The 72,089-nt window shown below is 43.1% G+C and overlaps 2 long non-coding RNA genes across 3 annotated transcripts; both read right to left on the bottom strand.

Annotated features, from left to right (window-relative positions):
* Window positions 1-26,232: 26,232 nt before the first annotated feature.
* Window positions 26,233-47,682, bottom strand: LOC308579241. Of its 2 annotated transcripts, XR_014004378.1 has the most exons (5): window positions 47,565-47,682; window positions 35,520-35,774; window positions 34,342-34,501; window positions 27,315-27,436; window positions 26,233-26,671 (listed from the first exon to the last, which is right to left on the bottom strand). It is a non-coding gene; the product is annotated as an uncharacterized lncRNA (long non-coding RNA). The 2 variants fall into 2 exon arrangements; XR_014004379.1 differs by lacking the exon at window positions 47,565-47,682 and having other exon boundaries at window positions 35,520-36,073.
* Window positions 37,685-42,968, bottom strand: LOC308579242. The gene is made up of 3 exons (XR_014004380.1): window positions 42,796-42,968; window positions 38,386-38,544; window positions 37,685-37,766 (listed from the first exon to the last, which is right to left on the bottom strand). It is a non-coding gene; the product is annotated as an uncharacterized lncRNA (long non-coding RNA).
* Window positions 47,683-72,089: the final 24,407 nt, after the last annotated feature.

Below are 72,089 nucleotides of genomic sequence, written 5' to 3' on the forward strand. Positions count from 1 at the left end.
TATGGTAATGCTGTGATATTTCAAGATGTTCTTGTTTAAAATTGAAAGTACAATTGTCAATTCGGGTAGCTACATACTTTTTACATCGCTACCTCCCTTAGGACTAGGTGTTCCACAAAACAATTATTTCACTGAGTCTTCTGGTTACAATATGTACTGCAGTGGCAGTCGTTTAATTGGTCCCCATCTGTGTTGATACAACCCAGTAAGTGACTCAGATACATCTGTGGGTGAAAACCGGACAGTTTTATTAACATACAGGCATGGGTGGGGCTGGCAATGGCACTGAGTTTGGGGTGGGGATCTGCTGATTAAGGGACTTCTGATCTGAAGTACAACAAACTTCCTCATGGAAGTTATCCAACGTGAGGTTCCAGAGAGGTGTAAGACCAAGTGACTGAGACCACTGAAAACTTTGAGATGGTTCCTGAGCACCAAGCTAGGTCAGGGAGCTGTTTGCCTCTCAAGGACCCTTTAAACCACCACCACCACCCTTACATTAAGCTCCATACCTAAGTTGTGGCAGAGAAGAAGAAATGCCTAACAAAACTTTGCTACCCACTGGGAGAAAAGCAAAAACCTTCCAGCCTACAGCCAATTGCAGTTGAAAGTTCCTTTCTGACCCCGTTACGCAGCAGTCACTGAAAGCCTTAGTTGATGCTGGGAAAGTTTTCCCTCACTGAGGAAGAGTCAAAGAGGGCAATCAAGAAGGCAGCACATTCTCACCATTATGCCCTCACCCTGCAAGATCCTGCTAGGCCATGTGAGGTGTAGAGTGTGCCCCCGCCCCATATCTGGCAAGGTTTGTTGATCCTCCCCACACTTGTAGCCATGATGACCACTGCACCACCCTGAAAATCATCCAGCCACTGTCAACAAGCTCAGCAGGTGCAGATATTATGCATACTTTCTTCCCACACTGAGATTGCATCATGAAATACAGAGAACTTACATTCAGATCTGCAAGTTTAGTTTGCTGTGCAAACAAATTTATTGTCCATTCCTAATCTTCACCTAGTGTCAAAATCACTGTTTATGCTTATGTTTGGAATGGGGTTGGGGAGGAATTCTGTGTAGGGATGCAGGGATCTGTGAATTTCAGTTCTCCCCAATTTTCATTTTTCCAATCTTTCCAATTCTGTTCTCCCTGTTTCTGCAGCAAGTAGCCTTTTAAAAAATCCTCATGAATGCTTCAGCATTTAATGCCAATTTCTCCTAAAAAACACATTTTTGTATGCAGTTTCAACTAATGCACACATTGTTGCTGGCAATTTCTCGTCATGTCATGCATTTTCAATGCTATTTTCACTATTATATTAATTATAATACACACTTTCCCCTAATATAGCTACAGTATTTTTTAATAAACATTGGATAGAAAATTCTCTTGCAAAATTCAGTAGGGGGGAATTTTCAAAGGTGTCTGCTCTTTCAGTTCTCATATTGCCTTGAAAAGTGCAAATTGTAATAGATTAAGCTTTAAATGCGAACTGAATCAAAATTCTTTCTCATCCTCAGTTCTGTGACCTCTGTGACAGAACTTGTTGAAGCCTTGTTCAGTTAGGATGTTGCAAGCAGTAGTTCTTGGTGACAGGTTCTCTGAGGGGAGAAAGACGCAATCACTTTAATGTTATATTAGGCAGGGCATGGATTAGATAAATTCAGTCTGATTGGCCTGCGTGACAGTGGAATCTGACTAGCTGGATATTCCAGTTGGGAGTTAACTGTTAGTTAGGGAAAGGTGGCTGACTTTTAGTCAGCTGAGGAGCCAGAAGAGATGGGAGTTGATAAGGGAGGTATGAGAAAAAGACCACAGAAAAAAGCTGAGGAGAATGGCTAAGGCCTGAATATTAATACCCAGTGTGTTGTTAATATTTGTCTGGTAAAGATCAGAAGAGAGACAGTGCCGGAGGGTGTGTTTGTATTAATGCTTACAGCAGCTCCAGCATGTTTCCACAAATGGTTTCTGTTTAAGCCAGGTTCACATGACATTAGTCAAAATCCATTTGTATCCTGCAGCTTTTACAAAAAAAATTAAATATCTTTTTTTGATTTGCTTTATCTCAAACCAGATCCCATGTGATTTGTAAACGGAAGCCGTAGTTGTGGTGTGAATGGTTTGGGCAGTTTTTGTGCAGGTGCTGGAGTTCACTGTGTGGAAGGAAATGAGCAGGTGAAGGCATCCCTGTTCCCATGATGGCATCAACAGCAGCAGAAGAAACTGACTTGAAAACAACCTTGCAGCTTTTCAAGCGGATAAGGTGAACATAACCTCAGTTGGTCTCAAAGTCTGCCCTGCATAAAGATCCCACCAGAGGGAGGTTATGCAAGTGGGCTGAATTGTCCAAGGTGCCAGAATGACAACCAGAAGAGCTTTGGGGTACAGAGACATCTTATCCCCATTATCTGGACTGGGTCGTTGGAGTAATTGGTGTCAACAATGTCTCTTTAGTATTCAGAAGCTTTCATAAAGCACCATTAAGGCCCTAATATAAGCATTGGTATTGCCTTATGTATTTAGTATCACTTTGATAAACCAACAATCTCTGTTTAAAGTTCATCCTGTCTCTAGTGTTAGTGTTCATCTCAAACCTAAAGCTGATATACCAGCTACCAGGAGGTTTTGTAAGCGTTCAGGGAGAACTGGTGGCTGTGGAAAATTAAAGGACAACAGACACCTAAACCTGTGCTTGTACAAAGTGAGACTGAGGGCACCAGATATACTTGACAAATGCCAATGCCATTGCTCTTCCGCACCAAATCAAAGCAATTTCTTTCACTCAAGAATTGGGCTGCAGTCAAGATAAAATGGGATGGGTGACAACCACATACACTACCATTTCTTGGAGGAAATGTGGGGAATAAACATAATAGTAACTAAAAACACAAGAAGAGCCTACTGAATCAGGCCAAAGGTCATCATCCTGTTTTCACAGTGGCCAACCAGATGGCTATGGGAAACCTGAAAGCAACAGCACTCTCCCACCTGTGATTCCAAGCAATTGCCATTCAGAGGCATATTGCCTTCAACAGTGGAGGTAAAACATAGATATTGTGGTTAAAGGTAAAGGTAAAGGGACCCCTGACCATTAGGTCCAGTCATGACTGACTCTGGGGTTGCGCCGCTCATCTTGCTTTACTGGCCGAGGGAGCCAGTGTACAGTTTCTGGGTCATGTGGCCAGCATGACTAAGCCACTTCTGGCGAACCAGAGCAGTGCACGGAAACGCCGTTTACCTTCCCGCCGGAGTGGTACCTATTTATCTACTTGCACTTTGACATGCTTTCGAACTGCTAGGTTGGCAGGAGCTGGGACCGAGCAATGGGAGCTCACCCCGTCGCAGGAATTCGAACCGCCAACCTTCTGGTTGGCAAGTCCTAGGCTCTGTGGTTTAACCCACAGCGCCACCCGCGTCCCATAGATATTGTGGTTAGTAGCCATTAAAATAAGATAGGAACAATCTCTTTCATTTTGGAGGCTCTGAGAAACAAAAGCAGGATATCCTGCTTGAGGGCTGGAACTCATGCTAAAACCCATCCAGCTTTAGACATTTTTAGTCTTGAAACCTGGACTGAGAAATAGCATGCCATGCCACTTTGAAACACTGATACTGCATAGATTGCTGCATGGTAAAATTTGGTAGAATTTTGCTCTGCCGTTCCACCAGAAGGACTGTGTTGCCTTATTTGCATAAAAATGAAGAATATTACACCCTATCTTCTCATTAATGCAGGAATGATGCCAGCGGAGGCTAGAGAGTCCCAGCTGCAATGCTCTAACTAGGTCTGAGCAGATGTTGTTCAGATCAAGATAGACTACCGTGGGGTACACCTCTGCCAACTGTACAGTCCTTTGTACCTTTATGCTGGAGATGAATATACTTGTGGCTTACATAGTACAAGCCTCAAGAGGACAGTTTGACAGAGCCTGCCAAATCTTAATATTGATGTTTAAATCGGGAGACTTGCCAAAACTGCAAGCTTCTAAGTACGCAGAAGGCACAGCTGCCCAGTCTTCCAGGCTCACTGGCTCAAGTCTCCCTGATCAAGCTTTGATCAGGAAGGAATGGATTTGACCTAGGGTGGGGAAACTTGTGGCTCCTTCATCAGCCCCAGCCACCAAGGGTGTCAAGGATGATGGAAGTTGTAGTCCAGAGACATACCTGGGTAGTTACAGTTGTGTTCCCTCCCCCAGGTTAAATCACTGGCCTGAAATTGGTGGGTCAAGACCCCAAAGTAGGTCAAGCCCTCAATCTAAGGTGGATTGCAGCTGTGAGATCATCACCAGTATGCTTTCTTCCCCCATATAATATATGGCCCACTTGTTTTGGCTAGTCATCACTACTCTAGGCTTACCTTAGAAATAGAGGGAGCCATCCAGTGGTTGTCAGTGGATGTAACAGGACTTCCCTTCCTTTCCTCCCCTACCCCACAGCCTCTGCACCCTTCTAATCTGCCCAGAGGCATGCAGACAACTCATTCTGTAGGGAGCATAGATAACAAAAAGTGGAGGCTGGCCCTATCAACCACAGCGTGCACTCAGTCTGCACCCCATTTGCCTGTCATTGGCTCTCAACTCACTGTTGGGCTCCCTGCCTTCTGCCCTTCCAGTTCCAACACTTGAGTGGATAGGAATCTGCCTTGTAGCAAGTCAGATTATTTATCCATTGTCTATTCCGGGTTCTCTAGAAGTCTTGGTCAGAAGTCTTTCCCATCATCTGCTACCTCATCCTTTAGGGCAGGGGTGGGGAACACTGGCCATACTGACTGGGACTTATGGAACTGTAGTCCAAACCACCTGGATAGACGCAGTTTCCATGCTACTGCTTTAGAATAATGCTGCTAGAGGTTTAAAGTGGGATCTCCCAGCTCTACTGCTGATCTATGGTTCAATCATCACAGGACATTTTAAAACTTGATTTAACCAAGCAGGAGCAGATTTTTAAGGATGGTTTGTGAATGTGTAGATCCTATGTTTTTGACTTGGAGACAAATTTCACACTTAGATTAGATTGGACTGGAAAGTGGCTACCTAAGGTCATCTTCTGTTCCATTGGCCTCAATCCAGTTATGCAAAATTAATTGCTTATAATTGATAGATTTCCTTTGCTAAAGTAACTAATGGCACTAATGGTCAATAGTTACTGGCCATGAAGCAGGGGAAGGAGAGCCATTGTTGATGTTCTCATGATCCAGTCCCGCTTTCTGCAGTAGACCCACCAATCCTCAAGCTCAGCTATAGACCATGTCAGTCACTTTAACTATATTGGTAAAGTGGATTCTGATAATTTCAGTCTTGCATCTTTTAAGGCTGCACCATCACAAAGGATCACAATTGAAGAAAGGAGTGGATTCGGGTGATGCACTTCCTCTGAGACTAATTCCCTTTCTCTTTCATACTGTTTTCCCCATGGTATGCTGTTTGCACTCACCCTTCTCTAGGATGCTTTGAATGCATTCTATAGATTCAAAGCTGACCATTCAGATATTGTATGCAAGTTTTGAATGTGTTAAATATACCATCCTTTTCCGTGTATAAGACTAGGTTTTGTTCTTTAAAAATCACGTTAAAAAATGGGGGTCGTCTTATACATGAGTAGTGCATAGGGTGGACGTTTGATTGGTTGCTGCGGCTGTTAGCAGCTATTGTGCATGTTACTGGGTGCTGCGTCAGTGGGTAGTGTTGATTGGCTGACACTGTGGCAATTCGATGGGCGATTGGCAGCTTCTTCTGGCGAGGGGACAGATGAGAGGCGGATTTTCCGACGATTGTGGCTAGAATGTACCTGGGACGTGGGTGGTGCTGTGGTCTAAACCACTGAGCCTCTTGGGCTTGCCGATCAAATGGTTGGCGGTTCGAATCCCCGCAACGGGGTGAGCTCCCGTTGCTCGGTCCCTGCTCCTGCCAACCTAGCAGTTCAAAAGCACGTCAAAGTGCAAGTAGATAAATAGGTACCGCTCCAGCGGGAAGGTAAACTGTGTTTCCGTGCGCTGCTCTGGTTAGCCAGAAGCGGCTTAGTCATGCTGACCAACTGAAACGTGTCCAGAGGAGGGCAACCAAAATGGTCAAAGGCCTGGAAACGATGCCTTATGAGGAACGGCTAAGGGAGCTGGGCATGTTTAGCCTGGAGAAGAGAAGGTTAAGGGGTGATATGATAGCCATGTTCAAATATATAAAAGGATGTCACATAGAGGAGGGAGAAAGGTTGTTTTCTGCTGCTCAAGAGAAGCGGACACGGAGCAATGGATTCAAACTACAAGAAAGAAGATTCCACCTAAACATTCGGAAGAACTTCCTGACAGTAAGAGCTGTTTGACAGTGGAATTTGCTGCCAAGGAGTGTGGTGGAGTCTCCTACTTTGGAGGTCTTTAAGCAGAGGCTTGACAACCATATGTCAGGAGTGCTCTGATGGTGTTTCCTGCTTGGCAGGGGGTTGGACTCGATGGCCCTTGTGGTCTCTTCCAACTCTATGATTCTATGATTCTATGATTCTATGCTGGCCACATGACCTGGAAAAACTGCCTGCGGAGCGGACAAACGCCAGCTCCCTCAGCCTGTATAGTGAGATGAGTGCCGCAACCCCAGAGTCATTTGTGACTGGACTTAACTGTCAGGGGTCCCTTTACCTTTACCTAGAATGTAGTTACACCATAAAGGTAAGAGTGACATGCATTGTTCCCCTGCACTTGCCTCTGGGTACACCCACTTTTGCCTTTGGCCCTGATTACCACTGGTACATGGTCCCCAGTCGCCCGCCCCCCCCCCCCAGTAATGTGTCCCTTGGGCTGAAAAAGATGCTCTACCACTAGTTTAAATGCTAAAACATTAAAACAGCAAATTTAAAGACTATGATCTTTTAGGTCCTGCATTTTCAGTGCTGGGCAATATTCCATATAAAGGTTTATTGGTGCTGTGCCTGTTTAAGAAGGACTGTACCAACTCAGTGGCATACATACAAACTTTCCTAAAGGAACAACCATAGTGAAGCTGCTTGGGGTTTGGTTTGGTTTTTAATCCAGTGGAAATATTTATCAGAGTTGTGATCTGTTTCATTGCAATTGGGGCATATGGATAAGAAGAAAAAGAAATATGGAAGAACTACAGATATTTGGGGCAAAAATTGGTCATGCAACCTCATTCTAATTTTCCACAGCTCTTTAATGCAGCAAACTACTGAATTTATCTCAACTCAGCCAATTTTATGCATCCACGCTAGAAACACAGAGCACCCAGGATTCCCAACGCTGCAAGTGGAAACATCAAAGGGTTGAAGAAGACCTTAGAAAATTCTAAGTAGACTTCATTATAGTTTGTCACAGCTTTGCACATTTTGTTAAGCTCAGTTTAAGAAAATAGAGACACTTTCTTCCTTTTAAGTGCAGGAATGAAGCCCTGTCTCAGAACAAATTCGCAGAGGTGCATGGCTCTGTTTAAGCGAAAAAATCAGAGTAGATAAAATATGCATTGAGGGAGAGGGAGAGGGAGAAGAACAAAAATCAATAAGGTCTTAAAAATTCCATTAGCCTTGGAGGCACCAGCGACTCCTAAAACATGCCAACAAATTAAGTGTTTTATTTGACAATTTGCTCAATTATTTCATAAATAAGTATGTACTTACTCGGCCTTATAATTGACAGTGCAGCAGGTGGCCGCTAGAAAGTTGGGTGTTGCAAGATCGAGGTTCTCATTAACTCGGCAAGTGGAGAGAGGAGAAGTAGTAATGTAATAGGTTGGATGCATTATGTATGGGGCAAAGAGCTGGCTTGACTTTTCTTAGCACCTTCCTTGAACATACACACATACCATATATATATATATATATATATATATATATATATATATATATATATATATGTATATGTATATATATAGTTATGATTTCGAGATGGTGGCATAACAGGTGGCCAAGTAGTCCTGAAACTTGTTCAAGACTTTCTTAAACTAGTGGCTTGCTATTTATAGCCATTTCTGCAGAGCTTTCAAATTATGTATTTCCTTTTCACAATTTTAGAGTCTATTTGAAGCAGGATAAGAAGAACTCTCCAACGTACAACTCTCTGCCACACAAAAAGGGGGTTGTTTATTTTGTCATGAGGTCAACAAAGAGGGTAGGACTATCAATGGTTATCAACTTTGATGGTTATGTTCTCCTCCACTGTCAGAGGCTGTCCTGCTTCTGAATACCAGTTGCTAGAAACTGCAGGAGGGGAAACAGTTATTGGGCTCAAGTCTGTTTGATGGGCTTCCCATTGGCATCTGACTGGCTACTATGAGAACAGAATTCTAGACTAGATGCACCACTGGCCTGATCCAACAGGCTCTTCTTATGTTCTTAACAAGAATTTTAAAAAGTGAATCTCTTTTTAAAATTGCATCTATATGAATAAGTATATGGTGATTTGGGGGAGAGACTACAGCTGTTCTTCAAGCTCAGCAAATAGTCTCAAAGAGAAGAAATTTGGGATTTCAGGTGCAAAATTCAATTTGAGATACAGCTGAACTGAAAAAAACACCATCCCCAATTAGGATGGAGGAGAAAATAGATTCAATTCACATTTAAAGGCAAATCTTCCTATGGTTGTTTCTAATTTTTAGACTATGCAGAGCAGGCCGACTGAAATCATTGTGCATTACTTAGAGCCATTAACTTGAGTTGGGTCTACTCTGAGTATAATTTAGATGAATGCAAGTTCGAATTCATACTTCTGCAAACAATATGCAAACTGAAACAAAGCCATGATTAAAATGAGCATTTCTCTGAATTCTGTAATGTAATTCTCTTGCTGAGTAATGGGTACAAAAATGCACATACTCAGATACAGTAATATATATATATATATATATATATATATATATATATATATATATATATATATAATACTTACATTGGTGAAAATAACATAGCAAAATGTGTTATATTAGGGGAAATTGCAGTCAGTGATGTACATATTTTGCAAACTTACATTCAAAATTGTGTGCATTAGGACAAATATGTGCTAATGCTGATAGATTTTCCATGAGAATCTTTGTCCCGTTTTTTACTATGGTTAAAAGATTGGATAAGACTGGAAAATAGAGATATGTTAGATTTGGAGGGCTTCGATAACAGGTACGGATGGCATTCGTACCTGTGGTACGAAAAGGTGAAGGTTCACAGGGGCTTTTTAAACCATATTTTTAGGGGACCAATCTATCAGGTATGGGAGAGAAACAAAAATCTCCTGGAAAGGAAAACTCCCTGGTGGATCTCACCAATAGAGGTGATAAGGATTAGGAAGACCAATATGGAAGAGAAGAATGCCACCTATGAAGAACTGACAAATAAAACAGAGCAAGGAATTAAACTTAGACCGTATGAGGAGACTAAAAATCTATTTAGTGGCTGGTTGCAATATCACCAGGTGAATGAGCTTCTAAAACAGGACAAAAGGAAAACGGGGTTTGAAGATCAAAAATCTAAATTTCATGTGGAGGTAGTGGAAGGTAAAAACAAAACACTGTCCAGGATATATGACATATTGCTAGAATGGCACACAAAGGACGAGGAGGTGAAGGAGGCAATGATCAAATGGGCTATAGACATTGGCCACAATATTGACTTTGAACGGTGGGAGGAATTGTGGAATAGTAGTATAAAGTTCACGGCGTGTATGACACTGAGGGAAAATATCTGGAAAATGATATATAGGTGGTACCAAACACCGGTGAAACTCGCAAAAATGTATAGGTTAAAGAATAAGAGATTCTGGAAATGTGGTGAAGCGGAAGGCAATTTCTATCACATGTGGTGGTCATGTAATAAAGTGAAGGGATTCTGGGAATTAATCTACAACGAGATTAAAAAAATATTTAAATACACTTTTCCCAAAAGACCCGAAGCCTTCCTGCTAGGAATGATAGGTAAAGAAATTAAAAAAGAAGACAAGACCATATTTCTTTATGCCACCACAGCCGCAAAAATTATGTTGGCACAAAACTGGAAAACGGAAATCATACCTAGTATAAATGATTGGTAGGTCAAAATGGCAAACTATGCCGAACTTGCTAAACTAACACTTAGAATACGAGACCAGGATGAACAGAAATTTCAGGAAAATTGGAATAAATATTGGAACTATATTGGAATTAATGTGTAGAGGAAACTGGCGGGGCTGAAACAAACCTAACAGTGAACGATAAATTTTTAAGGTTAAAGCAAAATGCGTGATTGCAGAACTGATTTGATTCTTACCAAAAGGGTGGAGGGGAGTCGAGGGCTCGGTAGAGCTCGAAACATTACGATTTTTCTTTTAGGATTTTTTGAATAATTTGAGGAAGTAAAATAATAAGATATGTAAACGTATATTTATTTGTATGCTGATAAGTTTATTGATATTCTTATTTGTATATTGTGTACCATTTTTGTTGTTTTTTGTGTAATCTGAATAATGAATAAAAATGCATTATGAAAAAAAAAGAGAATCTTTGTCCCATTCAAAAAATATAATAATAATAATTTATTATTTCTACCCCACACATCTGGCTGGGTTTCCCCAGCAAACTGATGTGGAAAAAACAGAAAATTGAGCTTAAGTTTAGGAAAAGGGAAACAGCAAGAAACTGATATGGACAGATCTGCCCATTCCCACCACCCCACAAAATTTGCTGCAACACTTTTAGTAGGTGAAAATGGAAGCACTATTTCAAAATTTTCCGAGTGAAAGAGGGTAAACAGGACTTAATGGGAATATTCTATGTCAATTATGTAAATATGTATCTAAATTTAATTTGCATTTTGGAACATTTGTTGCCCAAAACAATAATTTGTAAACATACTTGTCAGGGGTTCAGGAGCAGAGGCACAGGAAAGGGAGGAAACAGAGAGCGAGGGGGAGGAATCCGAAGGAAATATGAGCGATGACAGCGGCCCGAGATCTCTGAGTCTTTCCAGTGAATCGGAAGATTCACAGAAAGGGGCGCCAGTGGTCAGAGCAAGGGGGCGCCTAGGGGGACACCCCAGGAAGAAGGGACCAGAGGGGACTCAGAGAGCAGCAGTTGGAAATCGGGACCAGCTTCCCCGCCAGAGCGCAGTAGGGGGGAGGGGTCCCAGGTATCGGGATCTGGCGGCTCGCCGCAAGCGGGAGGGCATGAGTCAGGAGTGGCCACACCTCCATCGGGGAGCGAGGAAATGGTCAAGAGGAAGGTTGAAGGCTGGGCGCACGCGCCAAGTTCAAATGCACAGGAAGGCGGCACAGTAAGCAGCCCGGATAGGGAGCCAGGTCCTAAAGCCCGCCGCAAGGAGGGAGAAGAGTCCGGGGGGTCCGCGTCAGAAGAGTCCAGGAAGGAAGAGACCACGGGGGGTAGAGGGACCCAGAGGAGGAAGGAAAGACGGAAGAGGTGGAGTAAGACTAGAGTATTAAGTTGGTGTACAGGAGGCGGAGACTCAGACGGAGCTTCGCCGGTCTAGCTTCTAAGACGTAGAGCTGCGCGCTGCGGCTTGAGAATGGAAACTGTAACTCAATAAAGACTTTTGTACAGTACTGCCGGCTAGCGTGGTCCTCTGTGAGCTGGGACCTGGAAGCGGCTCTGACAATACTTTATCTAAATGTGCACACATTTTAAAACACATTATTGCTGTAGCGTTAGAGCTGAAAATTGTACTACAAAATTCAGAAAAAATATGAAATTTGAAGGATGCGTATGTTCTGATCTTCATATTAGTTTGACAGGCAACTATGCTCCAGAATTCAAAAGATCAAATTCCTGAAGCATCCATATTTGGGAATAATGTTACAGTCTGACAGAGAAAGGAAGGAGCATGATGGAGAGGTCAGCATGTTGCAAATGCTGTGGCAGGAGGGCAGGATTGGTTCTGCTGGTGCATTTACACTGCACTGACCCAACCTTTACTGCATCCCTTCCCCTTTCCATCCCAGTATGTTGCAGTGAGTAAAAGACCCCTGGATGGTTAAGTCCAGCCAAATTTGACTATGGGGTGCGACACTCATCTCCGCTTTGATGCCAAGGAAGCTGGTGTTTGTCTGCAGACAGCTTTTCCAGGTCATGTGACAAAGATGACTAAACTGCTTCTGGCATAACAGAACACCATCACAGAAGCCAGAGCGCACGGAAATGCTCATCATGCTGTCTACTGCTGGTGGTGATGGTGTGGAGTCAACATTCAATTGAAGGGGGGAAAAAGGGACCTGCAGAAGGAAAATCTATCATGCATCCCTTTCCTGTTTTGCTGCTGCTGTTTCTTTCTACTCTCATTCCTTCCATCCCAGATGCCTCGGCTTTTTTCCAGTCAAAAATCCTCCTTGCTGTGAATCCAATCCAAAGGAGCAGGCACACTTACAGGAGCATTGGAGTAGCACATACAGTACAGGTGGTCTTCCATGATGGTCTTGGCTTGGCTCTCTTCTGTTTTAAATGATAAGCTAATCCGCAGTGGCATGCTATCAGTGTCTTCTGTATCACTGCCAACATGAGAATCAGCAGCATGCTGCTGGAGATCTTTACATAAGATGGCCCAGATGTCTCATTCTTTGGCAAGACAGAGCAGAGTCCTCTAAAGGAAGCAGTCTATGTTTCACAATAATGAATGCTTCTTGCCACTCGAAAACAGAATTGGCATTTTTCTTTCTTTTTTTAGAGCCATGGAGCAGGAGAGCATAAATTCTACAGTATCCTTCCTGGACTCTTAGCCAGGATGGAGTTGGGGGCTTCTGGGATCAATAATTAATTGTGCTGGTGAAGGCTTCCTGGCTCAGAAAAGATCTTCAGAAGCTTCTAAAAGTCCACCTGAAAGGTGGAACATAAGAAGAACCTGCAGGATCAGGACAAAGGCCCATCTTGTCCAGCATCCAGTTCTCACAGTAGCCAACCGAATCCCACAAGCAAAACCTGAACATATCAGTGCTCTCCCCATCTGCAATTCCCAGCAACTGGTATTCAAAGTCATACCATGTTTGACAGCAAAGGTAGAATGTAACCATCCTGACTGGTAGCCACCAATAGCCTTATCCTCAGTGAATTTGCCCAATCCTTTTTAAGGCAACCCAGTTTTAGTGGCCATCACTACCTCTTGTTTTACAATCCCCAGAATTCTTCTGCAATTCAAATGCAGCATGAGAATAATTGTCAGGTTGTCTGGCTGACAAATAATTTGCACAGCCCAACAACTGCTCTCTCCTAGCCAATCAAAGGCTTTGACAGCCAGTGATTCAGGGGTTGGCTGTTAGCACATGAGATTTTTCACTTTTAAAAGCTCCTACAAGCCTCCTAATTCAGCCCTGTGCCACTCTATTACAAGGATGGGGTGAGAATCAAGTTGTGCAGGAGTAGAAACCATGGCTGAGGAAGAGGATGGTAGCTTTATGGAAGGATGCTTCATAAGGGATTGACTCCCTTCCCCCAACCTCACTTTTTGCCCCTGCAGTGATACCCCCATACACCATCAGATTGACAGCAGGTGTTGCAGGATGATGGATAGTAATCTTTCCCCCCCATCCTTAGATTCTTTTTGGGGGGTGGAGGAATGCCTGAATTTGCTTTTTTTCCTGATGGTGGTAGAGAATTTAGGGAGTTTCTGTGTTATTCCAAGGTGAATTCACCTATTTGTTGCAAGAAGAGATTCTTTGCCTGTGTAATTCTGGCTTCCCTCAGTAACCTTCTTTTGCTTCTAGAGTGCTGGTTTTCAAACATGTGCAGAGGAGTCCTGGAGTTCCTCAGTGCAAAGAACAGTAGTGGAAAATAAACTTCCTAGCACATATTGTGTTAGAAATAAAACACTGCGGTGCCCAGGAGTAGACACTTCTTTGGCTCTGAACTTCCCTGGCCCAGCTGAGCCTATAGCCTGGTTTTGCCAGAAGAAATTAAAAGTGTCATTTGTCAGTAACATTGCACATAAAACCTTTTGACGGTGGTTATGTTCATAACAGAGGAGTTACGAAGTCAAATGCCATCTTTCTAAGCCTTTTACTTTGATAAATAATACAGATTTGCCTAGAGGGTGGGGCTCTGTTATTGTTGTACCCTTCTATTTTAGAGAAAGTTTCATCTCTTCACTGAAATTATTGTACCATTATCCTTATTGATAGAGCAGTAAGATGTTATGTTTTGCAGGTCCTAGTTTTCTCTTTCTCTAGTTAAAGGTACAGGGACCCCTGACTATTAGGTCCAGTCGTGACCAACTCTGGGGTTGCGGCGCTCATCTCGCTTTATTGGCTGAGGGAGCCGGCATACAGTTTCCAGGTCATGTGGCCAGCATGCCTAAGCAGCTTCTGGTGAACCAGAGCAGCGCATGGAAACACCGTTTACCTTCCCACCGGAGCGGTACCTATTTATCTACTTGCACTTTGTGCTTTCGAACTGCTAGGTTGGCAGGGACCGAGCAACGGGAGCTCACCCCGTCGTGGGGATTCAAACCACCGACCTTCTGATTGACAAGTCCTAGGCTCTGTGGTTTAACCCACAGCCCCACCCGTGTCCCTTTTCTCTATCCCTACTTTATCCAAAATTTGATCTGTTCTCCTGTGAGGCCTATCCTGCACCAAGAGCACCTCCACATGGAAACGAAAAAGTTTAATTTCTCACAGAACCTCAGTAAGACAGGAAGTGGTAGATGAGGAGAAACCGGAAGCAGAAGCTGTATCTTTTCCATCAATTGATAAAAAGCTGCTTTCAGAGAGAGAACCATAGTGTCTCATAATGACCGCTCCCCGCTTAAAACGGGGGGCGCCCTTTGCTTAGACGCGCGCAGCACTGGATCTGGAGCGGTCCCATCAGCATAAGCTTGGCTTTGCCTTCCCTCAGGTGGGATACCTGGAGGTCCCCGCCTACCTCAGTCAGTTGTCCAATACCACCTGGGGGAAGCGTTGCCAAGGAGACCAGGCCAGGTAGGGGAGGGATTACCTGCCCACACAATAGAGGGAGGATCTTACCTTGGATTCCTCACTTGGCTCCAGAGCTTCTCCCACCCTATCCACCCTACCCACCCTCAGTTAATGTCTTCCTTTGCAGGTTAACTTTTCTTCATAGGTTTGGCAGGTTAACTTTTCTTCACAGGTATGCGGGCGCTGCTACGATAAGGTCACTGTTAAAGGGCCGGAAAGGAATTTCCCTGCATTGGCAGGTTTCGCCTTTCCCGTAGCAAAACATCACAACTTTGGCCTTGGGCGGAATCCTTTAGTCCATCTTCCTCTTTGCGGCGGCGATACCAGGGTTCCCCGTTAAAGGGGTTTCTGAAGGGAGGCTTTAACCGTACGCCGAAAGGTCGTCATTGCTCTCCCCTGCGGCGGCAGCGTAACGGGGGCGGCTATCTCTGCTTGAACATATGTTCTCCAGAGCTGGCCCATCCCCCACACACACACTGGATAACCCTGAAGCTCCCTAGATCCCCGGCTGGGGACTGGGGAGGGAGAACGCCCAATACCTGAGCCAAGGTCTACCCACATTTGAAATTTAATAAAGTTGTGGCCAATTTAATCCCATAGCACGTTGTCTTGAGTCGTTATTACACATGACGGGGGGGGGACCGCTCGGGATCTGGGGACTCCGCCTGTCCACGCAATGCAGATAGACCAGGTCCTACAGTGCTCTTCCTGTGATCTATTTAGTTTGTATGATAGAGCCTGTAATTTGTTGGCATTTTCTTCATGTCAAGGACTTGGCAATTTGAGGACTTGCTCTGTAGTTGGGCACCTCATTAGCCTTTAGCTTCAGTTCTAGCAGAGATTTTGGAGGCTCCTCTGAATAAAGCTCCTTCTGTTAAAGCACCTGGGTCAGGTGCCTATCCTGACCCAGAAACATTTCAGGGATGGGGTACCTTTCCCAGCTCAAGAGCTATATTCCAATATTGTCAACCTTCTGGATACCACACATTAGTGGTGGATGGGGCCAGAAGTAAAAGTGGGTGGGATAATTAATATAAATTTGCATGTATACTAGGTTAGTTTCTGCACACACTCACACACGCCTTTCTATCCAGGCAAGCAAGAGGCAGTAGCTTCAACAAATGTTTTTTTTCCCAAATAAGCTGCTTGTTAGGTATTGCAGACACTGGCTACACCAAGGCACTGTACTGAATCTTTTCTCTGCCCTGCCTAATCAAAGTTGTCTAGATATGTCCTTGGTATCCTTTCCTTTTACATTCCTTTGGGTAAATACCAGAAGTCAAAAGGAATCAAACAATCTTTTCTAATTAGTACAACAAGTAGACTGGCATTGTGGCTGGTTATATCTCCTGCAACTGGGGGGATAAACCAAATATGTCAACCTGGCAAATTATTTTGAAAAAAAGAAGAAGATGTAAACAACCTTCACCATCTGTGAGATTAAATGTCCACACAAAAATAATGTTTGGATAATTAATGCTTAGTTTTCCAAAGTCACTTGAGAAACAAATCTGTCCGTACAGAATTATAGTCCTGTCAACGTTTTCTGTTAAGTGTTGAAACATCAAGAGCACCACTACATGTTATTAAGTTAGCAATCCACCTGATTATCAAGCTAAATGAAATGATTAATGGCTACACCCCAGTACATTTCTTGGCAGTCCTCTTCTGTGATCGTAACATCCCGCTTTTATAGAATCCCTGAGTTGGATTGCATGTTGCATTGCCTTTGCTTAACCTTGCTGCCTAAGCATTTTCTCTACCTTCCAACTGAAAATGAAAACGCAGCCTTTAAAACGTTAACTTTAAACAGCAGAATGTGCAATGATTTTAATTAGTTTCTCCCAACTGTGAGGTGTGATAAAGCTAAAGTGTTTAATTTACTACTATTGGTGTAACTGCTCCATCGTCTTCTAGAACATAAATATCCATTCATATATGCCATGGGCCACACAGTTGCTTGCCACATCATCTCTCACTCTCCTTACTCAGATCACCAATTCACACATGATTTCCTATGAGCCCTCAAATTTAGAGAAGGACTTGGGGCCCCTATCTTCTCTAATGTTGTCACCCAGCTGGTAATGGTACCTGCAAAGTTAGCCTATTCTGGTTGTCATGACTAGACCTAATCTGCTTCCCGACATGGAGTTCTCAAAGGACAAATCAGACAGCCCAAAAGCTGAGGACCTTGAGGAGCAGTCACAGTCTCCTGAATTAGTGGTAATAGTCCCCTTGAGGAGCCTTGGGGATAGGACTTCTGAAGAACTCTTGGAGCTCTCCTTGACAATGCCCAGTCTTCAGGAACACCAGCACCAAAAGATCTGGGTCCAGGTCAAAATGCGAGAACATAGCATGTTTCTAAAGGCACAGAGTTCACATGTGGCACCCATGCAAGGGGCCTTCTAATGAGTAAGGATTCTCCTTATGCAGAATAAATTTCTGAGATGTCTTCACTATAAGCAGCTGTGCTTAGGCTGTGATATAGGAGGCCAGAGGTTTTCATAAAGAGCCTCATGGTTGCTGGAAGAAGGCCAGGTCTGAGTTGCTGTGTGATTGAGTTTTTGATGTGATCCAATTTCCTGCACTTGAGGGTAGTTCATTTGGATGACACCGTGCCTCTAATCCTTCTGTCCTTGGTGAATGTTTTGTTAAAGGGCTTACATCTCTTGGAATCAGGACCCTAGTTCCTAGGGCACCTATGCTTGTTGCAGACCACTAAAACAAAAACAAAAACAATCTGTGCCAAGTTCAGCTTGCTGTCTTCTGAAGCTTTCAGAGTGAACTCGTTTGGGTGGAGGTTAAAAAATAAAGGTAAAGGGATCCCTGACCATTAGGTCCAGTTGTGGCCGACTCTGGGGTTGTGGCGCTCATCTCGCTTTATTGGCTGAGGGAGCCAGCGTACAGCTTCCGGGTCATGTGGCCAGCATGACTAAGCCACTTCTGGCAAACCAGAGCAGCACACGGAAACGCCGTTTACCTTCCCGCTGGAGCGGTACTTATTTATCTACTTGCACTTTGACGTGCTTTCGAACTGCTAGGTTGGCAGGAGCAGGTACCGAGCAACGGGAGCTCACCCCATCGCGGGGATTCGAACCGCCGACCTTCTGATTAGCAAATCCTAGGCTCTGTGGTTTAACCCACAGCGCCACCTGCATCCCTTTGGGTGGAGGTTACATACCTGTATTTAGCTGACTTTTTAAGATCCAGTCCTTCAAGCAAAGTAAGGGCCTGATTTTAAAAGATCACATTTTAAAAGTTGATATGTTTTTATCCAGCATCCATGCGCTCCCAATCTCCTAGGTACAGGTGTAAACTTCAGCCCATTTTTATTGGACACACCTCCAGCAGTGGGTATGAATTTTAAGCTTGTATTAATTACAGCCTGGCTTGGTTTAACATTTAACTGAAACAAATATGCAGTGTGATGGGGGAAGAGTGCAGTAAAGGAATTACAAACTATGAAATACTCCAGCTGGGGTGGCCCAATGTGTTTTAGCACCTGAGGTGAAATGCCCCACTGCTGCTCCCACAACGGGAGACGGCATTCTCCATTTTGCAGAGACTCCCCACCACCACCACCACACATACAACAGTGGCAAGAGGGAGATTCTTTCCAGATCCCTCCTACCCAGATCTGGTGCTGGGGCTTTGCATTAGCTTCTCCCTTCAAGATAAGGTGGTGCAAAGACTTGGCACACTGCCACCTGGGGGGAAAGCTGGGTGCTGTAACACCTCCCCTCTCGCTGACTGAGTAGTAGGGGAGGTGTTCCACAGAGCTTTGCCACTGGTCCCTCTCTGCCCCTAAAAGCAGCAAAGATGGGTTGTGCCACCCCTGGGGGGGCGTGTGCCACTTGAAGCAGCCTTCTCATCCAGTTTCATGGGCAGGCCAGCTCTGACTCTTGCCCAACCCATCCTTTCACAATATCAAACCTGTACATAAATCTGCATGCTTTTTTTTAGCGATATCCTCTGAAATTGATCAGATATCCATTTGCTATCCCATTCGGATGCTTTCTAGAGTCAGAGATTCACAACGATAGATAGATGATAGATGATAGATAGATAGATGATAGATAGATAGATAGATAGATAGATAGATAGATGATAGATATAGATGATAGATAGGTAGATGGGTGATAGATAAACAGCTCACAGCTGTTTTATGCTTTAAGATTCCCAAAAGCTGTTAAACCATTGTACTTTTTTAAAAACTAAAACCCTCCCTACTATGTAGTTTGTGGAAGAGCTGTGTTTATTTTTGCTGTCAGGGATCTTCATGAAAATAGCAATGGCCTGTTTCATTTGTTTTTTCCCCTCCTCCTTTCTCAATCAGAGGTGAGAGGGAAAGTGCCTCATCGAAGTACTATGCCGCTTCAATCATGATTCAGTTCAATTAAGAGGATCAAGCAAAAAATACAAAGTTAATTCTAAGCCCATTTTTGAGCACACACAACCTCTCGAGGTAAGCACAGCAAAATAGATAGTGGTGTCACTACTGAGTTCCATAAATATAAAATTTATGACTGAGTGTCAAATGTTATGCATAGCTCACTGAAGCAAATTAAGATAAATGCAGTTCAATTGTGCTGGCTTTCGACTCCGGCTCCACTGTCAAAGTGTTGTCTCTGTTTTGTTATGATAAAGAATTACAGTGCTTGGGCAACTTCCACCCCACCCAACTCTCCCTTCTTCCACAGCTTGGCAGATTTTTCATGGGCATTCCAATGCTGCCTTTTCCTCCCATTATAATTTATGCGCATAAGTAGCATATATAATCTATGAAAGATAGATTGGAGGGTGTAAGGGCATATACATCAATTTCTCCTGTTTGCTTGAGTTGTCATTAAACATGCCTATTGTGGGTTGAAATTTGGTATTATTGCTTTCTTTTCTTTTCTGCACCAGTCTTAAATAAAGGCAGGACAGCTAAATGTGTTATAAACACAAAACAGAAAGGGCAAGTAACTCTCTTTTAGAATCTCTCCCTCAAACACCCCCATCCACCCCACCCACTTAAGAGTCACACAAGGCAGAGAGCGGGGGTGGGCCTGTTGCCCCCACATTTCCAGCTGTGTTGTCATCACCAATACAAGATGCACCCCAGAGGCAAAAATACACTGACTTAAGAATTTTCACTTCTACAGATCCCCCTGCCCCCCCCCAAATGGGGGGAAAGAGACAAGCCCTGAAAAATGATATCTCTAGCAACTTACATTAATAAAATTGGGAGCTGAAGTCCAACAGCATCTGGAGGGTCACATATGTACCACCTCAATCAATCAGCAATACACTTTCATCCTATCTTACCTCCAAGGAGCTCAGGGTCACAGGCATGGATTACTCTTCTGTTATTCTCCCAGAAACTCAGAAGTGTCAGGATGAGGTATTGACTAGGTTATCCAGTTGGTTATCCAGTCCCAAGACACAGCTACATCGGCAAAGAAAAAGTGCTTTGTGTGTGTTGGATATGCACTGTGACACCAGATGGCGCTGTGGAGTTCCGTTTTCCTAACCTGATTTCTCATACAAAGTTTGCAACACATTTAACAAATGCTTCTTTGATGTATCTAGATCCAGCCCTGGTCTGACTCTCTGATAGAGCTATATCCAGTTTCGGAACCGGAGAAGTTTAGATTCTAACCACCAAGCTGTTCTAGCTCCCAATCGAACTATAGCCACATGGAGCTCAAGCAATGGGTGGAGAAAGCAAGTGTGTCTGTATAGCAAGTGTGGTGGAAATGTGACACACAAGCCCATTGATACCCTTCTACAACCTTTTTGCTAGGTTCACACATGCATCACACACTCCAATGTCAAGTGACAATATGTGGTCTGAATGGGCTGCCGCCAGTATAATTTTTTTTTATAATCATATTTATTAAAATTTCCAATAATAACAGGATAGAAAAAATAGAAAAGATAAAGAAAAGAAAGAAAAAGAAAGACCAATTTTAAACCCTTATTTTCATAACCTTCTTTCTGGGACTCCCTCCTTCCCCCCCCCCCCGACTGTATTCCCCTTTCCCTACGTTGGTTCCACAAGTTCTCATTCCCAATTTAAACCTAATATGTTGTACCTATTAGCCAATTTAAATTACAATCTTAACATCACTCCTCATCTTTAACAAAATAGAACAAAGATTTTTCCCCCAAGATCTGCCCCGTTTCCTTCCACGAATTCCCCCTTTTTTTCCCAAAACATGTTAAATCAAAATACCAAAGTTATATAGAAAGATAAAAGATAGAAGATAGAAGAAGATTCCAAAAGTTGGTTACATAGCCTTTGGATTCTAGAATTCCCCCTCCCTTCCCCGGTTTGGATTCCCCATGTCCATCAGTCTGTATGTTGTCGGCCTGGAGGTCTCAAGTCCACAGCCAAATTTTCCTCAATCCATCTTGCCGGTTTTCTTTGAATTTGCTTGTTTTGATAATGTTTAATTTCAAAAATCCAGTCTAACAGAGGCCTTTAATTTCCCTTGGTCATTGTTGCTCCTCCCATTGTTCTTTCCGTGGCGTAGTTGGTCCTTTGCTCTTTTGTTTCTTACTTTCTCAGGTTTCTGTCTTGTTCAGCTGCAAAACCATTCTTATTCTGAGATCTAGTATCTCTACAGAGGTTTGTTATTCAGGAACAAAAACTTACGTCCAGTTCCTACCTTGCTTCAATAGAAAGATTCTATTGTGTTGTCACCTCTGTAGACAAAACAATATTTCAGTTTTGCTACTTTCCCAGGAGCTAAGACCAGTACACATCCCGGAGTAGTTTTCCACATACGCCACTTGTAATGTCCCAAAGCCCCTCTAGGGGGGTTGCAGTAACTTTGTGTCCTCTAATCCAAAAGTCAAGTTGTTGTTTCTTTTCCCCCCCGGCATTTTGTATCCATATTTATATCCAATTGTAACAAAATTAACCAGCAAAATACTTGTAACAAAGTCCTCTTTGTATTCTCAAGATTTGACAGCTACTTTGACAGCTGTCAAACTCTCCATCTCTCTCCGCCAGGTTCTCCGAATCGCCCCGGTTCCCAGGGGGGGGGGTTGCCTTTTCCCTCTCACCCTCAACTTTTCTCCTCCAGCACAATTCTTGTAGTATCCCATCGTGGAATTGATATTTTTTGTCAGCAATAAACTTCTGAATCGATCTTGGTTTCTCAGTCCTTGTTTTAGCATGTTTACAATCAGGGAGGGGATTGACTTCCTTTTTAGATACCCCCCGCTCGTGCCGAATCCGAAAAAAATTCCTTTTTTTCTCCTTTTAAACCCGGTTACCCAATTACTCACGGGTTGTTGTTAAATGTCCGAATTTCCAATGGAAGAAGCCAGCGCTCTCCGACGAATGGCATGCGGCTGCGCTCGGCAGGGGAAGCGATAGACTCACAGTACCACGCCGCTCCCCGGCACCCGATCCGTAGCCTTTAAAAAGGCTCCTTCACGAGTCGGGAGGGCGCTGACGGTACCAGCCGAGTCCCCATGTCCACGGGCTCCGTGCCCGTGGTTTTTGAGGGTCCCCGCGTCGCCGGCGCGGTAGGACCCAGCCCCTGCCGAGCAGACTCCCTCTGGAGCTCGGAGGGAGTCCGCCATTCGGCGATGGCGCCAACCCAGAAGTCCCGGGCTGCCGCCAGTATAACACCACAGGAAGAACGCTTGCAATACAATGTTTTTCAATGAAGCCAGATCACATAGGCAGCTGTAACCATTTGTGTGGAGAATAAGGTGATAAGTGTATGCTTGTGTGAATCAGACCTGTTTACGATATCTGCAGTGTGTTATATGTCAGGCTACCTTTGGAAGCAGCCTAGAAACTTCAGTTGGTCCAAAATGGGTTACCGATATGAGATTGGCCAAGTCACCCATAGTACATCAGTATTTTGCCATTAGCATTGACCTCCTGTCCATTTCTATAGGTGATTCAAATTGTTGTAATCAACCTTTAAAACCACAAACAGCTTGGGTTCAGGTTATCTAAAGGGCTGTGTCCATCATATTCCTCTATAGATTTCAAGGTCATCTTCTGAAGCCCATCTCTAGGTGTTCCTGCGAAACAATGGTGGGTGTCTCCTGGGGATAGGGACTTTTCAGTGGTGGCCCATGGAATGCCCCCACAGAGAAGCTTACCTGGTGCCTACATTATAGCCTTTTCAGTACCAGGTGAAGACAATTTGCGGTCTTAAAATATTTTTGGTACTTTAAGATATTTGGTACAGGACTTCCGGGTTGGCGCCATCGCCGAATGGCGGACTCCCTCCGAGCTCCGGAGGGAGTCTGCTCGGCAGGGGCTGGGTCCTACCGCGCCGGCGACGCGGGGACCCTCAAAAACCACGGGCACGGAGCCCGTGGACATGGTGACTCGGCTGGCACCGATAGCGCCCTCCCGACTCGTGAAGGAGCCTTTTTAAAGGCTTCCGATCGGGTGCCGGGGAGTGGCGTGGTGCTGTGAGTCCTCCGCTTCCCCTGCCGAGCGCAGCCGCATGCCATTCGACGGAGAGCGCTGGCTTCTTCCATTGGAAATTCGGACTTTTAACAACAACCCGTGAGTAATTGGGAAACCGGGTACAAAAGGAGAAAAAAAGAAATTTTTTCGGATTCGGCACGAGCGGGGGCGATCTAAAAAGGAAGTCAGTCCCCCCCGATTGTAAACATGCTAAAACAAGGACTGGGTAACCAAGATTGATCCAGAAGTTTACTGCTGACAAAAATTATAAATTCCACGATGGGAAACTACAAGAATTGTGCTGGAGGAGAAGAGTGGAGGGTGAGAGGGAAAAGGCAACCCCCCCTGGGAACCGGGGCGATTCGTAGAACCTGGCGAAGAGAGACGGAGAATTTGACAGCTGTCAAAGTAGCTGTCAAATCTTGAGAATATAAAGGAGACTTTGTTATAAGTATTTTGCTGGTTAATTCTGTTACAATTTGATATAATATGGATACAAACTGTCGGGGGGGAAAAGAAACAACTATTTGACTTTTGGATTAGAGGATACAAAGTTATTGCAATCCCCCTAGAGGGGTGTCGGGACATTACAAGTGGTCGTATGTGGAAAATTACTCTGGGATGTGTACAGGTCTTATCCTCTGGGAAAGCTGCAAAACTGAAACAGTATTTTGTCTACAGAGGTGTTTACATTAAAAGGAGACAATAGAATTTTCTATTGAAGAAAGGAAGGGACTGGACGCAAGTTTTTGTTCCTGAATAACAAACCTCTGTAGAGATACCAGATCTCGGAATAAGAACGTTTTAGCAGCTGAACAAGACAAGAAACCTGAGAAAGTAAGGAATAAAAAGAACAAAGGACCAAATATGACACTGAAAGAACAATGGGAGGAGCAACAAAGACCAAGGAAACTAAAGGCCTCTATTAGACTGGATTTTTGAAGTTAAACATCATTAAAACAAACAAATTAAAAGAAAACCGGCAAGGTGGAATGTGAAAAATTTGGCTATGGACTTGAGACCTCCAGGCTAACAACATACAGACTGATAGACATGGGGAATTCAAACAGGGGAAGGGAGGGGGAATCTTGGAATCCAAAGGCTATGTAACCAACTTTTTGAATCTTCTTATATCTTTTGTCTTCTATTTCTTTATATAACTTTTGTATTTTGATTTAACATGTTTTAAAAAAGGGGGAACTCGTGGAAGGAAATTGGGGCAGATCTTGGGGGGGAAATCTTTTTACTTTTTCTGTTAAAGATGAGGAGTGATGGTAAGATTGTATAAATTTTGGTTAATGGGTTAAGCATATTGGTTTTAAATTGGGAATGAGAGCTTGTGGAACCAACTTAAGGAAAGGGGAATACAGTCGGGAGGGGAAGGAGGGAGTCCTAGAAAGAAGGTTATGAAAGTAAGGATTTAAACTTCTCTTTCTTTTTCTTTCTTTCTCTATCTTTTCTATCTTTCTTATTCTGTTATTATTGGAAATTTTAATAAATATGATTATAAAAAGAAAAAGATATTTGGTACAAATGCTATTCATGGTTGCTGGTTTTCTAACTGACCAATCATTCCTGGATCAGATTTTGCAATAGAAAAATGATTAAGTTTCTATTTCCCCTTCTACCCAGATTGTAAAGGGAAACTGTTCCAGATCCTCGGATTGATTACACCTTTGAAGAATTTTTTTCTGATTTATATACATATATATACATTCCTTCATCATAGCCCTTTTCCAGTAATCAGCCAGTGGCGAAACTAATCCATGCATAATTATAATGCAGCCACTACCTCCTCATTTATTTTTAATCTCTCAACAATATGTCCAATCAACAGTTCACATTCATAACATCTAATTATGCAAGGACATTATTAGATTAGCAGCAGATTAAGGGCATTATCAATTCATTTATTTTTAAATAAGCGCATGATGAGGGTTTCTCTTGTGCCTTGCAGCAATGAACATAATGATAATAAAGTTGGTATTAGGGCAGCATTCTACAGTTCCCCCCCTTGTGTCGTTTGGCTAAAATGACACTGAGATGCATTGATTCTGCTACACGTACATACGCACATACATATATACAACATTCAATTTTCATGTGGGAGGGAGAGGGAGACCAGTGGGGAAAGAGACATAGCTCAGTGGTAAAGCAACTTCTTTTCACACAGAAGGTCCCAGTACAATCCCCAGCATCTCCAGATAGGGCTGGGAGTATGCCCTGTCTGAAATCCTGGTGAGCCATTGCCAGGCACTGTGGACAATACTGAGACTTGCAAGGTGGTGGTGGGAGCTTATGATGCAACTTGCTTGCTTGTTTTAAAGTTGCTTTCATGGCAGGAGGATCACAGGATATCCTCCTGTTAAAGTGGATGCAGGAAACCTTTGGCTCGCCAGTTATTGCTGAACCACAACTCTCATCATCCCTGGACACCGGCCATGCTTCCAAGGGCTGATGTGAGTGATGGTTCAGCAACATCTGGCCAGCCAAATGTTCCCCATTCCTGCTTCAATGCAAATGTATATTTGTTTTGAATTACAGCTGTTGACATCCATTCGGATGGCCCTAAAAAAGACCTAGATTCTTAGATAAGCAAATGGGTGAGTAGTCCGCTCCCCTTCCCTGGGGGGCAGCATTGCGGACTGGCATCCAGGACCCCCCAGTGACCCAGCTGGACAGTGGAGGAATGCCATCCACGTCATGGGGACTCCCAGCCATGTCATGCACCCAGCTGTCCAATCGACACAGCTGGGGGCATGGCTGCAGTTTCAACTGTGGCACATGGGGGGGGGCAACCTCCTTTCACCTCAAACCCAGAGCCACTCAGTGAAGTTGAATGCTGGGAGATTCAAGGAACACAGGAAGAAAGTACTTGATGCTGCCTATTAGTTTAAACCACAGAACTGGCGATAACAAGTTGCAGTGATGGTTGTGAATGTGGATGTCTTTAATGTAGGGTTGCACAAATTCATGACTATTGCCAGTAACATAATTCCTACAGTATTTATAACAATATATTGTTTCGGAGACTGTGTGCTGCATGCCTCAGGAAACCAGGTTCTGCAGATCACAGATAGGGTTGGGTGCTGTCGCCATCAAATCCCATTTTGGGGGCTTTCCATAGACATCTGTTTGAGTGGTGTGGAAACAGAAGCCTGGACTAGAAAGGACTTTGGTCTGATCCTGAAAAACTCTTATGATTATTATCTGAGGATTTAATCTCACAAATAACACATGGAATAGCAATGTTCTGCATAGAAAACTGGTGTGTGGGTGTGTGTGTGTGTGTGTGTGTGTGTTCCTATTTTACTAGGCTTGATTTCTTTTTCCTCACAACCAGACCGTTCTTTCTCTTCTCCCCCTGGAAAAGAATGAGATGTTGAACAAGGAAACATTCCAGATGGGCATTAAGTAAGGTAGACTGCTCCCAACACACCAGACACCAATTTTCTTATTCCAATAACACCTTGAAATTAAAACTTGTTAAAGCACTTGTTACTTTTTACTGCTTAAAAGGAATGAAATTATTGCAATGCTCTTGAATATGCAAAAACATTTTGGTCCCCAGCAGCTGAAGATAATGTTCTCCCAGGAGGTTTTCCAGAAGAGTTTCAAGAAAGGGTTTGATATGAGAGTGTTCTATCACTCCCATCTTTTTATAGCAGCACAGTGTGTGTTTATTTTAATTATTTATTTTGCAAAACTTGGGAGCCAGCAATACTTTTTTTCACAAGACCCCTCCCAATGCTTTTTCTTCTTCTCCTGGTGTTGTTAATGATACATTTGTATGCATATTAGATGCTCATGCATCGATTTCCCTATATACACAGAGAGGTCAATAGCTTTCCAGACAGTAAATGCTACCAAATGTGTTTGGTTTGCAGACACCTATTCTATGAGAGGGACAGTTGAATTCACTGAGAGATAAGCATACTGCTAAACATTCTTACATATGTTTTTTTTAAACTCACCCATCAATGAACTGTTACAGTCACTTTACTTACCTGCCCTTTTTCAAAAGCCAATGAAGAACACAACATTCAGAAGAGTTTCAGTAGGCTGCCACTCAAACAGCATCTTGTTGTGAAAGGAACTCCAAGAAGTAGTCCAGTCCCTATATCCTTTTCTGAAACAATGAAGGGTACCCAGTCCTGTTGAATTCCATTTAATTGAATTGGAGCTGTCCAATACACATTTATATGATTTAGTGCTAAGGCTGAATGCCTGCTTTCGCTGATTCATGTTGCTAACATGCAAACAATTGAACGAAAGGTCAACAGCTATATTTAAAGCAGCAATCTCGCTTAAGAAGTCACAGGTACTCTTTGAAAAAGAAGGGGGGAAATAATCACCTTGTCGAACAGTGACTGAAATTATGTAGTTGATTGATTTAAGTATTGATTATTTAATTTCTATACTACTGAATGCATTAAAAATATATATAAGTGATGTAGCAACAACAGAAAAGTGAAACAAAATATTACAAAAATACACAGTTACAAATAAAAAGTTGAATAAAAAGTTATATTCATTTTAACTGGAACACACCCTCCCTCAGCCTCCAGATTCTCACTCAGGGTCCAAACAAACTCGCAGCTCACTCACAAAAGTATCACAATGAGAACAGCTCCTGGAAACGGTGGACATCACCCTGGCCTCTCAGACTTGCATTTGATGGACAGGTTCTGACGTGGATGGTACTCCCTCAGGCTGCCCAAAGCTGTGTCCCATTCAGCTTCACTCTCCACACTTCCAACCTCAGCAGGTTAGCCAAGTTTCCCATGAGGTCCACCGAATGGGGAAAGGACTCCCTTCCTCTCACACCCTCTATTCTTTCCTCCTCCTCCAGCTGCTTGAAACATACAGCTAATTTTGGGTGGAATCAAGTGGATTCTTAACTACTAGGTGACAAAGAGTCAAGACAGTGACAAGGAAAGGTTTAAAGATGTGGGTATGTTTAGGCTGGAGACCAGAAGAGTAGGAAACATGACAGGACTCTTCAGATGCCCAATGTCAGGGGTCAGGGAATTGGACACCCCCCCTCCCACGGTAGGCTGCCAGGAACAGATAGAGAAGGAAAGCTCTTACCAAGTTATTTTATTCAATGTTCACAGAGAGAGGCTAAGAAATGCTTCATCTTAGAGTAATGGCATTGCTCTGAGTAAACTCCATTCCCCATCTCTCTTCAATCGTCAACAGCACCACTCACCTTACGATGGTCGCTTAGGGCCATTTGCCTATGAGCCCTCTGCTCTCCTACTTTTAAGGCTCGCCAGGTGATGGGAGATGGTAGTTCTGGAATGCTTTCTAGTGATAATGTGTCAGCCAGCTGCTCTGACTCTGCTTCCCCCCTTCTTCCCCCATTATTTCCCAACTCTGCTCTTCATCCACCTCTGAGCTGTGACCTTCCTCAAACCACTGCTGTAAATCTATACGGTCTTCCTCGTCTCTGGAAGGCTCAGGAGGGGGAAGCAGTCTCTACCATTCCTCCTCTGTCCAGTCCCCGACACCTAAAGAGCTGTTGTATAGAAAAGGGCAAATGCTTCTTGTCTGTTCCGCATGAGGACAAAATTATATCTAATGCAGTTAAATTACAAGGCAGATTATATTTAAATGTTAGGATAACCTTCTGGATAGTAAGAGTAGTTTGGCAGTGGGACTAATTACCTAGAGCAGTGGTTCTCAAAGGGTGTAGTGCACCACACAGGCATGGCAGAATAGGATGGGGTGACAGGAAGAGTCAAGGACAATCAATATTTTATTTTGGGAATGACTCATGTTCTTATGTAGTTGCATTGTTTTATATTTCCTGGATGTCCCACGATTGTATTATAAAGTAGTTGTGTCCCATGTTATTAATCAAGCACTGCTGGGAATTGCTTCTTTTTGTTTTCAAATCCAATGTATTTCTTATCAATAAAAATTTGGCAAGCAAATTTTTATTCTGAAAGAATAAAAGTAGTTTGAGACCCACTGATCTAGTAGCATTCTATACATTCAGGTCCCACAATCCAAATGCTGGTTATATGAAAACTTCCCTTATCCAAACATGAATAATGTGTAGCCTGACCTCACTACACAAACATCTGATCCAGACTCCAACAGCAGTGGTGCTTCATCCCACTGACTGTGCTGCCTAGAGTCCAGGGGTCCTTTACCTTTACCTTTTATGTTTTGTTTTTTCAAAATAATTTTTATTAAATTCCCATTTAACAATCCAATCATGCCTCATTAATTAATCCAAATTATGATAATACATATCATAAAGTCCAAATATTTTGCCGAATTTTTAAAATTTTTGTTGGGGGTACCCATGCTTCGAGCTCAGAAGGGTCCAATCCTCTCATATTTCTGCTGCTTTGATGTTCACAAGTCCCGTCTTCCAATCTTCTTGTTGTTATCATTTTTCTTCTTAATAACCTCTGAGTTATTTCCACAAGCAATTTGAAGCAAACATTATTATAGTCCTGTGTGGATTTTCACGCTGATCCAAAAGCCCTATTCCAGCGGCAGGCACCATACCTTTAGCTTTTATGTTTGCAGGTGTAGTAGATCTGTAACAAACACACCAAGCAGCTCAGCATATCTCCTACCTTGTGTCCTTCCATTGGTCTGGCTCTTTTACTGGTGAGCACTAAGATTCTCACACCACCGATTGAAGAAGAAACACTGAGAATGAGACTGGACAACCAGTGGGATGTTGGTGTCTCCAGCCCGACTTGTTCCTCTCTGCTGTTGAAAGTACAGTACTCACTGCAACCTACTCATTTATTGTATTTTTAATATTTTCTTGGAAGCCACCCAGAGTGAACACAAGCACAACTGGTACAGATTGGAAGCACCTGTGAAAAACCCAGTATTTCTGCACATAGGAAACTGCCTTACCCTGAGCTAGACATCTCTTACATCTTGCTCAGTATTGTCTACAGCCACTCTCCAGGAGTTCAGACAGGAAACACTTCCAACACTACCTAGAGATGTCAATAATTGAACCTAGAACCTTCCACATGCAAGACAGATGCTCTTCCACTGAGCATAGCCCCTCCCCTGCATACAAGTGTTTGCACACATGCCCGTTAGGCTTTATCCATCAGAGTTCTTGTTTACCTTTCTGGAGTAATTAAGCCAGTTCTGAAGAAATGATATTCTCTCATTGCTATGGTTCTACTCTAATGTGATTCATTTTCTGTCTTCAGCCAAGAGCTCTCCTAAGCCAAATCTCCAAAAAGTCCATTTTGTCTCCAAGACTGTGGCTTCAGATTACTTGAAGAACTTCTCTGGGAGCCATCTAATGCATTATGCAAAAGACGCAAACACCGTTTCCCCCTCAAACAACACCTGTTTTAATGTGTGGACTTTTCAAATTGGTAGAAAACTTTAGAATATCTGTTTTAAATAAATGACTGTGCTCACATCACCCACTCCCCCTCTCTTCATTTACTATTCTAAAACCACAAGATTTCAACTATCTGAAATGAGCTGCTGCTTAGGCCAATTGGATACAACTTATTGGCTTGCTTTTGCTGTCAAATATACATAAAATATAAATCATAGCATCAATTTACTTAGGTTGCAACAAGCAAAAGAGTCATAAAATACAACTCAATCTAATCTAGTTGAAGTCAAATATGGGGGGGGGGGCGAGAGTCAAGAAGAACCCAAAAATTATAGTAAGCAGAAGAATAACTTTGCATCTTTAAGAAAAGATTGTCTCACGTTTTAAGAAAATATTATATTATACTGCAAAATGATATTTCATACCCAACGCAGCAGATTACTGAAGTAGAAAAATATTGACAAAATGGAGGGGGGAATAGCCAGTATTTGGTGTTATTGTTCTAAAAGCAGGGATGAGCGATTTGTGGCCCTCCAAAGATTGTTGGATTCAGTGTTTTTCTTTTAGGAAAAAGGTACCAGTACTGCATACCCTTGAATACCCCAGGGGAAAAGCACTGGTTGGATTCCCATCACTGGCCTCAGCCAGAATGCTGTCATAAACATGCCCTACCCATGAGACAAGGTGAGGAGACTGCCTCAGGCAGCAGGATTCATAGGGATCATAGAGTTCACATGGTAGCCCCCCTTGCTACCTCTATGGTGGCCTCTTGACAAATAGGAGAGACAGATGTTATCCTGATGTAAATGGTCAATCACCCTTCTTCCCTAGCAAGAGGGATGCCATTTTGTGTTTTGCCTGAGGTGTCAAAGAGTCCTAGGCTAGCCCTAGTGTCACGAATTTGCATACCATTAACAGAGATTCTGTCCCAAGGTTTTGTAAACAGCAATAGATAAAGAACTGTGTGGGCCTTGATGCAGGAGTAGAAATGGGTTGTGCAATTGATCTACCATGGTGGATATCATGTTTGAATTCTACTCATTCTCCAAAGATCTCCGGGTAGCATGTATGACAGGGATAGCCAACAAGGTTGGATTCCAACTCCCACCTGTCCCAGCCAGCATGACCAGTGGTCTGGGGTGATAACAGTTAGCAGCCAAAATATTTGCTGGGCTCCCTGATGACTATGTTAGCTGTTGTGCTAATTTATATAACCGTTAATGCCAGTATAGGCTTCTAAGTGATTTAGAATATAAAACCAGTCACACAAATGTTAAAATATAAACATCCGTAATTAAAATACACACTAAAAACAATCCCATTAAGACATTTAAAGCTTATATCTCAGCTAGATTCAATATGCCCTAGTTTCATAAGCTCTTCACAACAATTAACGGCTTCTCTTTATATGTATTAAAAAAGAAACCTCCAACCCAAGAAATTTCATTATATTTTAAAATATTAAAGGGAAGCACAACTCTTGCTATGCAAAGGAAAATGAGTGCAGGGGGTGAAAAGGAAATGTTCTTTGGATATAGGGGCTAAAGTCGTGACAGTTGTGTAAATGATTACATTAAGCAAAAAGACTTTAAATAATAATATTGCTCAGTCAAAATTTATTCAAGCTATTGCTGCTCTGCACAGTTGGAGAATAATGAAAAGGTCTGGGTGCAAATCAGAAATCCTCAGATTTTTTTCACATAAAAGAGGAATAATTTATTTTAACATCTCTTCTAGGCAACTAATATTTTGAGAGCTTTTAACTCCTTGTGGGTGATTTTTCATTTAGTCTTGTTCGTTTTGCATCACCCATAAAAAGAGAACTTTGGCTCCTCTTCAGCCTCCTTTTTTGCTTAGTAATTCCATGCACTATCCATTCATATAATCCATTCATTTTTAAATTGGTCCACGGACTTCCGGGTTGGCGCCATCGCCGAATGGCGGACTCCCTCCGAGCTCCGGAGGGAGTCTGCTCGGCAGGGGCTGGGTCCTACCGCGCCGGCGACGCGGGGACCCTCAAAAACCACGGGCACGGAGCCCGTGGACATGGGGACCCAGCTGGCACCGCTAGCGCCCTCCTGACTCGTGAAGGAGCCTTTTTAAAGGCTTCGGATCGGGTGCCGGGGAGTGGCGTGGTGCTTTGGGTCTATCGCTTCCCCTGCCGAGCGCAGCCGCATGCCATTCGACGGAGAGCGCTGGCTTCTTCCATTTGAAATTCGGACTATCAACAACAACCCGTGAGTAATTGGGAAACCGGGTACAAAAGGAGAAAAAAAGAAATTTTTTTCGGATTCGACACGAGCGGGGGCGATCTAAAAAGGAAGTCAATCCCCCCCCTGATTGTAAACATTCTAAAACAAGGACTGGGTAACCAAGATCGATTCAGAAGTTTACCGCTGATAAAAATCATAAATTCCACGATGCGAAATTACAAGAATTGTGCTGGAGGAGAAGAGTGGAGGGTGAGAGGGAAAAGGCAACCCCCCCTGGGAACCGGGGCGATTCGCAGAGCCTGGCGAAGAGAGACGGAGACTTTGACAGCTGTCAAAGTAGCTGTCAAAGCTTGAGAATATAAAGAGGACTTTGTTACAAGTAGTTTGCTGGCTAATTTTGTTACAAATTGACATTATATGGATATAAATTGTCGGGGGAAAAAGAAACAACAACTTGACTTTTGGATTAGAGGATACAAAGTTACTGCAATCCCCCTAGAGGGGTTTCGGGACATTACAAGTGGTCGTATGTGGAAAATTACTCTGGGCTGAGCACAGGCTTATTCTCTGGGAAAGCGGCAAAACTGAAATAGTATTTTGTCTACAGAGGTGTTTACATTAAAAGGAGACAATAGAATTCTCTATTGAAGAAAGGAAGGGACTGGACGTAAGTTTTTGTTCCTGAATAACAAACCTCTGTAGAGATACCAGATCTCGGAATAAGAACGTTTTAGCAGCTGAACAAGACAAGAAACCTGAGAAAGTAAGGAATAAAAAGAACAAAGGACCAACTACAACACGGAAAGAACAATGGGAGGAGCAACAAAGACTAAGGAAACTAAAGGCCTCTTTGACTGGATTTTTGAAGTTAAACATCATTAAAATAAACAAATTAAAAGAAAACCGGCAAGGTGGAACGGGGGAAAATCTGGCTATGGACTCGAGATCTCCAGGCTGATAACATATAGACTGATGGACATGGGGAATTCAAACCGGGGAAGGGAGGGGGAGTTTTGGAATCCAAAGGCTATGTAACCAACTTTTTGAATCTTCTTATATCTTTTATCTTCTATTTCTTTATATAACTTTGGTATTTTGATCTAACATGTTTTAAAAGAAAAAAGGGGGAATTCGTGGAAGGAAATTGGGGCAGATCTTGGGGGGAAAATCTTTTTTCTATTTTTGTTAAAGATGAGGAGTGATGGCAAGATTGTATAAATTTAAATTGGCTAATGTTAAACATATTAGGTTTAAATTGGGAACGAGAGCTTGTGGAACCAACTTAGGGAAAGGGGAATACAGTCGGGAGGGGAAGGAGGGAGTCCTAGAAAGAAGGCTATGAAAATAAGGGTTCAAATTTGTCTTTCTTTTTCTTTCTTTTCTTTATCTTTTCTATTTTTCTTATTCTGTTACTATTGGAAATTTTAATAAATATGATTATAAAAAATAAAAAAAACATTTTTAAATTGGTCCATTTCATACCATTTGTCAGTTATAACAGCTTCAGTGGCAAAGACGTGCATTTTGGGTGCTTCATAGCAGGTGTAGCAGCTCACACTTTATGCTGGACCCAATGAAACCACCAGCCCCCCAGAGATGTAGGGCTGCGTTCTGATCTTGCCAAGCTGAACCAACAAAGAATCTGCAATGAATTCCACACTGGTTATTGGCAATGGGGGATGAATTCTATTCAGTTTGCATTTAAAAAGGAATCTGTATAATTCACACATTCTGAAATAATATTGAAAGCAACAGCCATCCTTCAAAGTTTGAACATCTTTGAATTTTGCAATACAGTTCTTCAGCCATGTACCAAAATGCATATACTTGGGTAAAGCATGCAAAAAGTGCATATATTCATGTGGGAGGGATTACATTATATTATGGGGATTTTCGTTGCAAAAAAATGTGTTATACAGAATTGCATTCAAATAATATTAGATATTAAACAATTTGCATACTAATATAGAAATGGGGATAATTGAACTTAAGTTTGGGAAAATGAAAAATTTGGAGCAACAGAAATTAACTTACTCACCCATCCCTAGTCAATATAAATGTTATATATAAACGGCACCACATCACTGAAGGGCCAGCCATGAGCCCACACTTCTGATTCCACAATAATATCAGTACACTTCCAATGACTAGGAGGCTTCTTTTGCTCCTGCTTAGCCAGTCATTGAAATCACTAGCAGTGGATCCCTCCTTAGGAAACAGCTAAGAGAAACAAGCATAGGAAGAGCTATGAGAGAGGGAAAGAGGCAGGATGATGCCTGTCTTGTTCGCTCGGCTTCTCTCTCTCAGAAGCCACACCTGGTGGCAGAAAAAGTCTTAAGTCTAAGGTCTAATGGAGGGGGAGATAGTAGGGAGGGATGCTGCTGGGCAGGTGGGGGAGGGAGAGAGGACCCCCCCCCCCCATGAAAGGAGGTGGGTGTACAGCTGAGGTGCAAGCATTCCGAATAGCAAGTGGGATCATCTTAATAGATGGTCCTGGTTGCGGGCAGGCCCTCAACCCAGTTCCCCCACCCTGCCGTGGGTGGAGCCATTACCCTCACGCCAGGGTGGCACCACAATTACCCAGGGCTATTGCCCAATCAATCTGAATAGGTGATCGTGGGGGGAAGTATAAAAGCGGCGGCACGACGTGTGCCAAGCACCTGCTTCGTGCTGCCGACCACAAAGCTCTGTCTGGATTGTTTCCATGGAGCCTTTTACGGTTTGCTGTGACCTTTCCATTTTACACCGTCTTGAGCTGCCTTGAGTTGCTCATTCTTTCCGAATATGGCTTCTGTCGGGCCTGACGCCTCTCCCGTTAATTCGCGGGTCCCTGGTGTGGTGTTGTGACTTGGTCGGGGCTGTCACTTCTCCCGGTGATTCTGTGGCTCCCTTTTTTGGCTTTGCTTACGTTGCGCCTTCAATACAAGGTTTTAGGGTGCGGAGGTAAATTTTGTGGGGGCTAAATTTTTGCACCCCAAATTCACCATCAGATCACATAGCATGTCCATGGCTATAGCCTGCACCAAAAAAATCATGCACCCACTGTTTCGTGGGGCCACAATGACGCAAAAACATGGTTACAAAGCACGGATCCACATGGATTCTCCAAACTCACCATCAAATCACGTTTGTGGCCACAGCATGAACCACAAAAATCATACATCCACTGTTTCATTCAGAATATTTGTTTTCTTGTTTTCCTCCTCTAAAAACTAGGAGCGAAAAATACGGTAATTGACACCTTTATTATTGGTAGTAGCGTCATTTAATTTCTACTTGATCAGTCTTGTTGGCTGGTTTTAATTTTTTGTTACTTATTGGCTCAATTTGGTGGTTCACAATATTTTGTGTCCACTGCTGCGTCAATTCAGCATAAAAGAAAGAAATCAATTGTTTGCTTCTTGTTTCTTAGGGTCCAGCAGCATGCCTCCCAAGAAGTAAATGCCAGCCAAAGGTGCTTCTGCTGCAAAGAAGTGCTCAACTAAAGGTACGGACACCCAGACAACTCAAAGTTTGCGAGCTTCCACAACCACAGGGCACACTGAGGATCTATTAGGGTCCCTGATGGCCAATATGGCCCATGACCCCAGCGCTTTGTCGTGTTTTGTCTCCCGACTTTGATGTGCTATTTCAACATTTTGAACCTCAAAGGGATACTCTGGGTGGAGTTTCTTGAGCTAATCTGTTAGCTGCTCAGGTCTCTCAGGCTTTTATCCCTGCTACAGGTTGTGGAGCTTCCACAGTGTCCCCGTCTCCTACCCTCCTGTGTTTGAAATTCTAGAATAAGAAACTGCCTCTTTCCCCTCAGCTGATATGTCTGTTTGTGACATCACAGGAGACCATCCATACACAGGGCTGGGGAAACTAGGCCTAAGGGGGGGCATTTATTAATAAACAAATGACTGAGGAGCCCCCCCTTGTGACACGGGTAGCAGGTGGACTCCATGGCAACCTCAGAAACCCTCCTTAGCACCCACCAAGGCCCCCTGACTCTCCCATTTTAAAAAAGTTTTCCCGGAAATCTGTTAAGTTTTTACACTGCTGCAAGACCATTTGTTTTGGCAGTTGAGGGATTGGTATTATTTATGTATTTTGCCCTTTGTGAGAGATAAATAAACTGGTTCCTTTGACTTAAGGTCTCTGGATCCTTTTAAATAAAGTGATCTGGACAAAATTGGTCAATTTGGAAACCTTCTTATTATACACACTTGCAAGTGGGGTAACCCAAGATCAGACACATCTTCATCAGGAAAAACACATCTTATAAAGTTGCTTCACTGGCCAAAAGTTCCTCCTTCCATGCCCACAAGAAGGGGGATGCCAGTTTACAGAAGTATTGCGTCCGCCTCATTAACATTTTACCATTCCACTTCCCATGTTAATCAGAATACAACACAACACAATACACTGCAATACAAATACCTTTATTGGCATTTCAAGTTAAGACATTCCAAATGGCATGAGAAACAAAGGCTTTCTTCTTCCTGTTTCCGAGAAAATTGAATGGGGAAATCCTTTCGATTCCACAATAATAAGAGGCAGTGGGGTGAGGGAGGCCAGGGCCACATCCACACCATTTAATGCGCTATGAAACCGCTTTAAACACTCATGGCTTAAACAACCCCCAAAGACTCTGGGAGCTATAGTTGGAAAAGGGTGCCAAGAGTTGTTAGGGGGCCCCGTTCCCTGCCAAGAAGGGAACCCTACCTCTACCCGTACCCCCACCCCCACCCCTGACGCTAACCCTAACCCTAACGCTAGCCCTTAAGCCTTAACTAGAGCTACAATTCCCAGAGTTCCCTGGCAAGAAGGGAACCCTAACCCTGCCCCCTAACTACAGCTACAATTCCCAGAGTTCCCTGCCAAGGGAACCCCAACCCTACCCCTGGCCCTGACGCTAACCCTAACTCTAACCCTTAACTAGAGCTACAATTCCCAGAGTTCCCTGGCATGAAGGGAACCCTACCCCCACCCCTACCCTACCCCTAATCCTAATCCTAATACTTAAGCACCGTAACAAGTCTCCGTCCCCTTAACCACCTACAGTTCCCAGAATCCCTGAGGGGAAGCCATGCCTGTTTAAAGTGACTTCATAGTAGTTCAGTGGTGCACCTAATGTGGCCTAATGTTGCCTCCCTCATTTTCTTCTCTCTCCCCACTGCCCCATCACTTGCAATGCAGCAGATGTCCGCCTGCAGTCTCCCTTCAAAGCTCCCTCTCTCAAGTATGGCCACAGCCTTGTCCATTCCATTTCTGTTTCCTGTTTCCGAGAGATTTGAATTGGGAAATCCTTTCGATTCTTCATTAATAAGAGGCAGTGGGGTGAGGGAGGCCATGGCCACATCCACACCATTTAATGCGCTATGAAGCCGCTTTAAACACTCATGGCTTAAACAACCCCCAAAGACTCTGGGAGCTATAGTTGGAAAAGGGTGCCAAGAGTTGTTAGGGGGGCCCGTTCCCTGCCAAGAAGGGAACCCTACCTCTACCCCCACCCCTACCCCTGACGCTAACCCTAACCCTAACGCTAGCCCTTAAGCCTTAACTAGAGCTACAATTCCCAGAGTTCCCTGGCAAGAAGGGAACCCTAACCCTGCCCCCTAACTACAGCTACAATTCCCAGAGTTCCCTGCCAAGGGAACCCCAACCCTACCCCTGCCCCTGACGCTAACCCTAACTCTAACCCTTAACTAGAGCTACAATTCCCAGAGTTCCCTGGCATGAAGGGAACCCTACCCCTACCCCCACCCCTACCCTACCCCTAATCCTAATACTTAACCACCGTAACAAGTCTCCGTCCCCTTAACCATCTACAGTTCCCAGAATCCCTGAGAGGAAGCCATGCCTGTTTAAAGTGACTTCATAGCAGTTCAGTGGTGCACCTAATGTGGCCTAATGTTGCCTCCCTCATTTTCTTCTCTCTCCCCACTGCCCCATCACTTGCAATGCAGCAGATGTCCGCCTGCAGTCGCCTTTCAAAGCTCCTTCTCTCAAGTATGGCCACAGCCTTGTCCATTCCTCACTGCCAGTATTTCACGTTCACTTCTCCGATGTAAATAGGGATGTCCTGTGGTTCTCTTGATGACTTTTAAGACTGGACTTGGGGGAAACCTCACCGGCTCCAGACATCCCTGTAAGGCAAAGGCAAACAGGTGAGTGGGATGGCCAACACCCGACAGCGTCCCCCCAAATTCCTCCTCTGTTTGGCTGCCTGTTCACAAACAAGGCTTCCAAACCAGTTTGCACCCATCTCAGCCAGCCTAGCCTCGCAACATCCACTAGCCTGAATGCAAATTCTTCCGACAACCACCCACCAGCTGCAACCTCACCAGGTCCATTGCCAGACATCAACCAGCTTCAGAGCTGAGTGTCAGTCACCTTCAAGTAGTGATCCCACCAGCAAGTAATCTTTGTACTTGCCTTCTCCTTGCTCCACAGCATCCCAACACCGGGCCATTGCCTTCTTCCGCTTGCCAGCTTGCCACCACGGGGCAGGAGACCACCAGGGCCACAGCATCCCAGCACCAGGCAATTGTCTCCTTCCGCTTGCCAGCTTGCTGCCACGGGACAGGAGACCATCTGGGCTGAGTGCCACCGAGCTGCCCATTTCTCTCTGGGGAGGGCAACTGCTGAGGCTTGCGCCTTGGCCCACATTTATACCCGCTCAGCAGCCAAATGCTTTTGTAACATCACAATCAACCCACGGACAATGGCAGCAGCTGGGGAGGCATCACCATCACTCCCTCAGCCCTCACAATGGTGAGCACACCTCACAAACACACACACACACACAAGTTGTGCCAATATCTGTGAAGGCCACACTGGAAACCCAAGTGGGCAGGAGGGGGACATTTTTAGGCCCAGTGGTTGCATTTCCCTCCCCACAACACTAGTCAAATGCACAAATGAACAGAGCAATGAAAGCAAGCCTTTTCTTTGCACAGGAAGCTGTTCAAGGAATGACATGCAGAGAGAAAGTTACCATCTCAGGAAAAAAACACTTTTTTGTCAGTCAATCAATCAATCAATCATTTATTGTATTTGACTAAAACCCATTACAAATCCAGTTACAAAAGCACCAAACCCAATGACCCAAACTATGGCTCCCAGATTCTTGGGGGGAAGAAGCCAGGTGAATGCCATGTGAAATGAGCGATGTGTCAAGTGATGGCTATGTAGCACCTCCAGGTTCAGAGGCGGCATATTTCTGCATATCAGTTCCTGAGAATCACGAGGGCTGTTGTGGTCAGATTCTGCTTGCAGTTTTTGCACAGGCATCTGTGAGAATGTGATGCCGAACTTGGGCCACTGGCCTGATCCAGGCAGCTTTCTTAGGTTACAAAGGAAGACTTCCAAGAGAATACTTTTAATGTAGCACTCCAAGAAATGCTGCAAGTTTCAGAAAGTCAAATAATGCACTCCAAAATCAGAAATTTTGAAAGTGCATTTCAGCACTGTGTCATTTTACTTTCCCCCTGCATCTCTTATCTGAACTATGTACTTGCAGTTTCTTTGAGTATGGTTTTTACAATTTATTTTTATTTGGTAGCCATTTCTCCCTTGCTGAGGAAGGAACAAAAACATTCCAAGTTCTCTCTTTTTTAAAAAAAATGATATTTATTGATTTTTTTTTAAAAAAAAACAGGAAAAACACACAGCAGATACTTTCTAAGATACTTTCAAGAATGTATAATCTGCTGTTGAAATGGAACACTGAGGAAGAAACGGTAAAATCTGCAATGATAAAATGGGCACAAGATATAGGACATAATATTATGTTTGCTGACTGGGAGAAGTTGTGGACCACCAGGATTAAATTCACGGCATGTAATGCCCTAAGAGAGAATATTATGAAAATGATGTACAGGTGGTACATGACTCCAGTCAAGCTTGCAAAAATATACCATTTGCCCAATAATAAATGTTGGAAATGTAAAGAAGTTGAAGGTACTTTCTTTCACCTTTGGTGGACGTGCCCAAGGATCAAGGCTTTCTGGGAAATGATATATAATGAATTGAAAAAGGTATTTAAATATACTTTCTCGAAGAAACCAGAGGCCTTTCTCCTGGGCATAGTTGGCCAATCGGTGTTAAAGAAGGATAGAAGTTTCTTTATGTATGCTACAGCAGCAGCAAGAATTCTCATCGCAAAGCATTGGAAGACACAAGACCTACCCACCTTGGAAGAATGGCAGATGCAACTAATAGACTATATGGAGATGGCGGAAATGACTGGCAGAATCCGAGATCAGGGAGAAGAGTTGGTGGAAGAAGACTGGAGGAAATTTAAAACGTATTTGCAGAAATATTGTAAAATTTTTGAATGTTGAGGACATTGAAATGAATTGCAGGGGTTTTAGCAACAAGGTAAAATGCAAGATTGGATTAATAAATAGATAGACTAATAGGATATGAATTTGCTGCACTAACTTTTAAAAGGGATACAAAAATGGGAGACGCGAGGGAGTCAGGAAAATAAGTTAACCAAAGAGGAGAAATTAAGAAAGAAGGAATTTTTGTTTTTTTAAATGTGCTTTTTTCTTTTCTTTTTTGTGTTTAATGTCTGTATTTCTGTATTTTGTAATTTTGTATCTTTTTCGTTTTTTGTATTTTTCTAAACTTTTTTATGGATAAAACCTAATAAAATATTACTAAAAAAAAATGAAGCAGCTGGTTGCCATGGTGAAATTATGATGACACTATTACTCTGTAGTGCAAGTGCTGAAGTCCTAAGTCAGATTCAAGGGGGGATTTCCCCCCAAGGCCAAGCCTACCAGCTAACAGTGACCTTAAGTTTTCCAGTAAAACATGAAATGGTGCACACGCTACATCTTGTTTGTGCGCTTATCAGGCATGTCCAAGGTCCATTTGGGGGGCCTAATCCAGCCCACCGGTCAGTTTAATCCGGCCCCTGTGGCAGTTTATTTCCTGGGGTAAAATCCTAAAAAAACAACCCCTCAACAAATTCAACCCTAAACAAAGGTTAACAACTTGGGTTGGCTGTTTCGGCGGCCCTCACAGCCCTTCACTTCATCAAATCTGGCCCTCTTTGAAAAAAGATTGGACAGGGATACCATCAAAAAGTTCGAGAGAAGCAGAGAAGCGTGTGCCGGATGTCCGGAGTTTCATTCTCTCCCGTGCTGCAGAGTGTGTGGGACTACTGGATCACATACTCTGGGTGTTGACGTTCCATTCTTTGGAAGAGGGGGAACAGAAGGAACTGTGCGCCACTTCCGTCTTCTTTCTTCTGTGTTCTGTTGTTCTCTCTCGGACGGTCCACCCCCCATGGTGCTTCCCTTGGAAAAGGGGTGTGGTTTAAGCAGCCCGGTTGCCCCACCCTTTCCCATTGTGCCCTGTCCCTTTCCCTGCAAGGGTTCAGGTGAGTGCAAAATGCCTACTATAAACGCATGCAGATTTTACCACCCTAATTCCCATGTTAATCACAACACTATACAACACAATACAACAAAAATACCTTTATTGGCATTTCAAGTTAAGACCTTCCAAAATGGCTTGAGATACAAGGTCTTCTTTCTGTTTCCTGTTTCCGAGAGATTTGAATTGGGAAATCCTTTCGATTCTTCATTAATAAGAGGCAGTGGGGTGAGGGAGGCCATGGCCACATCCACACCATTTAATGTGCCATGAAGCCGCTTTAAACACTCATGGCTTAAACAACCCCCAAAGACTCTGGGAGCTATAGTTGGAACAGGGTGCCAAGAGTTGTTAGGGGGCCCCGTTCCCTGCCAAGAAGGGAACTCTACCTCTACCCCTACTCCCACCCCTACCCGACGCTACCTCTAACCCTAACGCTAGCCCTTAAGCCTTAACTAGAGCTACAATTCCCAGAGTTCCCTGGCAAGAAGGGAACCCTAACCCTGCCCCCTAACTACAGCTACAATTCCCAGAGTTCCCTGGCAAAAAGGGAACCCTAACCCTGCCCCTAACTACAGCTACAATTCCCAGAGTTCCCTGGCAAAAAGGGAACCCTAACCCTGCCCCCTAACTACAGCTACAATTCCCAGAGTTCCCTGCCAAGGGAACCCCAACCCTACCCCTGCCCCTGACGCTAACCCTAACTCTAACCCTTAACTAGAGCTACAATTCCCAGAGTTCCCTGGCATGAAGGGAACCCTACCCCTACCCCCACCCCTACCCTACCCCTAATCCTAATCCTAATCCTAATCCTAATACTTAACCACCGTAACAAGTCTCCGTCCCCTTAACCATCTACAGTTCCCAGAATACTTGAGGGGAAGCCATGCCTGTTTAAAGTGACTTCATAGCAGTTCAGTGGTGCACCTAATGTGGCCTAATGTTGCCTCCCTCATTTTCTTCTCTCTCCCCACTGCCCCATCACTTGCAATGCAGCAGATGTCCGCCTGCAGTCGCCTTTCAAAGCTCCTTCTCTCAAGTATGGCCACAGCCTTCTCCATTCCTCACTGCCAGTATTTCACGTTCACTTCTCCGATGTAAATAGGGATGTCCTGTGGTTCTCTTGATGACTTTTAAGACTGGACTTGGGGAAAACCTCACCGGCTCCAGACATCCCTGTAAGGCAAAGGCAAGCAGGTGAGTGGGATGGCCAACACCCGACAGCGTCCCCCCAGATTCCTCCTCCTGTTTGGCTGCCTGTTCACAAACAAGGCTTCCAAACCAGTTTGCACCCATCTCAGCCAGCGTAGCCGCGCAACATCCACTAGTCTGAATGCAAATTCTTCTGACAACCATCCACCAGCTGCAACCTCATCAGGTCCATTGCCAGACATCAACCAGCTTCAGAGCTGAGTGTCAGTCACCTTCAAGTAGCGATCCCACCAGCAAGTAATCTTTGTACTTGCCTTCTCCTTGCTCCACAGCATCCCAGCACCGGGTGATTGCCTCCTTCCGCTTGCCAGCTTGCCACCACGGGGCGGGAGACCACCAGGGCCACAGCATCCCAGCACCGGGCAATTGCCTCCTTCCGCTTGCCAGCTTGCTGCCACGGGACAGGAGACCACCTGGGCTGAGTGCCACCGAGCTGCCCATTTCTCTCTGGGGAGGGCAACTGCTGAGGCTTGCGCCTTGGCCCACATTTATACCCGCTCAGCAGCCAAATGCTTTTGTGACATCACAATCAACCCACGGACAATGGCAGCAGCTGGGGAGGCATCACCATCACTCCCTCAGCCCTCACAATGGTGAGCACAGCTCAGCAGCCAAAACACACACACAAGTTGTGCCAATATCTGTGAAGGCCACACCGGAAACCCAAGTGGGCAGGAGGGGGACATTTTTAGGCCCAGTGGTTGCATTTCCCTCCCCACAACACTAGTCAAATGCACAGATGAACACAGCAATGTAAGCAAGCCTTATCTTTGCACCGGAAGCTGCTCAAGGAATGACATGCAGAGAGAAAGTTAGCATCTCAGGAAAAAAACACTTTTTCATCAGTCAATCAATCAATCAATCATTCATTTATTGTATTTGACTAAAACCCATTACAAATCCAGTTACAAAAGCACCAAACCCAATGACCCAAACTATGGCTCCCAGATTCTTGGGGGGAAGAAGCCAGGTGAATGCCATGTGAAATGAGCGATGTGTCAAGTGATGGCTATGTAGCACCTCCAGGTTCAGAGGCGGCATATTTCTGCATATCAGTTCCTGAGAATCACGAGGGCTGTTGTGGTCAGATTCTGCTTGCAGTTTTTGCACAGGCATCTGTGAGAATGTGATGCCGAACTTGGGCCACTGGCCTGATCCAGGCAGCTTTCTTAGGTTACAAAGGAAGACTTCCAAGAGAATACTTTTAATGTAGCACTCCAAGAAATGCTGCAAGTTTCAGAAAGTCAAATAATGCACTCCAAAATCAGAAATTTTGAAAGTGCATTTCAGCACTGTGTCATTTTACTTTCCCCCTGCATCTCTTATCTGAACTATGTACTTGCAGTTTCTTTGAGTATGGTTTTTACAATTTATTTTTATTTGGTAGCCATTTCTCCCTTTCTGAGGAAGGAACAAAAACATTCCAAGTTCTCTCTTTTTTTAAAAAAAATGATATTTATTGATTTTTTAAAAAAAAATACAGGAAAAACACACAGCAGATACTTTCTAAGATACTTTCAAGAATGTATAATCTGCTGTTGAAATGGAACACTGAGGAAGAAATGGTAAAATCTGCAATGATAAAATGGGCACAAGATATAGGACATAATATTATGTTTGCTGACTGGGAGAAGTTGTGGACCACCAGGATTAAATTCACGGCATGTAATGCCCTAAGAGAGAATATTATGAAAATGATGTACAGGTGGTACATGACTCCAGTCAAGCTTGCAAAAATATACCATTTGCCCGATAATAAATGTTGGAAATGTAAAGAAATTGAATGTACTTTCTTTCACCTTTGGTGGACGTGCCCAAGGATCAAGGCTTTCTGGGAAATGATATATAATGAATTGAAAAAGGTATTTAAATATACTTTCTCGAAGAAACCAGAGGCCTTTCTCCTGGGCATAGTTGGCCAATCGGTGTTAAAGAAGGATAGAAGTTTCTTTATGTATGCTACAGCAGCAGCAAGAATTCTCATCGCAAAGCATTGGAAGACACAAGACCTACCCACCTTGGAAAAATGGCAGATACAATTAATAGACTATATGGAGATGGCGGAAATGACTGGCAGAATCCGAGATCAGGGAGAAGAGTTGGTGGAAGAAGACTGGAGGAAATTTAAAACGTATTTGCAGAAATATTGTAAAATTTTTGAATGTTGAGGACATTGAAATGAATTGCAGGGGTTTTAGCAACAAGGTAAAATGCAAGATTGGATTAATAAATAGATAGACTAATAGGATATGAATTTGCTGCACTAACTTTTAAAAGGGATACAAAAATGGGAGACGCGAGGGAGTCAGGAAAATAAGTTAACCAAAGAGGAGAAATTAAGAAAGAAGGAATTTTTGTTTTTTTAAATGTGCTTTTTTCTTTTCTTTTTTGTGTTTAATGTCTGTATTTCTGTATTTTGTAATTTTGTATCTTTTTCGTTTTTTGTATTTTTCTAAACTTTTTTATGGATAAAACCTAATAAAATATTACTAAAAAAAAATGAAGCAGCTGGTTGCCATGGTGAAATTATGATGACACTATTACTCTGTAGTGCAAGTGCTGAAGTCCTAAGTCAGATTCAAGGGGGGGGGATTTCCCCCCAAGGCCAAGCCTACCAGCTAACAGTGACCTTAAGTTTTCCAGTAAAACATGAAATGGTGCACACGCTACATCTTGATCGTGTGCTTATCAGGCATGTCCAAGGTCCATTTGGGGGGCCTAATCCAGCCCACCGGTCAGTTTAATCCGGCCCCTGTGGCAGTTTATTTCCTGGGGTAAAATCCTAAAAAAACAACCCCTCAACAAATTCAACCCTAAACAAAGGTTAACAACTTGGGTTGGCTGTTTCGGCGGCCCTCACAGCCCTTCACTTCATCAAATCTGACCCTCTTTGAAAAAAGATTGGACAGGGATACCGTCAAAGAGTTCTGAGAAGCAGAGAAGCGTGTGCCGGATGTCCGGAGTTTCATTCTCTCCCGTGCTGCAGAGTGTGTGGGACTACTGGATCACATACTCTGTGTGTTGACGTTCCATTCTTTGGAAGCGAGGGAACAGAAGGAACTGTGCGCCACTTCCGTCTTCTTTCTTCTGTGTTCTGTTGTTCTCTCTCGGACGGCCCACCCCCCATGGTGCTTCCCTTGGAAAAGGGGTGTGGTTTAAGCAGCCCGGTTGCCCCACCCTTTCCCATTGTGCCCTGTCCCTTTCCCTGCAAGGGTTCAGGTGAGTGCAAAATGCCTACTATAAACGCATGCAGATTTTACCACCCTAATTCCCATGTTAATCACAACACTATACAACACAATACAACAAAAATACCTTTATTGGCATTTCAAGTTAAGACCTTCCAAAGTGGCTTGAGATACAAGGTCTTCTTTCTGTTTCCTGTTTCCGAGAGATTTGAATTGGGAAATCCTTTCGATTCTTCATTAATAAGAGGCAGTGGGGTGAGGGAGGCCATGGCCACATCCACACCATTTAATGCGCCATGAAGCCGCTTTAAACACTCATGGCTTAAACAACCCCCAAAGACTCTGGGAGCTATAGTTGGAAAAGGGTGCCAAGAGTTGTTAGGGGGCCCCGTTCCCTGCCAAGAAGGGAACCCTACCTCTAGCCCTACCCCTGACGCTAACTGTAACCCTAACGCTAACCCTTAAGCCTTAACTAAAGCTGCAATTCCCAGAGTAATTCCCATTGTGAGGGCTAAGGTGCTGATGGTGATACCACCCCAGCTGCTGCCATTGTCTGTGGGTTGACTCTGATGTGACAAAAACATTTGGCTGCTAACATTTGACATGCCAAGAGGAAGCACCACACCCAATTAAACCTATCAAGAAATAGCTTATCGAACCCCCTGGAATGCAGGAAACTCAACTGAAATTTAGGAAACGTTCGTATTTCTGCATGTGTTTATAGTATCCATAATGCTATTCAAATACTCGAAAGGGGGGCCCTCAGCTGCACATCCACCTCCCTTCATTTTTTGGGAGGGGTCGCTTTCCCTCCCTCACCTGCCCAGCAACTTCACAGCCTGCTTTTTCCCCCTCCATCATCCCAGTGGCATTGCATCCTCCCCCCAGCCCCCCAAAAGCTTGCTGCGCCCCAAGGCGTTTTGCACTCACCTGAACCCTTGTGGGGAACATGACAGGGTACAATAGGAAGGGGCGGGGTGACCGGGCTGCTTAAACCACACCCCTTTTCCAAGGGAAGCACCATGGGGGGTGGGCCGTCCGAGAGAGAACAACAGAACACAGAAGAAAGAAGACGGAAGTGGCGCACTGTTCCTTCTCTTCCCTCTCTTCCAAAGAATGGAACGTCAACACACAGAGTATGTGATCCAGTAGTCCCACACACTCTGCAGCACGGGAGAGAATGAAACTCCGGACATCCAGCACCCGCTTCTCTGCTTCTCTCGAACTCTTTGACTGTAACCCTGTCCAATCTTTTTTCAAAGAGGGCCAGATTTGATGAAGTGAAGGGCCGTGAGGGCCGACCAAAGTTGTTAACCTTTCTTTAGGATTGAAGTTGTTGTGGTTTTTTAGGATTTTACCCCAGGAAATAAACTGCCATGGGGGCCAGATTAAACCAGTCAGCTGGCTAGATTAGGCTCCCGAAACGGACTTTGGACATGCCTGGTCTAAGTACTGTAGGGGAGGGGTCAAATGGGGCAGTTCTTGCATAGCCCCAGGGGCAGGGACCAATCCTTCACCTCTTCGTTACCTCCCCTCCTTTCACTCCCCTCCATTCTGTACATATGTGCCAACTCCTTTGCACTGAGATGTCTTCCACCCTCTCAATATTATTTAGCAGGGGGCTCAGCCTTCCCAATATTGAAGGGGCAGAGGAGGCAAAGCGAGTGTTGAGCCACATGTGGTGCAACATCAGTGGCAGGCTCCTCCTGAGTGTGTGAGAGGAGGAGCCACAGTCATTGTTGCTGGGCTAGGCACTCAGCCTCCTTGTGACGGTGTGTGCACAATGTGTCACAAACGTGACACGACACTGGGTCCCCCAGGCTTGGGCTGAAGCCAGCACCTCCTACAAGAGATTATGTTGCCTTGGACAAGGAGACAAGCCATGGAGTGATAGACTGAGTGTAACACCAAAATTACCCCTTTGGGTAGTAGGATGGACACATAGCACCGCAAATGTCACCTCCTAGGCCCTGCACACTCGACCTCATAGGTGCCCCCACCAGGTCTAGGTTCTACCCGCCTCCATTGGTTGGAGTTATTAGGCACGGATCAGGAGGGAATGTCAGCTATGAGCTAAATAGATGCCATAGTCTTAGCCTTCAAAAATGTTTTAAATGTAAAATATCTCTTTGTTCTCGTCAAAAGAATGCTTTTAATATGATAATAGTGACACCACTGCTCAATTTGCCTCTTTCCTTTTGAAAATTCCAACAGATCCAAATGCATCCTTTTTATTATACCTGTTAAAATGATTTATTGTAAGGAAATGAAATGTTAATGATTGGTATAAAGATGCAATTTTATGCAGGCATACAATAGTGTAATGTAGATATCTTCAAATGTCAACCAAGGAGTAGGGAACGGGAATAGATAGACATATGACCGATAATTGTTTGTTTTCCCCCTCCCCATTATTGTGAACTGACAGAGTTTGTTTCTTTTGCTAAAAAAAAAAAAGTTTTACTGTTGAAATGTTATTTTTTTTACAACTTTAAGGTGATGACTGATTAACACAAGCCTAAAATTGGTGCTGATTTTGTTTGTAAAGTTCAAACTTTGTTTGGCTGACTTTTGAATTATGATGTTGCATCCCAGGTTGAGGGACCTGAAAAACCTGGGTCTTCAAAGCCAATTTCAATGTAGTCACTGACAAAGTGTAGCACAGGCAGACTTGAGACTGATATTATTCTATTAAAACTTCCTCCCAGAGGAGCCCAGGGTGGGAAACAACAAATACAACATCTAAAAAAATCTTTTTTTAAAATTCCAATACAATCCAAGCTAGGAGAGAGCCCTACATAAAGGCTTGTTGGAGGACGAAGGTCTTCAGTGGACGCCAGAAATACAAGCAGATATTTCTCCCATTTAATGGGAGGGAGCGCCAAGGCGTTGGCGCTGTGGCACAAAAAGCCTGGTTTCTCTACTGTGCAGACTGGAATTCCTGATAAGATAGAACCTCCAAGAAGCCCCTCTACTGCACAGCATAGTGATCTATTGGGTATATAAAGAGTAAGACAATCTTTTAGGCATCCTAGTCTCAAACAGAAGAGGGCTCCGCCCACTAGTGCCAGCACCTTGAACTTAGCTCAGTAGTAAGAATCTAAAAAAGAATATATCTCTGAAAGCATTCTGGGTCTGGGAATTCATTTTCAGTAACGAAACTGAACAGAGCTTACAGTGCTTCCACACAGAATTCTGTTCCTGATTAGCTTTCTTCAAACAGCCCAATTTAGGTTGGGAAACTCATTTGGTTGTTGTTATTATTAAACAATTGGAAATTGGAAACCCTTGCTGATGTACTGTGAATCATGTACAGATCCACAAGAAAATCCCAATCCATTTTCTGCCAGCCCTTGATCATAGGGACAGGACAGAATCATAAAGCAGAGAGACCAGCTGAGGCTAGTGTCAGAATTGCACTCCAGGCAGAGAAGGGAGGTTCAGGGGTGAAAGCAGGCAGCAGGGCTAATGAGAATTGTTTAAAGAAGAATGAGTGCTGAGCAGATGAGAAAAGAAAGCCAAAAAACCCCTAGCATTTTACCATCTCACCAGCCTACAGTGTGCGCTCTTTGCCAGAACTACCCAGTAACAAAAGCTTGACATTTGCTATTTCTGTGCAAATCATACAAAATGTGCACACTGATAAAATTGTTATCCCTGTTTGCCAAAGCCATATACAATATTTTCCCTGCCACACACTCACAATCTTTTTTTAAAAAAAAAGGATGAAGATTTACTATATTTACGTACCTACGGGACCGCCTCGCCTGGTATGCCCCACGGAGAGCCTCAAGGTCCATAAATAACAACACCCTAGTGGTCCCAGGCCCTAAGGAAGTTAGATTGGCTTCAACCAGAGCCAGGGCCTTTTCAGCACTGGCCCCAACTTGGTGGAACGCTCTGTCTCATGAGACCAGGGCCCTGCAGGATCTGATCTCTTTCCGCAGGGCCTGTAAGACAGAGTTGTTCCGCCTGGCCTTTGGATTGGAGCCAATTTGATTCCCTCCGCCCCCTTTTTCTTTTTTCTTTTCCTTCTCCTGCAATGAGGCTCCATTTTAATATTTTAATGTTCCATTATTTTAATGTTGTATTTTATTTTTGTTTTTAAGTTGTAATCACTCATCTTGTTTTTATTATTGCTTGTAAGCCGCTCTGAGCCCGGCCTTGGCTGGGGAGGGCGGGGTATAAATAAAAAATTATTATTATTATTATTATTATTATTATTATTATTATTATATATTTTGGAAAGTTGTTCACTATGCATTTGGAAACCTTGTAAGAGATTGCAACCAAATTTTGCACCTTGGCTCCTGGGTTTAAGGAGCAGGTTAACATCTGCTTAGATACAACTGGATATCATTTTGAATCAAGATGGTAGACTGAACCTTTCAAAACTGCACTGATGTTTTGGTTTCTTAGAATTTCCAGACAATGCCAGGTACAAGGCCTCTTAGTATTGAATGGTATGGAATTCAAAATATTCCTTTCTCTCTCTGTTGTTTTCCCCTGGCGGTACTGACTTCTCACACTCTACCCTTGCTTTTTAACTGTAGCATAAAAGGATGCTGGTTAAAGTGCCATTCTTGCAAAGCATATTGTATCAGTTGGCATCTGGAGAGGGAAAGATTAGCGAGAACATTGTTGGTATAGGCTCTGCTCTTGAAGTAGTACTGGAGAGCCCTCGTTCCTGAGGCGAGTCTTGTGCGAAGTTCATGGTCAGTGCTTCCAAGAAGCAAATTAAACTCTATAGAGTACAAACATTGTTTTGTAAAGATGGGGAGAGATGCCTCTCAGTCACTTGCATTTGTTGACGGGGAGTACAAAGTGGTCATTAACCAAGGGAATGGATTAAATTACATAGGTAGGAAATACAGATGGAAAACTAACACTGTCAAAATATTATCTCATTTTGTGCCCCCCCCCCTTGACCATTCCCTATCAGTTAATGAGAAAAGAAATTGCATTAGGAAAATATCAAGGGGGAGGGAGACAAAATCAGCGAGATTCTCTTAGATGGGACACAGAGTTTTTCTTGTGTGTCCTTTCTTTTAGGATGCCTGAGTGGTGTTTTTGAACACTTTGTAGGAAAGACGGGTTAAAAATATAATAAACTACAGTGGAGAACATGTGTAGAGAGTTGGAGATGGAAGGGAGATGTCACTACATCTCCACCTGCTACTCCCCACTTTTCTTTGCCAGAAAGGCGAAACTTAACGAAGTAGTGTTAACACAAGGCAGCACATGCTATTGACCAGGGATATGAGCATTTGAATCCTTGCTCAACCATGAAAGTTGCTGGGTTGCTGTGGGCCAGGTGCATCTCCCATCATCCCCGCGCACTAGCTTTCTGTCTGGCTCTGATGGGAGCTGGAGCCCAGCAGCAACTGGCAGGCACCCTGTTTAACCCTGGTATACATTTTGCTCCGAGATGGAGAAGAAGGAGGGGGAAGTGCGAAATCTGAATGTGACAACCAAGTTAGTTGCATAATTAAATATCCAATTTCCTCTGTTCTGGCCCCCACTATCCTTTCTCTGTTGCAGATTATGACACCAGCAAAATAACCTTGGATTTTAATTATGATGTACAGAATTCATGACAGAATTAGGGTTTTTTTAGTGCCAAAGGATGAAAAAAGGTTCCTTCCAACATGTGAAGACTTTGTAGCATTATGTCTATGGTGTGTGTGTGTGTGTGTGTGTGTGTGCGCGCGCTTAGGAGGGAATTCATAGCTGATCATGTGAGCAGGAAATCAAGAAGAATCGTTTAATTTAATCTGCTTATGTTTTCCTCCAGCACTGGACACAGCTGAAAGCCTATATCCCTTTCGGTTTATCCTCCTGTGTGTGCTGTCACACGAGGATCCAGAACTTTACTAGTAGGTTATGTGCTGTGATTTATTTATGTAGTCACTTCTAATAGTGAGAGGCTGAAAGCTGTCTATTTCAATGTTTATTGCACCCCTCAGCATCAAATTCCTAACAATAAATATACTAAATTGCTACTGGAGGTGGGGGTGTGGATACACAGGGTAAATACTATGGCACATCAAGGATATATAAATGAGGGATGGGGAGAAATTGGATTTGGTTCGTTTCTAAAGACAAATCTATCAAATTTGCATGTTCTGAAGCAACCTGAGAATAATAGAGAATCCCTCTATTTCCTAATACGAGCACAATTTTTTTTTTTGTAGTGTTTCCTCACCCACCCCAGAGAGGTGTGTCCAGTGCTCCAGCCAGCCTTGTAGTGTTGTCCATGCCTCTAAAGTTGTGGTCATATAAGAGATGGGGATGCCCTCCTCTGATTTACTTATAGGATGTCCACATCTACATATTGCCAAGTAATATGTAGTGCATCACCAAGAATCCAGGATGAGAGTGCTGGCAGTTGTATGAGAGGTGCAAATCTAGAAGTAATTGCTATAATAAAAAATAAAAATGCAAACATTCCACCGTAGTGCTCAGCTGACCTGTGTCGGGTCACCTGAGTGTGAGTCTAGTCTGCTGTCTAGGAGCTAATGGTAGACAGACAATTTCAAAAATCTCCTTGGACAGGACATCTAAAAGCAATTCCAATACAGATGCAGTCTGTGGAAGATCTCAACTTTAAAAGGTTTGTTGGAAGACGAATGTCTATAGTAGGTGCTAAAAACACAAGAAACCGAGTGCATAGGAGCGAACTCTTAGGGGGCGATACATAGGCTAAATGCTATGGCACATCAAGGATATATAAATGAGGGATGGGGAGAAATTGGATTTGGTTCGTTTCTAAAGACAAATCTATCCAACACACACAATATATGAGGAGGCTGCTGCCCCCAAGTTGATGAGCATTGCCATTCAAATGATCAGTATGTGCCATGTCTTGTGATCAATTATGTGGAGTGGGGCTTACCTCCCCCTCCCCCATATTTTATTCAAGTTGACAGGGAATTCCAAAGAGTAGGGTGCCCCAGTGCTAAAAATCAAAATCCTATGTTGTGCAGACTGGCCCTCCTGATAAAATGCCTTGCCTGCAGAATGCAATGACCAATTGCTTATGTAAGGGATGATTTTTCAGGTAACCTTAGGATTTACTTTCAACCAGGATTTTAGACCTGATTCAGTCATGGATGTGGTATGTTCCCGACGAAAGCATTAACCATGGTTAACATCATTGCGAAGAGGAAAAGGGAACTCTATGCAGGAGACAAGAGAGAATGGGGAGATGGAGCGTGCAATCCCATTCATGTACAAGTGAAAGCTACAAATCTGACACACACTCCCTTTTTATTTTTACTTTCGAGGGGAGCAGAGTATAGGTGTGCTTGTTTTTTAAAGACTTCACTCAATATAGGAAGGATTGTTTCCCTAAGTCTTTAAAAGTGTCCAAGCTGTGTTTGCCAGCACTTGCTTGCTGCAGCTAAATCCTCTTGCATTATGAGGTTTATACAACGCCATATCACCACCTTGCTCTAAACAGCTGAAGATTGCATTATAATATACAGCATCCAATCATATATAGGTGAATGTGAGTAGTAAAACCCAGGCCTCATAAACCGTCTCTGTCTCGGCACCTGTGCTGCATGTTAATATCATCTCTTCACTTCCCTCTATCATTAAATCTGACAGACCAAATTTTATTCCCGTTTGCCAGGGTGTTAGGATGACTGCCCGCTAAATATGAACCTTAAGCGAAGATGACTTCACCTTGGTACTGTACTTTCTTTGCTTCAATTAACTTTAGCACTTTACCCTGCTTCAATTAACTTGGTGGTGTCTGGCTTCATATTAACACCAGCTCTTCGGTTGAAGGCAAGAAACTTAGATTGGTGGTGGCGGGTGCACAATGGGACAAAAATGAGTTCAGAAAAATGTCTTTGATGACTGAAGTGTCCAATTAAATGATAATTAAGCTATATTTGGGGTAAGGATCTCATTTTAAAATCCCTACATGAAAGTACACACTTGGTGGTTAGGTTTCTGCATCCTTTCTGCCCACAGAAAGGCATATAGCCCCCATCTACGCCATTTATTTAAAGCAGTATCATACCAGTTTAAACAGCCATGACTTCCCCAAAGGATCCTGGGAAGCGTAGTTTGTTATAGGGTACTGAGAGTTGCTAGGAAACCTCCATTTCCCTCACAGAGCTACAATGGTCAGAGTAGTTTAACAATCAAACTGTCTGCCGAGACAACTTTATTAATTGTAGCTCTCTGAAGGCAATAGGAGTCACCTATTTGTTTATTCATTCATTCATTTGTTTATGTATTTGATCCCTTCATGTGAGGACTGCAGGGCGGTTTACAATATAAAAAGCACAAAAATGCATAACCCCTCCCCCCCACAAACAATTTAAAAGGCCATAGATGGCTTAATTAGCCGAAGGCCTGGGAGAAGAGGAAGGTTTTTTTCCCACAGCGAGAAAAGACCCATTCTCCAGACTTCTCCCAGAGGAGGCACACAAAGAAGAGCCTCAGATAATAATAATAATAATAATAATAATAATAATAATAATAATAATAATAATAATAATAATTTTATTTATATCCCACCCTCCTCAGCCAAAGCTGGTCTCAGAGCGGCTAACAACAATAAAATAATACATCATTCTAAAATCAATTCATTATACAATCACTTCAAATAAAATTAATGGCAACCATTGGGCTAGAGTTCTGTGAGGATTGCCAAAGGAGGGAGTCAGGCTGCGCCTTGGCCAAAGGCCTGGTGGAACAGCTCTGTCTTGCAGGCCCTGCGGAAAGATGTCAAGTCCTGCAGGGCCCTGGTCTCTTGTGACAGAGCGTTCCACCAGATCGGGGCCACAGCCGAAAAAGCCCTGGCTCTGATTCAGCCTAACCTCCCTGTGGCCCAGGATCTCCAAGATGTTTTTGTTTGAAGACCGTAATGTCCTCTGTGGGACATACCAGGAGAGGCGGTCCCGTAAGTACGAGGGTCCTAGGCCGTATAGGGCTTTAAAGGTTAAAACCAGCACCTTAAACCTGATTCTATACTCCACCAGAATCCAGTGCAGCTGGTATAGCACTGGGTGAATGTGATCTTGCAGCGAGGACCCCGTAAGGAGTCTCACCGCGGCATTCTGCACCCGCTGGAGTTTCTGGGTCAGTCTCAAGGGCAGCCCCACGTAGAGCGAGTTACAATAATCCAGTCTGGAGGTGACCGCCGTGTGGATCACAGTGGCTAGGTCAGGGCGAGAGAGGTAAGGAGCCAACTGCTTAGCTTGGCGGAGATGAAAAAATGCCGCCTTTGTTATAGCTGCAATCTGTGCCTCCATGGAAAGGGATGAAGATCACAAGGTCCAGGTCTGTTCATATTGGGAGAGGCAGTCTTTGACAACTTAACAAATAACAGAACAGTCTAAAAGAACTTAATGAAGTTAAGTTATGGTTTAGTTTCTTTAGGTTGTTTGGTGAATAAAAATAATGCCCTTTATGACTGAGTATGAGTGTGTATTCAGTAAATGTTTACCTTAAAAACAAAACAAAACACAATCCCTGGGTGCACATAATAATAAAATGCACTACACGTTTCTGGGCTAGCTCTACAAGAATGACAACTGTGAGTCCTACAACAGCTGGTCCTTGTTTCTCTGCCAGGCCTATTTTTATTTATGAGAATGGGGCCCTGACGGAATACATCTACAAAGACTGTTTCTGTTGCTAAATGTACCTAGAGATCATTTAGCTCTGAGTCCTGCAAGATCTGGTCCCTGCCTGGATAATTTTCACTTGGAAGTGACAGCTCTACATTAGGCAGAATGATGCAATTGCCCATGGCAAAAGGAAAGAGCAGTAGTAGGCCCTATCTGTTCATCCTGAGCCCCCAGGCATTCCCCTCTGTTGCTGCACAGCACCCCCCTGGGTCTCCTAATCTGGCCCACTTCTGAGGTGTAGTAGAGGCTGCTATCAAATGACCAGTGCTAAAATAGGACTCAACTGTCAGTCGAGACTTTTGTGTGTGAAATGAAGAGAGAGTTCCATCTTGCCCTTTGCTTCAGACAACAGAAAGGCTTGGGCCAGCCCTGACACCTAGCATAGGAGAATAGGGCCCTGACTCAAAACCTAGAAAGAGCACCCTTGATGCTGAAGGTGCTTCAAATGCTTTTTAATAGGGAAACATTTATATGAACGGTATTTGTAAGCATGTAAAAGGGGACTGGAGAATGTATAGCCCTTGGTGTTTTGCTAATCTGGAATCTCCATCATCTCTGATCACATAACATGCTTCCTGGGGCTGATGAGATTTGGAGTTCAACAATATCTGGAGGGCCACAGCAATATATTTATGAAATGTGTTCACTGTATGTTTGCTGTACATAGATATCCCTCTATTTGCTGCTCTATTTAGAGCTGCATCATCTGGAAAAGCAGCATAGAAATAATAAATAATAATAATAATAATAATAATAATAATAATAATAATAATAATAATAATAATAATATATTTCTACCCTGCCCATTCCCCAGCCACTCTGGGCAGCTTCCAATAGAAGGTTAAAAATACATTAAAACATCAGTCGTTAAAAACTTCCCTAAACATGGCTGAATTCCCCTAGCAGAAATAGAGGGCCTCAGAGGGAAGAGGTACTTTCAGCAACAGAATATCCTTTGCATTCCAGAAGGGTTTATTCCCTGGAAACATAGAAGGATTCAGACACGTGTCAAAAGCAAGCATACTAATACATCATGGATATATTTCCCTTTTCAAAATGAGCATTTTTGAAAACTTTTCTGAGAGCCAAGTGATATTAAGTGTGTATTTGAATCCTACTTAAAAAAATGCAAATAGCGTCAGCAAGGGAAGACCTGAATGGTGTCAGTGGTGGAGCCCTTTGCAAGAAAACCAAAAACCAAATAGAAGCTTCAGCAAAGCGATTTTCCTGCAGGCCTCAGCACAGGAAAGAAAGGGTTACTTTCATCCCTCCGTGCCTGCTGTGAACCTGTTAATTAACACACACAGCTGATGAAATTTGCATTTCTTAAAAAAAAAAAACCACACCTGTGTGTTAGATGCAAAGAGGGCATTTAACAACAGGTATGGTGTGGCCTGTGTCTGCTGCAAGTAGTGCACTGTGTGAGTGCCACTTGAAATCATTCCAGCTTTCCATATCTTTCCATTGGCCCTTCATTATCTTGTGAAATATGATAACTTATTTAGGTTCTACGGAACTCATTATCTTTAGCCAGCAACTGTAGTACCCTGTGAAAAAAGAGAGAGAGGGAGAAAGAAATATTTGATTTATTCTCCGTGTTTCCTTTCAAATCTCACATTGAGTATGCTGTGCTTCCTTCTGAAAATCTGAAAATGAATTTCTCCAGCTTGTCTCAGAGAAAGATGAGATGTTTCATGGGGAGGGAACCTGTTAGGCATGTCCTACCATCAGAGGTGAGGGAACTTCAATTTCAATGGTAATTAGTTCTTAAAGACTTGCTGCTGAGTGTTCAGATCACAGGGATGGAACAGTTTGGCTTTTGCTTGAGTATAGGGCAGTGGGGCAGCTGTATTGTTAATTGGCCATCTTAGCCTGCGGTAAGATGCAACAATCACAGAATGTTTCCCCAAACATTGTCGATCATGAGCAATTATCAGCTGAGGTCTACTCAATGTAAACCCACTGAAATTAGTGTACCTAGCTTAGTTGTGTTTGTTACTTTCAGTGGGTCTACTCTGAGAAAAAACTTAGTTGAATATCACCCCTTGTATCTCATTCGTCCCCCTTCCCAGGGAAAGAATATCAGTGAGTGATGTGATGTCATCATGCTGTGAGTGCACCTGCCTTCCAAGGCAATAACCAATACTGTGGATCAGGGAGGGTTGAAGCATAATTACATCATATGGCACTTTCACCCCATGGAATTCAAGGAATTCATATAAGGAGCAGAGTAGGATCACAGTTTTGGTTCCCAACCTAGACAAGCTCAATTTGTGCAGGTCCTGCAAAGCTGCCATTCTCACTGTGGAAGCTGGAATACTGCTTTTTCAGGATTTAGGCAGAGAGGTTCAGAGCCCCTTACCATTGTACATGAAATTGAGTCTGTGTAGACCATGAATGGGAGGTCCTTTTTCCATTGTCTCATAGCTAAACTGCCAGGGACTGAAAACAAGCACACATATGGATATATTTGGGAGGGGAAATGAACCAATCTGCCTTTAAAGCCAAACTTCCTTAATTTCACTTTCCAAAACAATATGTCAACTAAAACAAACGCACCCTTCAAAATTGAACCTTTCCTGAATTATGCAATGCATTACTTCTCCAGCCAGCTAATGTGGATGAAAAGACTTATGCTGGGATGAAAGTATGCATTGTGAGAATAATGTACAAAACTGCTTTATATTAGCGAAAACTTTTAGGGAAAAATGTGTAGGAAATGGAGAAATTCACACCCAAATGCTGGTTAGTTTCCATAATTTTTTATTTTTTTAAAAAAACCTGTTGTGAAAATGTAGAGAACTGAACTCAAATCAGGGATGGCCAACAGGTAGATCGTGATATACTGGTAGATCGCGAGGACTCTGTGGTAGATTGCAGTAGATCACTGCCCCCCCCCGCCCCAAAAGCTCAACAAGCTTGGCTTCCCAAAAAAGCTCAAAACTTTGGTAGACCACTGCCAGGTTTTTTATAGTGGGAGAAGATCTCAGTCTCTTGAAAGTTGGGCATGCCTGATATACATCTACAGACATTACACTCTTGTATATCACAGACTTTCAACATAATTATGCATAAGGAACACGGAAAGGGGACGCTCCCATTAGAATCCTGTCTCTTTTTCATTGTGTGCAGCAAAGGATCTCTAATTTTAACGAAGTAGTAGGATAATCTTAATTGAAGAGGTAACATTTTTAAAGCAACTCAAAGTCCAGGAGGAGGCTAAACAGTTTTGGATTTTTAAGGGTTTCCAAGATCTGCTACTGAGATAGTGCACTTTTAAATCATTTTCGAAAGAAACAACAGCACTGCAACTCATGGCCATTCAGCAAAATGCATCATTATAAATATCATGAGTCAGTATCATCAAACATGAAACAGAAACTTCATCTGGGGAATTGAATCAAGTAAAAAAGAAAAACCCTACTCTGGTTTCACTTAATGCTTTCCCTAGTGAAAGGTGATGAAAACAACTGATGTTCTTCCAGCGCAAACACCAGTTCTTCTTGCCAACTGCTATGTAAGAGAATGTTTGCAGTTTTCCAGACTAATCCTAGGCACAACTTTGGCAGCTGAAGCATCAATAAATGAACACAATTCAAGAACACCATTTGGGCAGCGTGAGGGACAAGGAAACAAAATGTAAGAGGAAAACTATTGCCAGGAATTCCAGTCCTTTAATCAGGAATTTAGGGCTTGTCCACACTTAGCCTCCCCCTGAAGATGTGACATTGTGTGCAAGATGTCACACAAATGTGATGCGTGCATGACATTACACATGTGTGTGACACATGCCAGGGCCCCTCAGTCTTGGGTGTAAGTCAGCGCCTCTCCCCTGCCCTGTGCCTAGAAAGCATGGGTCCAAGCAGTTTTCCATTTTCTCCACTACATTCCCCAGAAGAAACAGCTCTATACTGCGGAATCAGAGCAAATGTTCATCCATGGAAAACCCAATTGACATTTGCTCTTACTCAGTTGTAAAGAGCAGGTTTTCCTGGCGGGGGGAAGTGGCAGGACAAGCAGAAGTGTTAACAAGCCCTCAGATATGTGTCCTAGCCAACAGCTTGGGGCTGAATGCTCAGGCTTCAGGATCAGTAGTTGATCTGCAGGAGGTTTGGAGCTTTTGAACTAGTCAAACCTAGTACAAATGTTGGGAACCTTCCCTGTTGCCTGATAATTTGGTAACTTCTGGGTTTTGGCACGTCTAGAAGCTGCAGCCCAACTCAAACCTCCAGTTGAAACTGACCTTAGGGAACCTGAGCTGGAGCATGTGCACAGCCAGCTGAGATTAAGGTAGGGATGCAGAACTTGTGGTTGTCCCAAATGTTGTTGGACTCCAGCTTTTGGGGAGGCCCAGCCAGATGGGCGGGGTATAAATAATAAATTATTATTATTATTATTATTATTCACCAGCCCTCTATTTATATATACTTCAAAGGATGGGATCAAGTTGTTGTTGTTGTTGTTTGTACTCATAGATAACTACCATGTTATTCTCTTCCAGTAATATGCAAAACAACAACAAAACCTGCTTCTGGACACTGCACAATATGCTTTCAATTTCTCCTCAAAGCTCCATTACACCATTTACTAATATAAGTAGCAATCATGAATAAAAATCCCCTGGTCTGACTGTTAGTGCAGAACTACCCATTACAAAGGACGCAAGGATGCCACTGGAAAAAGGAGCATTATATCAAGGCACTGATCTACCACCACACACACCACAAATTTTAAAGGAGGGAGCTTGTTTCCAGAGATGTCGCTGTACATAATTGCCTCAGTTCTATGATAATCCTTCTATTCTTTGTTCATGAAACTCCTCCAAAGAGCAAATGTCTTTGGGACCAGGGTGTTGAGTTCATGCCTTTGGATGTGCTGTTGGGTAGCTTATATGGTGCCCAGCAGATGTTGTTAGACTTCAACCCCCATAATCCCTGACTATTGACCAGGCATCCCCAAACTCGGCCCTCCAGCTGTTTTGTGACTACAGCTCCCATTATCCCTAGCTAACAGGACCAGTGGTCAGGGATTATGGGAATTGTAGTCCCAAAACATCTGGGGGGCCAAGTTTGGGGATGCCTGCCATTGACTATACAGGTCAAGGCTGATGGTACATTGGATTTCATTAACATATTCAGGGCACCATGCTGGTTAGGCTTTTACTAGAAGGCCCTTAGTCTGATCCAGACAAGCAGTTCTTACGTTCTCCTTATAAATCTTTTGAACCCCATTCATGTGCAAGAAAAGTTTTATTTGGACTAGCTTCTCTCTCACTCGCATTCTCTCTCTCTAAGCCTGACAAACTGTTCAACCTAAATGCTCGTTTTTATCTAATGCAACAGCATTATGAAGGATTTCAGGCATTTATCTCATAATCTGTGTCCAACTTTCTAGTACATGCAAATTGGATGGTGTCATCTGGAGCAATTGTCAAGTTCAATGACTTTTTCATTAAGTGCAAAGGACCTTAACATGTTAACCTTCTTTTGCTCTGGGCCAATGATCTCCCTTGTAAAAGATTCCATTGTGGGCAGAGGTGCTTTATCAATGCTAACATGTCTAACTCATGAGCTATCAACCTTTTAAAAACTGAAATGACTGCTCAGGCTTTGAAACTTGAGTTTTACCTGCATGGCTGCTGGGCTATGAAGGGCTTTCTTTCCTAGTTAATTAGCTTCAGGGGGGGTCAAGATATTAGGCCCAGAAGCCTGTGGAAAATGGTTCCTTCTAACCTAGACTGGTCCTAAATCCTGCTGCGGCAGCATTGGAGCTTTGCCTTCTCAAAATACAGATTATCTGACCTTATACATAGGTGTATTCCTACATAGCTCGTGGACAGACTGAGGCTTTGTCACCAGTACCCCAAATCTCTTTTTCTGTCTATCTTCTCAGACTTACCAAAGGCTGACCCATTAGGATGACTTGGGTACTGACCCACCAACCTTAGCTAGCTGTCCACCAGTCTGTCTCCTCATCCTCCATTTTTTTTTTATTATTATTGTTATTGCCCACCCTTCATCAGCAGTTCCCAGGGTAGTTTACAACAATTTACAGTTCTGAAGTTAGAGTATAGTCACAGGAACTGGGTGGGCCCTAAAACACACATCTTGGGTGCCAAAGACCAGGGTGAAGATGTGTATTCACCATTTACCCAAACCCACATATTGAGGATGCCTGATACAACTCTTTAGGGAGAGAATTAGGGGCTGTCTCAAATAATGCCCTGTCCCAAGCTAGCACTGCTCAAACTTTCAAGGGAGGTGAAACTACTAAGAGGGCCCCCACTGCTGATGTTAACATCTTGGAGGGTCTGTAGGGTAAGAAGTGGTCTTACAGATATTTGGGACCAAAGTCATTTAGGGCTTGCAATGAGTCCAGGGAGTGCCTCTGCCTGCTAGCTTCCTCCTAATTAATCCTAGTTTTGTCCCTTTGCAGGGTACAAAACAATAATTAGTTGACACTGTCTGTCATTGGCTCTGACTCCATCTACTGTTGAGCTCCTCCATCCTACTGGTCCCAATGGGCACCAGTAGGGCTGGTCAAGGGACGCGGGTGGCGCTGTAGGTTAAACCACTGAGCCTAGGGCTTGCCAATCGGAAGGCCAGCAGTTCGAATCCCTGCGACGGGGTGAGGTCCCATTGCTCGGTCCCTGTTCCTGCCAACCTAGCAGTTCAAAAGCATGTCAAAGTGCAATTAGATAAAAAGGATACCGCTCCGGTGGGAAGGTAAACAGCGTTTCTGTGCGCTGCTCTGGTTTCGCCAGAAGCGTCTTAGTTATGCTGGCCACATGACCCGGAAAAACTGTCTGTGGACAAAAGTCAGCTGCCTCAGCCAGTAAAGCGAGATGAGCACCGCAACCCCAGAGTCATTCGCGACTGGACTTAATTGTCAGGGGTCCTTTACCTTTACCTTTTTAGGGCTGGTCAACCCATGAGGCAAGGTGAGGCACCTGCCTCGGGCAGCAGAATTCACAGGGGCAGCAGATCCAGTCTCCAAGGAAGGCTTCCCCAGCTGCCGCTGCCACTCACTCCTTGGAGGCCAGATCTGCCTCCTCTTCTGCAGCTCAAAGGCTCAGTGAATAGGAGGTGCTGCTGGTCACCCCTAGGGAGGAAATGGAGCAGGGTGCATTCTGTGGCCTCCTGGGCTCTGCAGCTACTCAGCATGATTCAGCACAGCCCCCTTTCCCCCTAGGATATGCATTTTTGCACACATTACTTGGTTACTGTGTTGCAAAGTTCATAGACATGTAATTACAAAGGATGGCACTGTTTCAGTTCCTGCATTGTTTGGGAAAGTGTGAATTAGCCTTTAAATGCAAACTGAATCAAATCTCTCCCTGATCTCTGGCCCCAGCCCTGACCAGGTAAGCTGCAGTGATTCCCCCACCTCACCGGCCACTATGTCATTAGCGTGATATTAAACAGTATTCCAATGTTTTTCTTATCCATCATTCCTCCCTGGCCCCTCATTTTGGTACATTAATAAGATTCCTCAACAGAACGTACAGAACCCAGAAGTTTAATAAGTTTGAGAGCAAATCAGGAGGTCAGGCTGAGAGAGCCAGTCATAACACAAGGAGACCAAAAGGCAGACAAATTTTGTTCTTAGGTGTAATGGTTCTAGGGGTTGCTCGTGCGTAAGCCTGTGCCAACACCTGCCTGGGTTGCCTGAGTGAACCTTTCTTGTCCGGACAGCCACTCACCCGTGGCTGTCTTAATCGCTGGCAGAATCCGTCAGTGGGCGTTTCTTAAACTTCTTCCAGCAAAGAAGCTCTTTGACGCCCAGTCTCCTCCTACTCTCCCTGCGCGGAAGCCTTCTGCGCAAGGAGGGTGTAGGCAGCGGAGGACCCTTCCTCTCCCCGCTGGTCCCTGGCAAGGAGTCATGTGACCGCCTCGCTGATTCCCCCATCTGCCCCCCTTCCCCACTGGAGCTACGCTGATTCCCTTCCCCAGAAGATGGGCTGCCTCTCCCAATCCCGGGACGCTCTCTGGGATCCCTCTGGAGCTTGCTCTCTCCCTGATGGCAGTTCCCTGACATTAGGATTTCATAATAATAATAATAATAATAATAATAATAATAATAATAATAATGTGTCCTTTGTTTCTCCAGAAAAAATGGAGAAATGCTCTGGGTGTGGGTTTGTTTGCATCATGCTGTGAGATGAAAAAAGCGGGAGAGAAAAACTATTAGTACATTAGAAAATAGAGGTTGAAGTATCTGCTTTTGAGAAGAAATAATATTGATTTCACTGCATCATAGATTCATTCTGAATGTATAAGCAGAGTGCACTTCATCTTAATTGTAAAGCAGTGCACTTCTTAACCACATCCATGCCTCCTCATCTGGCAATGGAAACAGCATGCAACAAAAGGTAAGAACAGAGCCCCACCGTATCTGGCTATAGGCCTATATGTTCAACCATTCTGTTTGCGCACTGGCCAACCACGTGCATCTTCAAAGCCCGTAAACAAGATCCTAGTGTAATAGCACTCTTCTCACTTGTGATCCCCAGCAACTAGTATGCAGCAGCATTCTGCCTCCGGAGGTAGTGGTGAAACATTGCCATCGTGACTAACAGTTGATTCATTTATTTACTCCTCTGTTGAAGCCTTCCAAGAATGCAAGGCAATCCTTAATTTAAACCAAACAAGTCTTTCTTTGGTCAACATGTTGCTGTGTTGAAATGGGGGGGGGGGGCAAAACCACTTCCGGTCGGCGCCAGCATTAATGGCGGTCCTCTTTCCGAGCTCCAGAGGAGGACTGCTCTGCGAGTTCGGGTCTGACCCGCTACGGCAAGCGGGGGACCCCTAAAATCACAGGCGCTGAAGCCTGTGAACAAGGAGACTCGGTGGGCACCAGAAGCACCCCCCCTTACTGCAGAAAGAGCCTTTTTAAAGGCTCTGGAACGGCATCAGGAGAGCGCGGTGCTGAGAGTCGCTACCCAGCCCGCAGAGTGAAGCCGCGTCGCCATTGACGGAGAGCGCCGATTCCTTCCTGTAAATCTGGGACTCAAAAACCTGTGAGTAAGACTGAACGTTAATTTGGAACCCTTTAAAAGAAAATTTGGCTGAAAACGGGGAAGGTAAAAATTAAGGAAGTCTGCCTCCCCCTGACTGCATGACAGCTAAAGCAACGGAATTTTAAAGCTGCATCCGCATGAAACATCCTTTGATTATTTAACCTGACATTGGACTTAGATCTCCCCTCTAGCAAGCAGGATAGAGGGGAGGAAAAAAGAGAAAAGAACTGCATGACCTATCTAAAAGGGAAAAACCTTCTGCTGCCTTAATACCCTGAAACGGACTGCCAAACAAGACAATAGAGCACTGAACTGTCTTTAAATTCCTGGGAAAGTTACATGGTTGAAGCTTCCTTGGCTACAAAGTTTTTAGACCTTGTTGATACAGTATATTGGAGCATGCTAAATAGTATCTACTAGAAAAGTGCTAATATAAAAAAATTCCTTCCAGTAGCACCTTAAAGACCAACTAAGTTATTTCTTGGTATGAGCTTTCGTGTGCATGCACACTTCTTCAGATACACTGAAACAGAAGTTGCCAGATCCTTCTATATAGTGAGAAGGTGGGGATAGCTATCTGCCTATCTCCCATTCCCACCACCCTTCTGAGTAACACCCCTCCCCACCTTCTCTTGGAGGAGGAAGAATTTAAGATAACAACAGCATTTAGACTGGGCAGAAGACTGAACAGAAAGACCCCGAGGGATTGCCTGATTACCCTTAGATCTAAGGAAGAAAGAGATAAAATATTAAAATTACACTACCAAAAGGCCTTGCAAATTGAAAATTCATCCATACAGATTTTTAAAGACATCCCTAAACATATCTTGGAGTTGAGAACCTTCTATAAGGATCTGGTCTACCTGCTGAAGAAGAACATCATTCCTTTTAGGTGGGAGTTCCCACAAGGACTGTCTTTTGACTACAAGGGAAAGAAGGTGAAAATAAAGACAATACAAGATAAAGAGAAGTTCCTGGAAAGAAACCAAGAGGACCTACAGAAGGGAACTGTGGACCCAATCGCAGAACAAAGGAGAGCACTAGATATTTTGAACTTATCGTTTGGACTCAATCAACCACCATCAGAGGAAGAGCAACAACTGGGAGCAGTTGGAGGAACAACAGAAAAGTAACAAGATGGCCCTGCAATTCCTCAGTTGGAATTGTAATGGGCTCAACATGCTTTTGAAGAGACGCCAAGTTTTTCATATTTTGAAAAGAGAACAATTGGATTTGATATGTCTACAAGAAACTCATGTAACTAGAGCACATAGGAAACTACTTATAAATAAAAGATTAGGACAAGAATTCATCTCATCGGACAAAGTTAAGAAAAGAGGAGTTGTAATTTATGTAAAAGAGAAATGGGTTCCAAAAATGATGTTTAAAGATGAACAAGGAAGATATTTGGCAGTTGAAATACAAGTACAAGGAGAAAAATTTTTAATAGTTGGAGTTTATGCACCAAATGAAGGCAAGGCGGAATTCTTCAAGAAACTCCATGAAATAATTATGGGAGACATGAATGGGGTGGTTTCTACAAATATGGACAAAGCACAGAGATTGACAATTTCAAAGGAAGGGAGACTTCCAAAGACCTTTTTTTGAAATGACTGAAAATATGGACTGAAAATATGGAGAACAAGGAACCCTCTTGAGAGAGAAGGAACATTCTTTTCTCAAGCAATGATGACCTGGACCAGAATTGATCAAATCTGGATCACTAGTGGGATGGCTCCAAAGATTAAGAAGATAGAAATCTGCCCAAAAACTTGCTCCGACCATAATGCCGTAAAGATGGAAATGAAACTTACAACAACTGGTCAATTTAGATGGAGGATGAATGACACCCTGTTCAGAGACAAGGAGGTCCACATGAAGGCCCAAAAAACTTTAAAGGACTATTTTGAAATAAATCTAAAGGCCGATGTGGAAAAAAGAGTGATCTGGGACGCAAGTAAAGCTGTGATGCGAGGTTTTTTGATTCAACAAAACTCAATAAAGAAGAGAATGCAGAATGAGAAGAAGGAAAAGATATTGGAAAAGATAAAAGAAGGAGAGAAAAAATTAAGATCAAAACCAAAGTCCCAGGAGATCTTGAGAGAGATTAAATTGTACCAGACACAATATATGGAATTGATGAACCAAGAGATTGAGTGGAAGCTAAAGCAAATGAAACAAAAGACATTTGAATCTGCAGACAAATGTGGCAAACTTCTAGCATGGCAATTGAAGAAAAGGCAGAAACTAAATACAGTTACAAGCCTAGAAGTGGATGGAAAGAACATATCTAAACCCAATGAGATTAGAAACTGTTTTCTGAGCTATTTTAAAAAACTTTATTCTCAAGGACCACAAAATGAAGAGGACATAGATAAATTCCTTAATAAATATGGATTACAAAAAATTTCTCATCAAAGCAAGGTGGATTTAAACCAGAGAATAACAGAACAAGAGGTAGAGGGTGCCATTCAGGACATGCAATTGGGCAAATCTCCAGGACCAGATGGACTGACTTCTAGATATTACAAATCTTTGAAGGAGTGGTTGGTTCAACCGTTAAAGGAAGTCTGCAACGAGATCTTAGAGGGAAAAAGGGCACCAGAATCGTGGAAAGAAGCGTATATTTCACTCATACCAAAGACAGAGACTGAAAAGACTCAACTTAAGAACTACCGCCCAATATCGTTACTTAATGTGGATTACAAAATCTTTGCAGACATTTTGGCGAAAAGATTTAAAAGAGTGCTGATGGAGAAGATTCATAGGGACCAAGCAGGCTTTCTCCCAAAGAGGCATTTATCAGACAATGTAAGGAATATAATAGACATTTTGGAACGGCTAGAGGTGAATATAAACACCAAAGCAGTGTTGATTTTTGTGGACGTGGAGAAAGCCTTTGACAATATCTCTTGGAGCTTTATGAAAAAGAATCTTCATGGGATGGGGGTAGGCCAAGGTTTTGAGAATGGTATGGGTGCGATATACTCTGAACAAAAAGCTAAGCTGATCGTAAATAATGTGATAACGGAGGAACTTAAGATAGAAAAAGGAACACGACAGGGGTGCCCAATTTCCCCATTGCTTTTCATTTCTGTTCTGGAGGTGTTGCTGAATATGATTAGAAATGACCAGCAGGTTAAAGGCGTACAGGTCGGGGTTAAACACTACAAGTTAAAGGCCTTTGCAGATGACCTAGTATTGACTCTACAAGAGCCAGACACTAGTACGAAAAGGGTGTTGGAGATAATCCAACAATTTGGTCAGGTAGCCGGATTTAAACTGAACAAACAAAAAACTAAAGTATTAGAAAAAAACTTAACAGATACGGAGAAGGAGAAATTTCAAGAAGAAACAGGTTTGACAGTGGTTAAGAAGGTGAAATACCTAGGGGTTTATTTGACATCTAAAAATCTGAACTTGTATAAGGACAACTATGAAAAATGCTGGTCAGAAATTAAAAAGGACCTAGAAATATGGTCAAATTTGAAATTGTCAATGTTAGGCCGAATTGCAGTGATTAAGATGAATGTATTGCCTAGAATGTTGTTTTTGTTTCAAACTTTGCAGATTCTTGACAAGATGGACTGTTTCAAGAGGTGGCAAAAAGATATTGCGAAATTTGTCTGGCAGGGCAAAAAGCCCAGAATAAAATTTAAAGTACTTACAGATGCAAAAGAAAGAGGGGGATTTGCCCTGCCGGACTTAAAACTGTACTATGAAGCAGCAGCGTTTTGCTGGCTGAAAGAGTGGATGCTCCTCGAGAACACAGATATCTTGGATTTAGAAGGTTTTAATAATACATTTGGTTGGCATGCATATCTATGGTATGATAAAATCAAAGTGCATAGGGCCTTTAAGAATCACATTGTCAGAAAAGTGTTGTTTAATGTATGGATAAGATATAAAGATTTGTTGGAAAACAAAACACCTAGATGGCTGTCACCTTTGGAGGCTAAGGCATTGAAGAAACTCAATATGGAGGCCGGATGGCCAAAGTATTGGGAAATTTTGGAACAAGATGGAGATAAATTGAAATTACAGAGTTATGAGAAATTGAAACCAAAAGTACAAGATTGGCTCCATTATTATCAAATAATGGAGGTTTACAAACAAGATAGAAAAATTGGCTTCCAGGTGGAAAAATCAAAATTAGAGACTGAACTGTTAGAACCCAATACTAAGAATCTGTCAAGAATGTATAACTTGCTGCTGAAATGGAATACACAAGACGAAACAGTTAAATCGGCTATGATTAAGTGGGCACAGGACATTGGTCATAACATTATGTTTGCTGACTGGGAATGGTTGTGGAACACCGGTATTAAATTCACGGCATGTAATGCCTTAAAGGAAAAATATTATGAAAATGATTTACAGGTGGTACATGACCCCAGTCAAGCTAGCGAAAATTTACCATTTGCCTGATAATAAGTGTTGGAAATGCAAAGAAACTGAAGGTACTTTTTATCACCTTTGGTGGACATGCCCGAAGATTAAGGCCTTCTGGGAAATGATATATAATGAAATGAAAAAGGTACTTAAATGTACTTTCCCTAAGAAACCAGAGGCCTTTCTCTTGGGCATTGTCGGCCAATTGGTGTCAAAGAGAGACAGAACTTTCTTCATGTATGCTACAACAGCAGCAAGAATACTTATCGCAAAGTATTGGAAGACACAAGATCTACCCACCCTGGAAGAATGGCAGATGAAAGTGATGGACTACATGACATTGGCTGAGATGACTGGCAGAATCCGTGATCAGGGAAAGGAGACGGCGGAAGAAGAATGGAAGAAATTTAAAATCTATCTTAAGGACTATTATAAACTTGATGAATGTTAAAATGTCGAGGTTTTGAGAAAGAAAGGGTTACAGCGATATAAGATTAGACTGAAGGAAAGATTAAGAGGACAGAGACTTGACAGAAATATCTAGAAGTTGCTAAAAAACTTTGGACATGGGGATGCAGAAAGGGGAGGTATGGGGGAGTCTGAGGAACAAGGTTTATGAAAAAAAAGGTTATGAAACTATACGTGTTTGTATGTCTTTTTATATGTTCGTATTGTTATAAAAAATTTTGTAAAACCAATAAAAAATTTTATTTAAAAAAAAATGAAATGGGGGCAAAACCAGACGATGCTAAACTTGTGCCTGGGAAATGGGCACCCTATTCCCTTGGTTCAACGTTAGAGGGCCTAAGCTAATAAGGCCTGGTGGACATCCACTGACATCAGGGCTTACTCACTGGTGGCACCAACCCTGTCAGATGGCCATCTGAGATATTAGAAAGGGGCATGGGTCAATCTGATTCACGAATGTCTACATGGGTTGGGACTTATGCATGCAAATAGCCTTTGTATTTCCTCAAGTCTTGAATTGTTCTAACTTGTTTTCTTTTTTAGTGGTAAATTGGCAAGAGTTTTACTGGCTGGCTTGCTTGCTGAATTTTCTTTTACATTTTCTTTGGCTGTGCTTCTATTGGCTCTTCTCTGTTGATTTTTTTATTGTTGTTCATGTGTATCTTTTTAGTGCCTTGTGCTGTTGATTTTAACTGGCTTATTTTAATATATACAATATATAATATAGTAATTCAAATAGTATGAATAATAAAAACAAAAACTAATTAGTTCATCCTCATGGCAGAAGGTGCACTTTGTTCAAATTTAACTGCCAAAAATTAGGAATAATTCACAGCAGAAACTGCATGCATGTTCGGATTCTGAACCAAGTGAATTGGTTATGACATTCACAAATTTGTCATTTTTTTATTTTATTTTTTAGCGAATGAGTCTTAAACTATCAGAAATGAATCTGAGGGAAATACCAAAGGGATTTGGTCCCCATCTGCACTATTCATTTAAAGCAGTGTTGTACCACTTTGAAGAGTCACAGATTCCCCCGAAGAAACCTGGGAACTGTTGTGTGTTAAGGGTGGTGAGAGTTGTTAGGAGACCTCCTGCTACCACCCCAGGCTGCAATTCCCTATTAGTCTCTCTTCCCAGTGAACTCTGAGAACTGTTGCTCTGTGTGGGAATGGAGGTCTCCTAACAACTCTCACCATCTTTAACGAACTATACTTCCTAGGATTCTTTGGGGGAAGCCATAACTGTTAAAAGTGGTATGATGATGCTTTAGATACGGTATATGGTGCAGGTGGGGCCCCACTTTCTGCTGCTGCAGTGTCCAGGACTTAATTTAAGATAAAAAGGTAAAAGAATATTGGGAAATAATTTATAATGAATTGAAAAAAATGTTTAAAAGTAATTTTCAAAACAAACAAACAAAACTCCAAAAAACAGAGTCCTTTTTGCTGGGGATAATTCAGACGGAAATTTCCAGGTGTCAAAAAAGGCAATTTGTGTATCCCATTACTGCAGCCTGTGTTTCATTAGACCAAAAATGGAAAACGAGCGAGGTCCCAACTAAAGAAGAATGGCAACTTAAACTGATGGAATATGTGCAGCTTGTGGACCTAACATGTAGAATAAGAGAACAAGAAGAACATACATTTAAAGAAGATTGGAAAATGTTTATTGAGTATATGGGTGAAAATTGTGTACATTTGAAAACGTTGGCAGCTTTAAGATAAATTCAACAGTGTAAATAAGTTTTGATTGATGTAAAAATGAAATACTGAATGGTTTAGTTTATGTAAACTATGCAGCGGTCTATGGCATGCAAACTGAACCATGGAAAGTGAAGAAGGGAAGTCATTGATATGGTAAGGTTGTTTAAATGAATATTCTAAAATGTAAAATAGAAAAACTTAATAAAAATTATACAGA

The sequence above is a fragment of the Podarcis bocagei genome, assembly GCF_964188305.1.
Source record: "Podarcis bocagei genome assembly, chromosome: Z".
In the NCBI taxonomy this organism is placed as follows: Eukaryota; Metazoa; Chordata; class Lepidosauria; order Squamata; family Lacertidae; genus Podarcis; species Podarcis bocagei.